Here is a 60,948-nt window from a genome sequence, read left to right on the forward strand (position 1 = left end):
CAATGAAATCCGCAGCAGGTGATGATGAAATGAGAGAACTTAACATGAACACACTAATTTCTGAATGTTGTAACTTGTAGCTTCAGTTTTTTAAGTAAATCACAGACAATAAAATGTTTCTAAACTACTTTTATATCTACTTCTTTATTGGGATCTTTATTCTGTATTATTGTAACTTGTTTCTTTTCTTGAACTTTTCACAAAAACAACTCATGGTTATGAACTGACGTACAAGTAAACGTTTCACCATTTAATTTCTCCATCCTGTCACACTGTAGCTCAGAAACATTCAAAACATCTGTGACGTGCGTCTGTTTCATTATTTGAGACTTAAAATAAACTGGAATGTCAAAGCAGCAGTGATCATGACTTAATGAGTCTGTTTAGAAAGTCACAATCACAAAACTGTCAGTGTAAAGTTTGTCAGTCACATATCAGTGAAAAGTGAAGATCTGCTACTGACTCTGAGCTCTAAAGCTACAAACTGCCGTACAACACATTTCCATTGTAAGTACAACATGAGTTACTGTCACTGAAACATCATGTTTTCACTGTGTTTGCTTCATGTATTCACAACAAGAAAGAAACTGAGACACTGAGCTGATTGAAATGAAAGATGAACTTGAGAAAAGACTGAATTAATCTAGATGAGTGTTTGTTCAGTCAAGTTCAAGTCAACGTACAACATTACACAAACTGGCAGCCACAGTATGAAGCAACATTTCCCAAAGCAATGACAAACTGAATGAGAAACAGCTGCTCCTTGGAGTGGGAAATCATTTGATGGTGTGTTTTCTCCACCTGTTTGTCAAAGCATCATGTTGCTGTTCTTCCCGATTGCACTGTTAATGTGACTGAAATAAAATAATTTAATTGATTCCACATTTGTGCAAATGCTGACGATTGTTAATTTATCATGTTCTGACATTTATTATAAACAAAAGATAGAAAAATACAGGATGATCTCTCCCAGATGTTATGAGCTGTGTCACTTCTTATCTGACTCTCATGTCTCAAGAAAATCAAACATGTTTTCAGTGTTTCTCTCTGGATTGTGTCTCCAGATATCATTAATTATTTTAAAGATGTTTAATCTGAAATCCTGTTACTTCACTTTTTACAGAATTTATTGCAAATCCAAACTTTGATTAAATGTTTTATGTTTAAATATTGAAGAGTTAGATTATTTCAAATATAAGTGTCTCATTTCACAACAGGCTTGAACTATTTCACAATTAAAACACAAGTAATGTGTTTGGCATAAAAAACTAAATTACTGCTGAGGATGAAAAGTAAAGAAATGTTCATTATTTAAAAACTTTTTCTCCATCTTTTGGTTTTTATGAGAAGAATTTTTCCTTTTTTTTCATTGTTTTTTTTTTTAAACTATGACGTCACTCCCCATAAGGCATCACAGACACAAGGTGTTCTTTATACACAGGCATTTATTTGACGCACTTCAGCATGTCATGAGAACTAAATAAAGAACACTTAAATACATACAAAACACATTTCTTCAGGGATATAAGACACAAATAAATAAAATAGCACAATAAAATATGAACAACACAAATTGCACTTAAACAATTACTTAAAGCTATAAAATGTCATATTTACAAGTATTCAGTATTATGGACTTTAACTGAAACATCTTGGCGTCATGTTAACAGTTAGCAGCTTCAAATACAAAACAGAACACAAAAACAAAACAAAACACAACAACAAAACAAAACACAAAAACAAAACGTACCTCATTGACCGCATTATCTCACAGGGACGAAAATAAACTTAGGACCGAACTTTCCGCCATTCAAGTCTTCACAAAGTTCCAGATCTTAGCTCAGCACCCCAACTTCTAAATAACAACCCCATCCACGTGCAGCAGATTGTGTTACACAACAACTCCCTGACGTTACCTCGACTGGCTATACAAGTGCCGTAAAGACTTGATATTAACAATAAACATTTCTTTAAATTTCCCTTCATAGTACAAACATTATTTAAACATTCAACAAAACAATTACAGATCTTGAACAGTATAACTGATGATACTTGACAGCAGTTACAAGTGACATGGTGATGGTGACATTCATGTGTCAGCATGTTCTTCCTGAAAACTGCATTAAGTAAAGGAAAAACTGAAATCATTTAACTATGAGGAACCAACAAACAGGACACGAGTCTAAGAAACGAAAGAGATTATCAGAGGAATGCAATTAATGCACACTACAGCAACACAGACCCGTTGAAAAAACAAAGTGACAAACAAAACCCGAACAAACAAAGTGGCAACACAATCGGAGAACTAAAGTAAACAAGTACAAACTTGCAAACCCGAATACAAAGTGACAACAGAAAGTGCTGCACTGACGCAGGCAAACTAAAAAGTAACACACTGACCAAGAATAAAAGTACCAACACAAAATCAAAGTACTACTCAGACACAGAAAAACTAACTAATATAACTAGACATACAAAGTAATAACTGAAAAGCTCTTTACACAGCAGACAAACTCACAAGTAGGGAGAACAAACCAAGGGCAAAGTCCAGGGTGAGACAAATGGGTGAATTCAAGTCCACGTTCAAACAAACTGTGTGCAACAACCAACATATGAACAATTAATGTACAAACAAACCAGTAGGATGCGTGTTTATATAAGAAACTGGCAGCAAGAATGATGACTGAGGGAAACTTTTAAAGAAACCGGGACACAAGTAAAACAAATCCATTATCAAGGTCCAGGAGAGTGGAGAGTACAGGTGGTCCAAATGAGGCCATTAGGAAGTGTCTGTAGGTGGGAGTGAGAAGGTGAACACCAGGGGGAGACAAAAACACCAAGTGAACGGGGATGAGGCAGAAACCATGACATCAACAGTGGTTTCTTCTCGGTGACCCTTCATACATCATGTTTACATTACACACATTATTCTACTGACTGATTTGTTTAAGAATCAATTCTTTATATAAAATCTGAATTCTCCTTAGAACTATAATGTTTGTTATTGTTTGTTAAGACATAAAAAGTGTCAAAGTAGAAATACTGAATATGTTATATATCTAAATATTGTATAATTGTATTACATCAATCATTCAAAGTTAGTAATTGTGCAGTGGAGTCATTTCACAATTGATTTATTATTTATTTTCTGTCTCAATTTTATGTTACAATTCCTCCCTCTGCTGTTGTCTGTTATGTTTTGTTCTGTGTCTCACTCTCCTGCCACACCCACATATGGACTTCCTCTTCCCCCACTCTCCACACTCTGTCCTCAGTTCTGTACTGGTTTGTTGCTCACTCATGCTGAAAACGTCTCATGGATCCACGCCACTCGTTCGTCAGTTTGTCACTCAGCTTTTTCAGATCCCCCTGGACTACACTTCAGTTTGTTAGACATTGTTTCCGTTCGTGAGTTTATGTTTGTGAGTTTGTATGTTGCCTGCCTTTTGCAGTGCATTTTCTGTTGTTACTTTGTCTTGTTAGCCTTGTCTGTTTGCTCCTGTATCGCCTGCCTTCAGCAGTGATTTTTGTTTGCTACTTTGTATTCCTTAGTCATGAGTTCGTGTGCGCCTTGTCTTGTTTTGTGTTAGTGTGTTAAGTTTCTAGTTTGTATTTTTCGCCTGTGTTTCCACAGCGTTTTCAGTTGTTACTTTGTATGTCAGTTTATGGTTTTGTTTGTCTCTCCAACGTGTTTTTGGGTCTTTAAGTTGATGCTTTGTTTGTCCTTATGTTAGTTCCCCGTGTCCCCTACCCTTTGTTAATAAAACCTCTTTTTGTTCTTACCTGTTTGGTCCCTGTCCGTCCTGTTTGTAACATTTTAAGTATAAACAAAAGTGAAAATCTGTAGAACACAAAAATTCTCCAAACTCTACTCCAATATGTCACTTTGTTCCACACATTTTAAAATAATTTGATTTGTCAGGTGACTTTACAAATAAAACTCAAATTAAATGTGATGATCTGTCTTTATGTTGAAACAGATTTAGATCTACAGTGACGAGAAAAAGTCAGTGAACTATAATTTCCTGGTTTTCTGTATAAACTGGTCATGAACTGTGATGACAGACACAGTGTTGTGTCTTCTCTCCATAATGATGCTGGTTAATTGTTCTGTGGACTGATGAAGCTAAGGTTGAACTGTATGCAGCTCTACATATGGTGTAAAAAGAGAACTGCAGGTCAACATGAAAACATGATTCCAGAGTGAAGTGTGGTGATGAATGATCCAAAGTTCCTCCTGGATGTTGTTCAGGTCTAATCCACAGCTACAGGAAAAACTAGGATATCGCTGCCAAAGGTGATTCAACCAGTTACTAAAAAAAACAGTTTCACTTATGTTTTCCACCATCACTTTGTAGGTTTAATGAGTTTGTTCAATAAAAACATGAAAGATCTTCACTGTTTGTGTGACTTGTTTTCAAACAACTCTTGATTGACAGACTGATTTCTGATAATGTACAGGAAAAAGTTTCTGTGACTGACAACAAATCACAAACCTGAGAGTACTAGTTTTACGAGTTTGATTGTTAACTTGTCGACTGAAACGGATTATTGAACTGTAAAATAAATAATCTGTGTTCATGAAAATCAGTTTGGATTTAATTTTACATTTAGTCATTTGGTTTTTTTATCTAAAGCGACTTACAAGTGAGGTACAAGAAAAGAAAAAAGTGTTTGGCTAATAAATATTGTTTCAGACACAGAGACGCTGAGTAAAGATAATTAAATGACACAAAATCAAATCTGTTTTAAAAAATAGAATAAACTGTAAAGAGTGATGAAGTTCATGTATAATAAACTTCAAACAATCATTATGTTTATAAATCACATCTCTGAACATCACAGAGAAATCTGAGTTGGACAGATTTTGACTTCACTGGTTTTAGCATCACCAGGTTTACCAACACCGAAATATGGGAAGAGTTTCTCAGTGAAAGTTTCTCTGTGAGTGTAGATGTGAGTCATGTCTTCAGGGTCATAGAAGGACACCTCCCCCCTGTCATAGTCCAGCTGGACTCTGATCCTCTGGAGACTCTTCTTCACTGTCACAGTTTTACCAGAACCATTAGTGTATTTTCTATTGTCATGCAGTAAACACCAGATTCCATATTCTGGTGACGCATCAAGTTCTCCTTTCTTGTCAACTGACTCTTTAACCAAACCCACATTCCAGCGAGGATGATCTCCCACCTCCACCTCCCAGCTGTGTTTCCCTGAGCTGAAGCCCTCAGAGCCAAAAACAGTGAAATACTTAGTGTTTCTCTCTGGATTATCAGGGAGCTGCTGCTTTTTGTCTCCACATCTCACACTGGTCAGATCATCAGACAGATGGAGCCATCTATTTGCAGTGTTTGGGTCCAGAATGACAGGACTGAAGTGGACCTTGTCCTTCATGTTCTCCCAGACTCTGAAGGACAGGTTCCCCAGGTGTTTGGCCACATCTATCAGTGCTCCTGAGAGCAGCAGTGGATCTGACAGTGAGCTCTGGGCTCTGGCTCTGGTCTGAGTGGCTTTATAACTGCTGAGGAATGGCACGTTGTGTTTGTGCAGCTCTTCTTCAACAGCACAGATACTGTCTGACAGAGAGGAGATCTGCTCCTCAATCCTCTTCATCTCTCTGCTGATAGTCTTCCCCTTCTGCTCCTCTTCCTCCCTCAGAGCTGCCAGTCTGGACTCCTCTTCCTCTTTCAGGAACTGCTGGAGCTTGTTGAACTCTGCTCTGATCTGCTGCTCTGTGGACAACAGCTTCTTCTTGGAGTGTTCATACATGTCATTGTAGGTTTTCTCCACTTGTTTGTATTTGTTCCTCTTGTCCTGTAGAGACTTTAAGTCCGATTTCAGCTGCTCCTTCAGGTCACTGACTGCTTGTTCTACAGGAACCACTTTGTGAGTCTGGTGCAGAGAAAACTCACAGACAGGACAAACAGCTCTATCTTCATCCTCACAGAACCAATATGTGATTTCTGGATGTTTCTCACACACCACCTCCTCTTTCTTCATTTTCTTTTTCACTCTTTCTGTCTCGGATGAACTATTATTCTTCCTCTTAGTAAAGGACTCAGCTAGTTCTTTGAGAGATAGATTCATAGATGGAATCTATTTTGACGATTTCCTTTTACAAATGGGACAGTTTTTGTTTTTAGCTTGTTCCCAGAATTGTTGCAGACAGCTTGAACAGAAGCTGTGGTTACAGCTCAGAGACACAGGATCTCTGAGAGGTGACTTTCCAGAACAACTCTCTCAGCCATTTGTTCTACTGTATTCTTTAACAATAAGACTCACCACATTACTTGATCCCAATCCTCCAGATATATGTTTATCAGGAGAGACCTCACATCCTGGAATGGCATCTTACTCCTTTTCAACAATATCTACTTTCACTTTCTTTGACCTCAGTCAGGAAATGCTGTCATGATATGTTCTATCCAGCAGATGGTGGTGTTAGGATGACATTTATTTAGACCTCACTCCCTACTCACATTATTGATGATGATACATTACATTACATTACAGTCATTTAGCAGACGCTTTTATCCAAAGCGACTTACAAGTCATTACAAGTTACAAGGGTAGGCAGGGCAGCGTGAGGAGGTCTTGCCTAAGGCCCCCTACTGGAGGTAGCCATAGTCTCCCACATGGGAGGCGGTGATGTTACCACTACACTAACCAGCCACCTTTATATACTGAAGCTTATCTCATTAACTGCAGAGCAACTGACAAATAATTCAGTTTTTGATTTGACTACATCTAAATGCTCATTCACCATTTTAAAGATTTAACGTCATCAATAAAACAATGAAATCGGCAGCAGGTGATGATGAAATCTAAGAATTTAACATGAACACACTGATTTCTTATTGTTGTAACTTGTAGCTTCAGTTTTTAAGTAAATCAGACAATAAAATGTTTCTTTACTACTTTTATATCTACTTTTTTATTGGGATCTTCATTCTGTATTATTGTAACTTGTTTCTTTTCTTGAAGTGTTCACAAAAAACTGTACAACTCACGGTTATGACTGACGTAGAAGTAGATGTTTCACCATTTAATTTCTCCATCCTGTCAGACTGTGACTCAGAAACATTCAAAACATTTGTGACGTGAAACTGTTTGATCATTTGATGCTTAAAATAAATCACATAACTGTCAGTGTAAAGTTTGTCAGTCACACATCAGTGAAAAGTGAAGATCTGCTGCTGACTCTGAGCTCTAAAGCTACAAACTGCTGTACAACACATTTCCATTGTAAGTACAACATGAGTAACTGTCACTGAAACATCATGTTTTCACTCAGTTTGCTTCATGTATTCACAACAAGAAAGAAACTGAGACACTGAGCTGATTGAAATGAAAGATGAACTTGAGAAAAGACTGAATTCAACTCAATGAGTGTTTGTTCAGTCAAGTTCAAGTCAACGTACAACATTACACAAACTGGCAGCCACAGTATGAAGCAACATTTCCCAAAGCAATGACAAACTGAATGAGAAACAGCTGCTCCTTGGAGTGGGAAATCATTTGATGGTGTGTTTTCTCCACCTGTTTGTCAGAGCATCATGTTGCTGTTCTTCCTGATTATACTGTTAATGTGACTGAAATAAAATACTTATTTCATGGATTCCACATTTGTGCAGATGCTGAAGATTGTTGATTTATCATGTTCTGACATTTATTATAAACAAAAGATAGAAAAATACAGGATGATCTCTCCCAGATGTTATGAGCTGTGTCATTTCTTATCTGACTCACATCTTTCATCATTTATTCAGTGTTTCTCTCTGGATTGCGTTTTAAAATCTCATAAATTATTTTAAAGATATTTAATCTGAAATCCTGTTACTTCACTTTTTACAGAATTTATTGCAAATCCAAACTTTGTTGATTAAATGTTTTATATTTAAATATTAAAGAGTTGTATTATTTCAAATATTGACAAGTATTTCATTTCACAACAGGCCTGAACTATTTATTTCACAATTAAAAATACGTAAGTAAGTAATTTGTTTGGCATAAAAAATAAAATTACTGCTGTGGATGAAAAATAAAAAGAAATGTTCATTATTTAAAATGTGAACTTTTTCTCCATCTTTTGGTTTTTATGAGAAGAATCTTTACTTTTTAATTTTTTTTTTAAAATCAGTGACATGGTGATGGTGACATTCATGTGTCAGCATGTTCTTCCTGAAAACTGTAAAAGTTTAAGTACAGGAATAAACTGAAACCATTTAACTATGAGGAACCAACAAACAGGACATGAGTCTAACAAACGAAAGAGATTATCAGAGGACACAGGGGAAAAAAACTAGCTGGGTAAATTAATGCACACAACAGCAACATAGACCCGGTGGAAAAACAAAGTGACAACGTAAAGCGACTCGAAGCAAGTTGAAAAAACAAAGTAACAAACAAAACCTGAACAAACAAAGTGGCAACACAATCGGAGAACTAAAGTAAACAAGTACAAACTTGCAAACCCGAATACAAAGTGAAAACAGAAAGTGCTGCACTGACGCAGGCAAACTACAAAGTAACACACTGAGCAAGAATAAAAGTACCAACAGAAAATCAAAGTACTACTCAGACACAGACAAACTAATATAATTAGACATACAAACTAACACACTGACCAAGAATAAAAGTGCCAACAGAAAATCACAAATGCAGACAAAATTCACATAAACCAGAAATACAAAGTAACAACAAAAATCAAAGTACTACTCAGACACAGACAAACTAATATAACTAAACATACAAAGTAATAACTGAAAAGCTCTTTACACAGCAGACAAACTCACAAGTTGGGAGAACAAACCAAGGGCAAAGTCCAGGGTTAGACAAACTGGTGAATTAAAGTCCATGTACAAACAAACTGTGTGCAACAACCAACATACAAACAATTAATGTACAAACAAACCAGTAGGACGTGTGTTTATATAAGAAACTGGCAACGAGAATGATGATTGAGGGAAACTTTTAAAGAAACCGGGACACAGGTAAAACAAATCCATTATCAAGGTCCAGGAGAGTGGAGAGTGCAGGTGGTCCTAGTGCTCATAGTAAAAGTGGAAATAGTATGTGAACCCTTGAAATTAATCATCTCAACCTGGCGCTTCCTGTAGCTGTGGATCGGACCTGCACATCGTTTAGGGGGAATTTTAGCTATAATCCCTCTAAGCTGCTTTTCTCTGAACTCCATAGACCAGGAAGTCATTATTTCATGCTGAGGAATCTTCCTGAGGATTTATCAGAACAGTCACTGCTGCTTTTACATATTTATCTCAGCAGGTCATCTTGAGGCAGACTTGGTGGAGACTTCATGGTTGTAATCATCTACTTGCTCCTAAAGGAACTCTCTGGACACTCAGGAGAGTTTGTGACACATGGAGCCACCAACAAACTTCCAACGAGTCCATGTTGAAGTTTCCCTCTTTCAACCTTTCTGTGATGTTTGACCAACCTGCTCAGAATAAGATCCTGGAGGGAAAACTGACATTAAACTAATCCAACTTCCTGTTAGTGCTCAAGGTGGTGGTTTATGAGGTAGAACATGATCACAGCACAGAGACCTTCCAATAAATCCTCTAGAGTGAGCTACGGTCTGGATCAAGTTTTTCATAAGATACAAGGGAGCTGCTCACTTAAAGACTGACTTCTATGATGTCCTGGATTCAGTAACATCCATTAAGTAGATATGATCACACTGTTGATAGTGTTAGTTTGGAAATGTTTATAACCAGACTGAACTAAATGTGGACTTTGTCTATGGAACAACATGAAGAGAGATGTTCACACCAGACGTCCTAAACTGAATCAGTTCTGTGAAGAAGAATGGTGTAAAGTTCCTGCTGGATGTTGTTCAGGTCTAATCCACAGCAACAGGAAGAGCGTGTTTGAGGTAATTTCTGCCAAACGTGGTTCAACAACTTCATTAAAATATCATTTGCTTTTTACACTCTTCATGTTAAATGAGGTTGTTCAATAAAAAAATGAAAGATCATGAATGTTGGTGTTTTATCACTTTAGAAATATATTGTTTGTTGATGTGATCAGTGTTTTTATTTTACTTATATATTTATTTTTTTAACACTTGTACTAACTTTTGTAAATTCAAGAAAAATTGGTAGTGATTTAATTACACATGATGTTGAGCAAAGACATTTCATAAAGATAGAGTTGATTTACTGCTGGTATTTTATTCATGTTATCACCAACCAGACACTGATATTCATCATTCATGTTATTTACTATATACATGTAACGCTTCCTTCACCCTTTAACAGAAGGACAGCGCCCTGAGCTCATAACTTTACTTCCCCAAGTTAGTTTATGAACACCCCTTTAAGTGTAAAGAACAACAGAAGGAAATTAGTTAGCACAATACTCCTTATAGTTGTCTAGTGTTCTGTGTCAACCTATAAAACAGATCACCAAAACAACTATGTCCGCAAATTATATCCAAATGTATTAAGTAAAAGAGAAAATAAATAAAAGTACTTTTGGTTGAGCCAAATAAAATATCAGCAGATTGCTGTCACATACAGGTTCTGTGTTCAACCTTTGAAAATAGGTGTACAATACTTAATATATCTCACTGTCAGGAAAAACAGTAACTAAAATCTGTATTGAAATAAAAGAAAACGTGGAGCTTTCTGTGACCACTGACAACAAATCACAAACTGTATCACTGAGAGTAAAAACATGAAATCAAACTGGTTTAAGTAGTTTAATTATTAACTTATCGATTGAAATAGGTTATTAAACTACACATTAAATTATCTCTGTGTTGTTCATGAAAATCAGTTTGGATATAATTTTACATTTAGTCATTTGGTTTTTTTATATAAAGCGAAGTACAAGTGAGGAACAAGAAAAGAAAACAGTGTTTGACTAATGAACATTGTTTTAGACACAGAGACGCTGAGTAAAGACAATTAAATGACACATGACACAAAATCAAATCTGTTTTAAAGAAAAGAATAAACTGTAAAGAGTGATGAAGTTCATGTATAATAAACTTCAAACAATCATCATGTTTGTAAATCACATCTCTGAACATCACAGAGAAATCTCAGTTGGACAGATTTTGATTTCAGTGGTTTTAGCATCACCAGCTTGACAAACACAGAAATATGGGAAGAGTTTCTCTGTGAAAGTTTCTCTGTGAGTGTAGATGTGAGTCTTGTCTTCAGGATCATAGAATGACACCTCCCCCCTGTCATAGTCCAGCTGGACTCTGATCCTCTGGAGACTCTTCTTCACTGTCAAAGTTTTACCAGAACCATTAGTGTATTTTCCTTCATCATGACATAAACACCAGATTCCATGTTCTGGTGAAGCATAACGTTCTCCCTTCCTGTCAACTGACTCTTTAACCAAACCCACATTCCAGTCAGGATGATCTCCCACCTCCACCTCCCAGCTGTGTTTCCCTGAGCTGAAGCTCTCAGAGCCAAAAACAGTGGTATACTCTGTGTTTCTCTCTGGATTATCAGGAAACTGCTGATATGTGTCTCCACATCTCACACTGGTCAGATCATAAGACAGATGGAGCCATCCACTTGCAGTGTTTGGGTCCAGAATGACAGGACTGAAGTGGACCTTGTCCTTCATGTTCTCCCAGACTCTGAAGGACAGGTTGCCCAGGTGTTTGGCCACATCTATCAGTGCTCCTGAGAGCAGCTGTGGATCTGACAGTGAGCTCTGGGCTCTGGCTCTGGTCTGAGTGTCTTTATAACTGCTGAGGAATGGCACGTTGTGTTTGTGCAGCTCTTCTTCAACAGCACAGATACTGTCTGACAGAGAGGAGATCTGCTCCTCAATCCTCTTCATCTCTCTGCTGATAGTCTTCCCCTTCTGCTCCTCTTCCTCCCTCAGAGCTGCCAGTCTGGACTCCTCTTCCTCTTTCAGGAACAGCTGGAGCTTGTTGAACTCTGCTCTGATCTGCTGCTCTGTGGACAACAGCTGCTTCTTGGAGTGTTGAATCATGTCATTGTAGGTTTTCTCCACTTGTTTGTATTTGTCCCTCTTGTCCTGTAGAGACTTTAAGTCCGATTTCAGCTGCTCCTTCAGGTCACTGACTGCTTGTTCTACAGGAACCACTTTGTGACTGTGGTGCAGAGAAAACTCACAGATAGGACAAACAGCTCTATCTTCATCCTCACAGAACAATTTAGGTTCTTCTTGATGTTTTCTACACACAACCTCCACCTTTCTCTCTCCCTTTTCAGTCTCTGATTCAACTTTTTTCCTCCCAGAAAATGAATCAGCCAGTTCCTTTAGTGCAAAGTCCACTACCAGATTATCTTTTGATGATTTCCTTTTACAAATGGGACAGTTTTTGTTTTTAGCTTGTTCCCAGAATTGTTGCAGGCAACTTGAACAAAATTTGTGGCTGCATCCCAGAGACACAGGATCTCTGAAAGTCTCTGAACACACGTGGCAGCTTAGGAAACTTTCTAAAAGAGCATTTTTTTCTGCCATTCCTGGTAAATTCCTTAAGATTTGAGACTCACCAAGTTACTGTTCCTTCCTTTGGTTACTTTAAATTCTCCAAATTTGTATTTTCCAGCAGAGATTTAACTGTATGTAATGGCGTCTCAGCTCAGTTCAACAATGACAAAATCTACTTTCATTTTCACTTTACACATCAGGAAATACTGTCATATTATTGTTTCACCAGCAGATGGTGAAAGTCTGCATTTTCTTTCTGAGATGAACATTACATTCTGCATTCAGTGCTGCACAAATTAAATAAATGTAAACTGCTTCATGTTTCATGTTTACTAAATTAAGGAATTTATTTATGACTAATAAACATACTATATAAATAAGAAAGTAGAAACTTGTGCTGTTGTTCTCCAGTGAGGAGGAAACATTTCAACAGGCTTTAACAAGAAACTGTCATGGTTCCTGCCTCATCCCCGTTCACTTGGTGTTTTTGTCTCCCCCTGGTGTTCATCTTCTCACTCCCACCTACAGACACTTCCTAATGGCCTCATTTGGACCACCTGCACTCTCCACTCTCCTGGACCTTGATAATGGATTTGTTTTACCTGTGTCCCGGTTTCTTTAAAAGCTTCCCTCAGTCTTCATTCTCGTTGCCAGTTTCTTATATAAACACACGTTACTGGTTTGTTTGTACATTAATTGTTCGTATGTTGGTTGTTGCACACAGTTTGTTTGTTCATGGACTTGAATTCACTCCTTTCTCATCCTGGACTTTGGCCTTTTTGTTTTTCGCTTTTCAATTGTTACTTTGTATGTTTAGTTAAATGAGTTAGTGTGTATTTTGTTTGCATTCGTTCATTTCTGTTGGTACTTTGTATTCGGGTTTGTGAGTTGTATCTTGTTTATTTACTTTGGTGGTTCGGATTTTGTTTGTTACTTTGTTTTTTCACAGTGCTACGGGTCGCTTTAAGTTGTCTTTATTGTTTTATCAAGTCTGCATTTTGTAGTGTGCATTTATTTCCCCACCTTGTTGTTTCCCAGTGTTGATAATGAACATCTTTCATTTGTTATACTCGTGTCCCGTTTGTTGGTTCCTCACAGAAACAGTGTTTGTGTTTTCATATATAATATATAATTGAACCTGTCAGATACAGGTGTATTCACACTGCTCTGTTTGAAACATTCAGTGCACTCAGGTGATCCCCATCAAACTCTGACTTCTTAAACCAGCTGACTCACAAGTGATGATTAAGGTAATTTACCTTTTATTGGCACTTTATACCAGGGGTCTCAAACTCAATTTACCTGGGGGCTGCTAGAGGCAGAGTCTGTGTGAGACTGGGCCACATCAGGTTTTCCACAAGAAAAGCTTTGTTAAAAAATTCCAATCTTCTCAAATCTCTTTATTTTAACTTTGTAACACAAAACAAGAAAAAATAAACAAATTAAGAATTAATAAGAAAATAAATCAAGCAGTAATAAATAATGAAAATAATAATTAGATTTCTCTAGTCAGCGACTGTATGTGGTTTCTTCAGTCTTCTGCTGTATTCAGATTCAAATGACTGTATTAACAGTTCTTTAACCTTTAACCTTCTTCTGAACATGAATTGAACACTGAAGAACATCAACTGTTCTTCTGAACATGGCTTCTCTTACCTACTTCTTGCTGCTAGAGACCTGGTGTTCCAGATTTACTAGTGACCACGTTAACTGGTGACCAACTTCCGAATACGTCGCTCGTTGCTGCGAGTTACAGCAGCTGTTGGAAACAGGAAGAGAGCTCGTTATCTGTCCTTGTCGATGCCGGTTTAACTGTTTTTCGTTACCTTATTAAACCTGACACTTGGCTAAATAGTATTTCAACAAGAAAGTCAAGAACTGGTCAGACGCAGCTTGAACGTTGCTTGTACTGTGTAACTGGAGAGTCTGAAATCAGAGGATCCTCAGTGGACTGAGGAAATCTCTTCCTGACTTTGGTCTGTGTTCACTCAAACATCAAACCTGTGCGTTTCATCTTTGGAGCAATGTTTAAGTGAATAAATGTCAACTACACAAATATTCTGTCACACTTCATTACATTAAAACAAATAGAAATAGTTTGTTTGGGATTCGTTCAGGGTCAGAGGTGAAAACCACTGATCCAGCAGATGTTCAGCACTTGTTGTCTGTTTGTCCTTGTTCAACCTCCACAGCATCAGACACACGTCTCTCTGAACAGCAGCAGCAGACACATCAACTTGTGACCACCGTGTCTGTGCATTCAGACAACTTCAGCTTCTTCTAATGTCTCTTTTCAACACTGACAGGAGCTTCTCCCTCAGAGGTTGGTCTGGTTTTCAGTAAATTAACGTGTCATGTCCATAAAATACAATAAAAAAAATCTCAAACGTTGTTCGTAGTTTTGTTGTTGTTGTTGTTGTGAGGTCTGTTGTAATGAGGAACTCTTCCTGTGAATCTCACTGCTCTGTCCTCATTGTCCTCCATTTATGCTCTGGACCTCTCTGTGTATGACCTTGATCGTCTTACGACCTCTGTTATTAGCCTCACGGACTTAACTGTTGGAACTCTCTCCCTGTTCATGACCTAGGACTGTATTTATCTCCCTGTGTTTGGATTATTGGATTTGGTTTACTCCTGTCAGAACTGCCTACTTGTTTATGACACTAAACTTCTCATATCAATCTGTTTTTGGACTCGAACTGTTTTGTATTGTGCTTGAACAAACTCTCCACTACTCACCTGGAACTTACCACCTTTACCAGTCACGTGTCTCAGTGCTCTCAGTTCTCACCCTCTGTCCAACCCAGCCTGTCATTACAGTACAGTGGATCCTGTCTGACAGCTCCCCATACATCCCCTACACTCTGAGATCCACGTGCTGCCTTCTGGTTCTCTCTTTAGCAGCTACGAGCCAGAACCAACAGATACAAACACTCTTATCTACCCTCAGCTATCAGTGTGGTGAACTGAGAGAGAATACAGTGATGGAAGTGTCAAACAGTCCAGTCTTTGAGTTTTCTTGTGTCTCACCACCTTTGAGAAATGTTTTCCAGAGCCTGACGTGACTCTGTTTGGTCATTTGAAACAGTAAATGAACTGAAATATCTAAATGGCAGTGATCATGCTCCTTTTTTACCTTTGATCATGAAATAAAACAACTTTCAGTGTGAATATTATCAGTCACACAACAGTAAAAACTGTGGATCAGCCTAAAGCTGCACAGACTGTTAATTACCGTTCAACACATTTGTGCTGTAAGAACAACATCAGTGTCACTGAAACATCAGATGTTTCACTCAGGTTTCATCATGTATTCACAACAAGACACTGAAACATTGAGCTTATTGAAATTAAGACAAACTTAACGACTAAATTCAACAGTACTAGTATTTGTTCTGTCAAGCTGAAGTCATAATTTATCAACCACTGCAAATAAAACATTAAACAAAACAGCAGCAAACAACATTAAGTAACATTTAAACTACAAACTTCCACCATACTTGGAAGTAAGTTAGTAATTAATTAAAAAAATATAAAACTAAAAATAAGACATCTGAGACTCTTCTGAAGGAGTTACTGAAACCTTTGCAGCTGACGTGACAACATACAGTAACTGTTGGCTGGTTAAGTCTGGGAACTTATGACACAAAAGACCAGTTCTCTGAATCGTCCTCCCTTTCTGTTCTTTTACTGTTTAAAATGTTGTGACAGTGTTTTTCAGCAGAGCTCTCTCACCTTCTAATGGGATCTCAGTTGTATTTAAAACATCTTCCATTTTTTTATATTTCAATCATGGGTTAAATGTATTACCAGTAGAAGATGCTGTTAAATATTTTCCTCTTGTCATGATTCCAGCTCTTTCTGCCCCTGATTTCCTGGTTTGGCCTGTTCCTTGTTTTCTCCCTCCTCTGTCAGGTGACCTGTTGACTGCAGATTGTCTGTACCTGTGTCTGCCCTTCCCTTTATTAGCAGGTCTGTCAGGTTGCCAGATAGAATTTCCCACATCGACCCAAGAGCTAAACTATTCAGCATTTACCTTCGGACTGTTTATCTGATACGAACCCGGCCAAACTCCCCCCTAACCAGACCTGCCTTCTGTTCTAACCTTCCTCTGCCTAAACCTCCAGTACCGTGAGTGTAATCCTTCCTGTGCTGTGCTGTTCCTCGTTCTCCCTTCACAGGATAAGACCCACAGTCTGTATCACCTAGATCTGTCTCTGCCTGAACCTCCGGTAGTGCGAGTGTATTCTTCTAACCTGATTTGTTCCCTTCTTCTCTGTATCGGACCTGTTCCTGCTTCCACTCCCTCCTTCACCCTACTCTGTCTCTGTGTTTGGACCTCACTGTGTAAGACCTCAGACAGTGACCTCGTCTTTGCCCTTGAATCTGCCCTACCTATCACCCATACAACCTTTTCTGTGTATGACCCCCGACAGTCTTATGACCCTGACTTTTGGATCATGGATATCGTATTATTAGTACTTTTGGATTGACTTTGCACACTCTTGTAACCAGGCATTTGTCATCCTTTTTGCACGTTTCCTTTATGTATGCACTTTCATTTATGGTCCCCTTTCTTTTTCAGCTACTACCCTCCTCCTGCATGTTCCTGAGTCCATCTCATCACAGCGCATCAACCCTCATCTGGTTCACCTGCGTGATATCTCCACCCCATCACAATACAAATACAAATGCCACTCCACTCCACTGCCTCCCTGTCAGTCCGTTGTCTCTGCTGAGGAGACCTCTCCCGTCTCTCAGTCTGCTCAGAATTACTAGTAGTTATTGCATGTATGATAGTTTTGGACTCTCCTGCTTGTTTATGCAGCCGTCTTCAGTTTCTAGCCTTGCCTTAGTTTGGTGTAATCTGTCTCCTAGCTCTGGCCTGCCTGTGTGTTTGATTCTGCCTGCACTCTGTGATTAAACACTGTTCTCTGCTCTAGCCAGCCTACGTCGTGCTTTTGGGTCCTCGCCTCGTTGTGTGTGTGTGACAGAACGGACTGACCACTATGGACCCAGCAGACGTGGCCGGTGAACTACAGGCACAAGCCAAGGCTATCAGAAGCCACGAGCAACAGCTGGAGGATCTCACATTGCAGCTACGACATCTGACTCTGCAGCAAAGCTCTGCGTTGGAGACCCCGTCACTGTTAGCGGCCGCACGAGAGCCTCATCTACCCCCACCTCATCTACCCCTCTGAAGATGCGCGGATAGCGTACATAATCTCGCTGCTCTCAGGACCTGCCCGACAGTGGGGAACGGCAGAATGGGATCGTCGCTCCGCGATCTGCTCCTCTGTTCGGGCGTTCACGGAAGCCATGAGGAAGGTGTTCAACTGCGCAGCCCCCGCCAAGGACGCCTCTCGTCGGCTGCTGCACATCGCACAAGGGGATCGATCTGTGACGGACTACGCCGTGGATTTCCGCACGGTGGCGGCGAGAAGTAGGTGGAATGAGGATGCTTTGTTTGATGTCTTTTATCAGGGCCTATCACCCATAATTAAAGACGAATTAGCCACTAGGGACCTACCAGACACACTTGACGATTTGGTGGAGCTAGCCACTCGGGTGGATCTCCGCCTATGGGAACGAATGGAGGAACGCCGACAGGAGGGCGTGGTGCGGCGCCGATCTTCCCCAGCCTCGGCTTCATCCTCGCCAGCACCTCGGCTCCACAAACCCGTACTCGAATCCGCCTTACGGCCAACCCCGGTGGTAGACGCTCCGGAGCCGATGCAGTTGGGCCGTTCTCGCTTGTCTCTGGAGGAACGCCAGCGCCGTCTCAGATGTAACCTCTGCTTGTATTGCGGCTCACCCGGTCACTTTCTAAACAACTGTCCAGCAAAAGATCGGGCTCATCAGGGGCAGTGAGGACCCTGGTGAACCGCGCCTATAAACTGCCATCTCCCTCACGCTCATCCATGCATGTCCTAATAAGTGTGGGTTCACGATCTCTCCGTCTCCCAGTGTTTATTGATTCAGGAGCCGACGCTGATTTTCTGGATGAGGACCTCGCCAAACAACCGGGGGTAGAGTTGGTGCAGCTTCGAGAGCCAATACGAGCCACAGCCATAGACGGACGACCGCTTCCCAAAGTCACCCATCAGACCGGGCCTGTCTCCACCGTGATATCAGATAACCACAAATCTAATGTCACGTTCCTCATTACGCGATGTCCACATATTCCAGTAATCTTGGGGCACCCCTGGCTGTGTGAGCACCATCCCCACATAGACTGGTCCTCTGGTGCCGTCTTGGGGTGGCACCCCCGATGTGCATTGTCTTGTCTGTCTTCTGCCTCCAGCCCTGCTTCATTCCAGTCTTCCCCTGACTCCTACCCCTGCCTGGATTCGGTTCCTCCAGAGTATTCAGACCTAAAAGAGGTATTCAACAAATCACGAGCTACAGCTCTTCCCCCACATAGACCCTACGATTGTGCTATCGATCTCCTTCCTGGAACCACCCCGCCTAGAGGTCGCCTTTTCTCTCTCTCTCCCCCTGAACGGCTAGCGATGGACGCATACATCGCTGAGTCCCTCGCGTCGGGAATCATCAGGCCCTCCTCATCGCCAGCTGGTGCGGGGTTCTTCTTTGTCGGGAAAAAGGATGGAGGACTTCGACCCTGCATTGATTACAGAGGGCTCAATGACATCACGGTCAAAAACAAGTATCCTCTCCCACTCATCCCCTCAGCTTTTGAGCTCCTTCAGGGGGCTACCGTCTTCACAAAGCTCGACCTGCGAAACGCCTACCACTTGGTGAGGGTTAGAGAGGGAGATGAATGGAAGACTGCTTTTAACACCCCTAATGGCCATTACGAGTACCTCGTAATGCCATTTGGCCTCACCAATGCCCCAGCAGTCTTTCAAGCCTTGGTCAACAACGTGCTGCGAGATATGGCCAACCGTTTCGTGTTTGTCTATTTGGATGACGTCCTGATCTTTTCCAAAGACATACAAGAACATGTGAAACATGTCCGGGCTGTTCTCCTGTTTCCTAGCAAATGGCCTCTTCTTAAAAGCCGAGAAGTGTGCCTTTCATGTTCAGTCCACTACCTTTCTTGGTTACATTATCTCCCCTGGCTGCATCGAGATGGACCCGGGGAAAACTAAGGCCGTCCTCGAGTGGCCCGTTCCCACCTCTCGGAGAGAGTTGCAGCGTTTTCTGGGGTTCGCCGGACGGTTCACTAGAAATTACAGTTCACCTCACCTCTTCACCAACTCACCTCTGGACAACTCCCCTTTGTCTGGACCGCAGAGGCTGACCAAGCCTTCCTGGATCTTAAAACCCGCTTTACCTCAGCACCGGCCCTCACCATTCCCAACCCCAAGAGGCAATTTCTGGTCGAGGTAGATGCCTCGAGCTTCGGCGTGGGAGCAGTCCCGTCACAAAGGTCAGTGTCTGATAATAAGTTACATCCCTGTGCCTTCGTTTCCAGGAAACTGCTCCCTGCCGAACGCAATTACGATGTGGGCAAATGGGAACTGCTGGCCATCAAGCTGGCCTTAGAGGAATGGCACCACTGGTTGGAGGGCAGTGAGCAGCCTTTTGCGGTGTGGACAGACCACAAGAATCTGGAATACCTCCGCACCGCTAAGAGACTCAATGCTCGGCAAGCACGCTGGGCCCTGTTTTTCACACGTTTCAACTTCACCATCGCCTATCGGCCAGGCTCCCGGAACACGAAGGCCGATGCGTTGTCCCGGCAGTTCCCAGAGGCCGAGGACTTGGAAGCACCGGACCCTATTCTTCCCCCAGCCTGCATCGTCGGGGCAGCACGGTGGCCCATCGAGAGACAGGTAGCCGATGCAATCACTAACCTCCCAGTTCCTGCCAACTGTCCCCCCCGTTGCTTGTTTGTTCCAGATTCTCTCCGGTCCCAGGTCTTGCAGTGGTCTCATTCCTCCCGTCTCGCCTGTCACCCTGGTGTCGACCGTACTCTGGCAATGGTTAAGCAGCGCTTCTGGTGGCCAACCCTCCGCCCCGATGTCAAGGACTTTGTTGCTGCCTGCTCTGTCTGCGCCCAGAATAAGAACCCCAACCACGCACCTGCTGGCCTTCTGCACCCCCTCCCCATTCCTCGCTGTCCCTGGTCGCACCTGTCTCTGGACTTTGTCACTGGACTCCCTCCATCTGAAGGTAATACAGTCATACTCACTATCGTGGACAGATTCTCAAAGGCTGCCCACTTTATTCCCCTTCCCAAACTGCCATCGGCCAAGGAAACGGGTGAGTTTGTTCTCTCTCAGGTGTTCCGTCTGCATGGTCTCCCAACCGACGTGGTCTCGGACAGGGGACCTCAGTTTGTAGCCAAATTCTGGAAGGACTTCTGCCGGCTACTGGGGGCCACGACCAGCCTTAGCTCAGGATTCCACCCACAAACAAACGGCCAGACTGAGAGGATGAACCAGGAACTAGAAAGGACCCTCCGGTGTCTCTGCTCAAAAGAACCAACCTCCTGGTCCAAATCCCTCTTGTGGGTGGAATATGCACACAACTCCCTGCCTTCCTCAGCCACTGTGTTTTCCCCCTTCCAGGCCGCCTATGGCTACCAACCTCCCCTTTTCCCGTGCCAAGAACAAGACTCTGATGTGCCTTCAGTCCAGGCCTTCATTCGCCTTCATTCCTGCTTGTTTATGCAGCCGTCTTCAGTTTCTAGCCTTGTCTTTAGTTTGGTGTAATCTGTCTCCTAGCTCTGGCCTGCCTGTGTGTTTGATTCTGCCTGCACTCTGTGATTAAACACTGTTCTCTGTTCTAGCCAGCCTACGTCGTGCTTTTGGGTCCTCGCCTCATTGTGTGTGTGTGTGACAGCATTAGGCTTTTGTTCTGTGCCACAGGATATTCTGTTTCTCTCAGCCCGGTTCACCTCGCTGTTCTCACTCAGATCATATAATCTTCTCATTACATCAGTATTCTACTGTGTTACGCCGGCTAACCCCGTCTCCTATCATAGGCCTCCACCCACATCTGAAGTCACCCCTCTTCAACTGTGACGCCACTGGACCTCCTCACATTAAAACTTTCTCTTTTGTAATAAACCCTTTTAACTCATCCTGTCTTTCGAGTCATCTCTGGTTATGGAGTCTGGTCCTAGCCACATGACACCGCTTGATTCAGAACACATTTCTCATAAACCTTTTACATTGTGACAAAATAGGAAAAAGTCAGATTGTATAAAAAGTTTAATGAGATCTTTAACTAAATAATCGAGATGCACAGTTTTAAGGTGTGATGGCCACACTTGCTGCAACACAATTGAACTGTGGGTAATCCTCAGGTATTGGTTTAGATTTATATAGTTTAACCACCATATTTATACATTTAGAAAGTTAAAAAGAAAACAACAAAGTTCATGCTCTGCTGTACATCCTGTGCACGTATGACTGTGTCAGCACACACCCAGACAACGTCGTCATTAAGTTTGCCGATGACACAACTGTGGTGGGGCTTATCTCTGGTGGTGATGAGACAGCATACAGGGATGAGATCCAGAGGCTGGTGGGGTGGTGTGCGGACAACAACTTGGTCCTAAACACCACTAAAACTAAAGAAATGATCGTGGACTTCAGGACCAAGAAGTCAGATCTGCCCTCCATCCTTATTAATGGGGAGTGTGTGAAAAGGGTGCCGAGCTTCAAGTACCTAGGTGTGCACAAAGATGAAGACCTCCAATGGAGCTCAAAGACTGCAGAGGTAATGAAAAAGGCCCAACAGCACCTTCACTTCCTGAGGATCCTCAGGAGGGTCAACCTGAAGAGAGAGCTGCTGGTTGGCTTGTACCGTTGTTACTTTGAGAGTGTGCTAACATGCGGCATCTCTGTGTGGCTTTCAAGCTGCACTATGCCACACAAAGAGGTGCTACAATGGGTCATAAACACTGAACACCAAAAGATCATTGGCCACCCTCTTCCCTCACTGAAGGACCTCTACCGCACCTGGTGTCTTAGGAGGGCACGCAACATCATGAAAGACTGCACACACCCAGGACACCGGGTGTTTAAGATGTTGCCCTCTGGCAAAAGACTCAGGGTGCTGAGGTCACGGACTGACAGACTCAGGGACAGTTTTTACAATAGGGCAATAGCCCTCATGAACACACACACACACACACACACACACACACATCTAGTTTAGATTTCTGAGTAGTTCTGTATATACAGCTGGTGTATATAATAATAATAATGTATACTTTATTCATCCCCTTGGGGAGATTCGGTTGGACAGCTGCTAGACTGAGTCTGCGCTACTACGGGGTTTCAGTGTATTGTCCAAGAACACCTCAGCAAGTAGCCAGGAGGAACCAGGAATCAAACCACTCACCCTGGGGTTCGTAGGCGACTCCTCTACCACCTGAGCTACTGCCGCCCCTATATATCTATATATCTATATCTATATAGATATAAATATATATCTATATAGATATAAATATAAATATATATAAAAATATATATATCGCCCTAAACACAGACTTGTTTTATACAGGAAGAGGCTCATTGGACTGTACCATAGTCTATCATCTGTGAGGGGGACTTTAGGTTGGCATGTTGTGGAACATGTTGTCAATATTAGTCATTTGTTGAGGGAGTTATTTTTGATTAATGGTTTAATTATCCACAACTGAAAAGACTGACCATGATGTACTGTTTTGAAGTTGTGTTAGTACTATTTGTCTGTAGTGACCCCCTGTGTGTCAAACGGTCTGATTAGCCACTATATATTTTCTTGTGTGTTCATTTCTGGAGGTCAGTTGGTTTTTGTTGGTTGGTCCATTCAGTTGAAGTTAAGTTTGTCTAGTCTACTTTGTTGAGTTTTGTTTCTTTTGTTGACCTCTTTTAATGGCCCTAAAAGTTCTTAAATCTGTTGTGTAATTTTTCTTTCACATTTTTGGATAAATAAACCCTTTTTTTTTTGACAATCCACCTGTGTTTCCACTTGCCTATTTGCTTGGTCACTCACATAAGGTATTTACAGTTTTACTATGTGACAATGTTTTTAATCTTCCAGCAACTGGACCTTAAAACATGTTCTGCTAATATCTGCTTGACTGTTTATTTGATCTAGTTGGACTAAACACAGACTACGCTGCATGTAAAGGAAAACATTTTACTTTTACTTGCTCATCTTATTATTTCTGATTAAAGAGAAAGTGCAGTAATCATTGAATGCATCCATTCATCAATGTTACAACAATATAATAAATCTGAAGTTTGTGTCATCAGACATTGGTTAACATTAATATTATAAGACTAGTCTTTATAAAGATGAGGAAGTAGAACTACTAAAATAAAATATGAACATACTGATTCCCTAATGCCATAACATGTGGTCTTAATATATAATAAAACTCTCCTGAAACTACCTTTATATCAGCTAATTTATTTATTTCTCCATTTCCAAGTGTTCTTGTAGTGGTTAGTGATCCTGTGTACACGTACAAAACATTAAAAAACATGTAACATGATACATAATGTATTATTGGAAGATTTATTTTGATGAAATACAACAAATTATAAGAGAGAGAGAAAAATCTCTGTTGGACATATTTTGATTTTAGTGGTTTTAGCATCACCAGCTTCTCCAACACAGAAATATGGGAAGAGTTTCTCAGTGAAATTTTCTTTGTGAGTGTAGATGTGAGTCATGTCTTCAGGGTCATAGAAGGACACCTCCCCCCTGTCATAGTCCAGCTGGACTCTGATCCTCTGGAGACTCTTCTTCACTGTCACAGTTTTGTGAAAACCATTAAAGTATTTTCCACTGCGATGCTTTAAACTCCAGAATCCATATTTTGGTGAAACTGATGCTTCTTTCCTGTCAACTGACTCTTTAACCAAACCCACATTCCACTCACAATGATCTCCCACCTCCACCTCCCAGCTGTGTTTCCCTGACCTGAAGCCCTCGGCGCCAAAAACAGTGGCATATTCAGTGTTTCTCTCTGGATTATCAGGAAGCTGCTGATGTGTGTCTCCACATCTCACACTGGTCAGATCATCAGACAGATGGAGCCATCCACTTGCAGTGTTTGGGTCCAGAATGACAGGACTGAAGTGGACCTTGTCCTTCATGTTCTCCCAGACTCTGAAGGACAGGTTGCCCAGGTGTTTGGCCACATCTATCAGTACTCCTGAGAGCAGCTGTGGATCTGACAGTGAGCTCTGGGCTCTGGCTCTGGTCTGAGTGTCTTTATAACTGCTGAGGAATGGCACGTTGTGTTTGAGCAGCTCTTCCTCAACAGCACAGATACTGTCTGATAGAGAGGAGATCTGCTCCTCAATCCTCTTCATCTCTCTGCTGATATTCTTCCCCTTCTGCTCCTCTTCCTCCCTCAGAGCTGCCAGTCTGGACTCCTCTTCCTCTTTCAGGAACTGCTGGAGCTTGTTGAACTCTGCTCTGATCTGCTGCTCTGTGGACAACAGCTGCTTCTTGGAGTGTTCAATCATGTCATTGTAGGTTTTCTCCACTTGTTTGTATTTGTTCCTCTTGTCCTGTAGAGACTTTAAGTCCGATTTCAGCTGCTCCTTCAGGTCACTGACTGCTTGTTCTACAGGAACCACTTTGTGAGTCTGGTGCAGAGAAAACTCACAGACAGGACAAACAGCTCTATCTTCATCCTCACAGAACAAATATCTGATTTCTGGATGTTTCTCACACACCACTTCCTCCTTCTCTTCTTTTTCTTTTTCTAAATCAGATGAATTATTACTCTCCATCTTAGCAAAGGACTCAGCTAGTTCTTTGAGAGCTAGATTAATAGATGGAAAATCTTTTGATGATTTCCTTTTACAAATGGGACAGTTTTTGTTTTTAGCTTGTTCCCAGAATTGTTGCAGGCAGCTTGAACAGAAGCTGTGGTGACAGCTCAGAGACACAGGATCTATGAAAGTCTCTGAACACACACGGCAGCTCAGGAAACTTTCAAGCAAAAAAACTTTCTCAGACATTTTCTCTTCTTGCACATTCAACCAAAGACTCACCAAATGTATTTTCCCCTCAGTTTGTCTCTACAGGTCTTTGAAATAAGTGTTAGCCAGTTATAGATCTTTCACGCTCCTGCTATGGTTCGGTTCAACACAATGAGAATAACTTTCGATTTCACCCATATCTTTTATTGTTTAATTATTAACAGTAATACATCCTGCAATGTTGTTTTTTTTATTACATTTTGACAAAGATGTAACCTAAAATCTGTGCAAGATTTCCTCCGGAATATTAAAAACCTAAAAGTTAACTGGTGATTCAAACACTGCAGTGCTATTTTTTTCTCTGTTGGATGAACTGTGTGAGAACCATTTTTAAACTTTAGGAAATTAGGGTACAGTTCTTTATCCTGATCAGATGCTCTGTTTTATATTTACTACATCATAGTGGTAAAGAGACTCAAAACAAAAAAAACTTGTATTAAACGTACGTTAAAGAACAGTAATGGTGGTTGTGTGTGTTGTGTTGAATGTTGGTATGTTGACTTGTTATTTTATCTATATTGACTTTGGACTGAGCCTGTCAGGTTTTATTACTTTACACCAGCTAGTAAGCTAGTCCACCAATTGCTTCCTTGTCTCACATCTATTTGTGTATATGTTATGGGTCCCAGGAATGGTACCACAGCAACAATGGTTGAGACACAATCTGAAAAACACAGGTAAGTTGTAGCAGGAATGAAGATGCAGAGCGCTCAGTTCATCCTCCAGACTGCATCTTTATCAAAAAGCTAGAACAGTTACATTTTCCACAGTGCATACAATATCTGTATCTTTTTCAATCTTTATAACTGAAATTTGTATTCACACTGTCCCTAACCTCAATTTTTGACATTTTCCATACATCACATTCACATTTTATATTCTAAGAAATATTCTTCTTCAGTTAAACAAAAGTGCACAACATCACCTGTACTTAGTGGTTGAGGACAAACTATCATCTCATAGTATAATTCACAGCGTTACTCAACTGTACTTAAGCATACTACCTACACATGCTTGTCTTTACTGGACTAAAGCACTTGTTTTTGGACACAAGTATCACTGATGGAAATGTAAAATATCTCTTAACATTCACAGAAACTAAATTCTTAACTGTCCCATGTCAGTAGGTCCACAGGAGTCGAATCATTACACAGTGCAAGATAAACAAAACTAGTGTCCTGCCTGCAAGACAACGCTCAGGTACGCAGCACGCTGTAGTGCTACACCTGTCGGTAAATACCATCTAGAGTTTGTGCCGACTTTCCAAACTCTTAAACTTGGCATAACTCTCCAAAATTAACCTTAAAACAACATAATTACACTTGCCTCACAAAATTAAAGGTGGAGACGTCGTTTCTGGTTGTTTTCGACTGAATACTAACCTGGAAAACACAGGTGAGTTGTAGCAGCAATGAAACACGGAGCGCTCAGTTCATCCTCCAGACTGCACCTGAGGGGGGCGGAGGAGTCCCCCCAAAAACAACCCAGGTACAACTGCTCTGATTTACAAAGGTTCCTACCTAAAGTGCTGCTCATGCTCATTATTTTAATACACAATAAATTTGAAAACCGTGTGACTTTTTTGAAGTCATTATTCAAAGGATTCACATACTTTTTCCACTAGCACTATAAGGTTTTAATGGTTGTTCTCAATAAAGACATGAAAGATCTTTTTTTTTTGTTATTATTTCAGGCACATTGAATTTGTTGCTACTCTTGACTTAGATATAGATCAGATCACATTCTATAACAAATTAATACAAAAGTTATGAAGTCTCACATGTTTTCCTGCCACTTTATGTTATTTTTTTGATAAATAAAATTTGTGCAGCAAACAACAGCATACATGCAAAAAAGTGGCAGGAAGTTTTCTGTGTTCTTAGCAGCATCAGTCAGAATATAATACAATTAATATTTATTACACAATAAAAGCAAAAATTACTTGCTAGCGTCTTTAGCTGCAGCCTCAAACCGAGCATAGAATGTGTTCAGCTCATCTGCCAGAGTCATGTCCGCGTTCGTCATACCGGATGTTGGTGCTTTATAGTCCGTTATTGTTCTTAGTCCCTGCCACAGGCTCCTAGAGTCACTCTGTTGGAGTTGTGACTCTAGTTTCCTCCCGTAGCTCTGCTTCGCCTCTTTCACCGCTTTCCGGTGAAACCGCTTTCTGTTTGAAACATTCACTGCACTCAGGTGATCTCCATCAAACTCTGTGATTTCTTAAATCAGCTGACTGTACAAGTGATGATTCAGGTAATTTACATTTTATTGACACTTTATACCCTGTACCAAATACATTTAGTGTCAGTCTGGGGAGTTATCATCGATTTACTAAAATAAATGTACAGGCTGTAGAAACAGTGGAGTCCTTTAAATACCTGGACACCACAATTAACAACAAACTGTCATTTGAACAAAATACAAACGTGTCAGAAAAGTCAACAACATATTTTCGGTCCATGAAGGTTGAACAAGTTTCAGGTTGACAGAACTCTGATGACGTGGTTTTACTGAGCTTTCAGTGAAAGTGTCCTTACATTTTCTATTATCTGTTGGTTTGTTTCACTCAGTGTTAAACACAAAAGCTCATTAAATGTGATGGTTAAAGTTTGGATTATAATCATTAGAACTCCATTAAGCAGCCTGTCAGTACAGTACAGTGGATCCTGTCTGACAGCTCCCCATACATCCCCTACACTCTGAGATCCACGTGCTGCCTTCTGTTTCTCTTTAGCAGCTACGAGACAGAACCAACAGATACAAACACTGTTTTCTACCCTCAGCTATCAGTGTGGTGAACTCAGAGAGAATACAGTGATGGAAGTGTCAAACTGTCCAGTGTTTGAGTTTTCACCACCTTTGAGAAATGTTTTCAGAGCCTGACGTGACTCTGTTTGGTCATTTGAAACAGTAAATGAACTGAAATATCTAAATGTCAGTGATCATGCTCCTTTTTTACCTTTGATCATGAAATAAAACAACTTTCAGTGTGAATATTATCAGTCACACAACAGTAGAAACTGTGGATCAGCCTAAAGCTGCACAGACTGTTAATTACCGTTCAACACATTTGTGCTGTAAGAACAACATCAGTGTCACTGAAACATCAGATTTTTCACTCAGGTTTCATCATGTATTCACAACAAGACACTGATACATTGAGCTTATTGAAATTAAGACAAACTTAAAGATTAAATGCAGCAGTATTAGTATTTGTTCTGTCAAGCTGAAGTCATAGTTTATCAACCACTGCAAATAAAACATTAAACTAAATGGCAGCAAACAACATGAAGCAACATTCAAATTAAAAACTGACTACAAAAGTTTGTGTCATCAGTCATTGGTTGACATAAATATTATAAGACTAGTAACTAGTCTTTATCTATAAAGATACACAAATAAAATATGAACACATTGATTCCCTAATGTCATAACTTGTGGTCTTAATACATAATAAAACTCTCCTTAAACTACCTTTATATCAGTTTATGAATTTAAATATCTATTTCCAAGTGTCTTTGTAGTAGTTAGTGATCCTGGAGGGCATACACAGTAATCTAACATGATATATGATGCAATTCATCAAAATAAATCTTTCAGCAACACAACACATGATCAGAGAGAGAGAGTAATGGGACAGTGTGACAGATTTTGATTTGAGTGGTTTTAGCATCACCAGCTTCTCCAGCACAGAAATATGTGTTTGCCTGCTACAAACCTACTTCATCTTAATTGAAAATGATTGTCAGATATACAACTCACATAAAATGACACAAAGTTGATATGTTCAGTTTTTATAATGTGAACTTTTTCTTCCCATCTTTTGGTTTTAACAGCAAAAATAAATAAATAAATAAAAAATCTATATTGACACTGTGTTAATGACACAATTTATATCTGAGCATGTTTTCCCTGAAAACTGCATCAAGTACAGGACATAAAACGGATTTAATGTAAAACTGAAACCATTTAACAGTGGTTTCTTCTTGGAGACCCTTCATACATTATGTTTGCTTTACACACATTATCCTGCTGACTGATTAACATTTGTTTAAGAATCAATTATTTAGTGAAAATCTGAATTCTCTTTAAACTATAATGTTTGTTATTGTTTGTTTGGACATAAAAAGTGTCAAATATTAAGTATGTTACGTACCTAAATATTGTATTACTGTATTGTATAAACCTTACAAAGTTAGTAATTGTGCAGTGGAGTCAAAAGAAGATAATAATGACCTTAATTCAGACTGTCCGCACTCTTTATATATATCTATACTTAACCTATCATCAATAATAAGAGATACAACATTTTAGTATTTGAGTTTTTTTGTGTTCCTGTAACTTATTAACTTAACACATGTTAAATTAATGTCAACGCAGCAGTTGAGATTAAATCTTGTCTGAATCAACTGAAATAACAAAGCACCAGTGACTGTGGACTATTTTATGAGTCTGTTAAGACAGACTACTGAACAATGACCTTTGACCAGGACTTTAAACAACTTTCAGCATAAGGTTTATCTGTGAAGCAGCAATACAGTAGAACAAATGCTGCTAATTCTGAGTCAAAAGCTGCACATACTGTAAATATACTCCACATCACCTTTCTACTGCAAAATATCAAAATACTATCTCTGAACTTGCATCACACAAAACTCGATCAATGTTTCAGCCTTTTAGACTGCAGAGGTTTCCTGATGTATAATAAAAGCAATTCTGATGGTATTTATTACTGTCATTTGTTGGATGAATCTTGTTGTTGAGTTCTTTCAAATGCTTCATTTAATTTTTTAACAATTACTGCTGGAATGTAAAACTTCTCAATGAGAGGAGCATCAAATCAGTGACATTATTGATGACATTATTCATACATTAACAGTGTCCTTAAAAAATGTAACAAGAAGTACATAAAACTGATAAAGTACTGAAGCATTTCATTTCACAGTGCTTTGTTTTTTGGGGCACTGTTATACTGTCTAAGCATCATTTAGTCCAGATGAGTGATAAAACTTTCACTTGTTCAACTAAGTCAACAAGAATTATCAGCTTTAACTTGTCACGTTCTTCTCTTGATTATATGATACTGTTTTTTGTATTTTTTTGCCAGATTCTCTTGTGGATAAATTTTCATTTTAAATCTGTTTTTGAAATCATGAAACAATGGATTTACAATAATATAAAGTGAAAAAGCTAATTCTGTGACCACTGAAACAAATCACTTAGAGTAAAATGTAAAAACATTACATTACGATGTCGCTTGATATGAAAACACCAAAACTAAAGAAAGAGGTGATGAACAACGATTTAACAACAACCAATTCAACAGCCTCATGCCTCTTTTATATGTGTCCATAAACTTTTGAGTTTAAAATTGTATATTTAATCATCTCAATGCACATGAAAAATCACTTTAGATAATAAGCAAGAAGATCCATAATATATGTTTGCCTGTAAAAGGGTGATGAGTTTAGACTATAATAACTTCATTTATATTATAATGAACAACCATTATGTTTATAAATCATATTTCTGAACATCACAGATAAATCTCAGTTGGACAGATTTTGATATCAGTGGTTTTGGCATCACCAGCTTGATAAACACAGAAAAATGGGAAAAGTTTCTCAATGAAAGTTTCTCTGTGAGTGTAGATTAGAGTCTTGTCTTCAGGGTCATAGAAAGACACCTCCCCCCTGTCATAGTCCAGCTGGACTCTGATCTTCTGGAGACTCTTCTTCACCGTCAGAGTTTTACCAGAACCATTAGTGTATTTTCCACTGTGATACACTAAACACCAGATTCCATATTCTGGTGAAGCAGGACACTTTCCCTTCTTGTCTACTGACTCTTTAGCCAAACCCACATTCCAGTCAGGATGATCTCCCACCTCCACCTCCCAGCTGTGTTTCCCTGACTTGAAGCCCTCAGAGCCCAGAACATTAGTATAGTAAGTGTTTCTCTCTGGATTATCAGGAAGCTGCAGCTTTGTGTCTCCATTTCTCACACTGGTCAGATCATCAGACAGATGGAGCCATCCACTTGCAGTGTTTGGGTCCAGAATGACACGACTGAAGTGGACCTTGTCCTTCATGTTCTTCCAGACTCTGAAGGACAGGTTGCCCAGGTGTTTGGCCACATCTATCAGTGCTCCTGAGAGCAGCTGTGGATCTGACAGTGAGCTCTGGGCTCTGGCTCTGGTCTGAGTGGCTTTATAACTGCTGAGGAATGGCACGTTGTGTTTGTGCAGCTCTTCCTCAACAGCACAGATACTGTCTGACAGAGAGGAGATCTGCTCCTCAATCCTCTTCATCTCTCTGCTGATAGTCTTCCCCTTCTGCTCCTCTTCCTCCCTCAGAGCTGCCAGTCTGGACTCCTCTTCCTCTTTCAGGAACAGCTGGAGCTTGTTGAACTCTGCTCTGATCTGCTGCTCTGTGGACAACAGCTGCTTCTTGGAGTGTTCAATCATGTCATTGTAGGTTTTCTCCACTTGTTTGTATTTGTTCCTCTTGTCCTGTAGAGACTTTAAGTCTGATTTCAGCTGCTCCTTCAGGTCACTGACTGCTTGTTCTACAAGAACCACTTTGTGAGTCTGGTGCAGAGAAAACTCACAGACAGGACAAACAGGTCTATCTTCACCCTCACAGAACAATTTAGGTTCTTCTTGATGTTTACTACACACCAACTCCACATTTGTGTCTTTGGGTATTTCAGTTTCCTGTCTCCCAGCAAAAGAATCAGCCAGTTCCTTGAGAGTAAAGTTTATTCTCGGTACATCTTTTGATGATTTCCTTTTACAAATGGGACAGTTTTTGTTTTTAGCTTGTTCCCAGAATTGTTGCAGGCAGCTTGAACAGAAGCTGTGGTTACAGCTCAGAGACACAGGATCTCTGAAAGTCTCTGAACACACATGACAGCTCAGGAAACTTTCGAGCAAATAAACTTTCTCAGCCATTTTCCATTCTTTCAAATTCAACCAAAGACTCACCAAATGTATTTTCCCCTCAGTTTGTTTCTAAAGGTCCTCGAAATAAGTGTTAGCCAGTTATAGATCCTTCACGCTCTTACTGTGGTTCGGTTCAACACAATGAGAATGACTTTCGGTTTCACCCATATCTTTCATTAGTTAATTATTAACAGCAATACATCCGGCAACGTGGTTTTATCACATTTTGACAAAGATGTAGCCTAAAATCGGTGCAAGATTTCCTCCAGAATATAAAAATCCTAAAAAGTTAACTGGGGATTCAAACAAACACTACGGTGCAATTTTTCTTCTCTGTCTGATGAACTGTGTGAGATAACTATTCGGAAACATTAACAGGAAGTAAAGGTACAGGTACAGGTAACATTTATGTGTTGACTTTTGTTTTATCTATATTGACCTTGGACTGAGCCTTCCAGGTTTTATTACTTTACACCTGCTAGTAAGCTAGTTTATCAATTGTTTCCTTGTCCTCACACATCTATTTGTGTATACTTACACACCTGTGTCGATCACACATTTAGGCACATTCATACTCAATTATATTCACACTCAACACCACCTTTACCAAGAATTAAACATACTTCTATTACATTTAAATTTAATTGGTGTCAACATGAATCTGAAACAAACTTTACAGAAGATATACAATGGAAAGGAAAAGTATCTGAACCTTTTGGAATTTCATGATTTCTGCATTCATTTGTCATAAAACATGATCTGATTTTCATTTAATTCAAGAGTATTAACAAATGTAATTAAAAATAACAACACACACTTTTCTCAAGCGAGTCTGTTGTGGACTTGTCCTGTCGCATCATCTAACTTCTACAGTGTTTCATCTGACATACAGACAATCTCACATTATCCTGAAGAATGTTTGATACACTTGAGAATTCATCTTCCCCCCAATTACTACAAGCTTTCCAGGTCCTGATGCAGCAAAGCAGGCCCAAATCATGATGTTTCCTCCACCATGCTTAATGATTGGGAGGTGTTTTCATGATTACATGCAGTGACCTTTTTTACGCCAGATTTCGTGTTGTGTATTCTTCCTAAATAATTAAATCATAATTTTATCAGTTCACAAAACATTTTTACCAATACTTCTGTGGACTGTCAATGTGCTCTTTTGCAAACTTTAGGCATTGCAGCAATGTTCTTTTTAGTAAGCAGCAGCTTACTGGTGGTGTCCTGCCATAGACAACCTGCTTGTTTAATGTTTTACATACTATAGACTCATGAACACAGATGTTAGCCAGTTCCAATTATGCCTTCAAATCTTTGACTGTCACTCTGGGATGTTTCTTTACCTCATTGATAAGTGTTTGTTGTGCTATTTTGAGTCATTTTGACTGACTGCCCACTTCCTGGTAGAGTGGCCACAGTCCCAAAGTGTCTCCATTTGTAGACTGTTTGACTGCATACTGGTGAATTTCTAAAGTCTTTGACATCACTTTGTACCCTTTTGAGCTTCTTGTAAATGATCAATTATTGATCATAGATCCTCTGAAAACTCCTTTTTGGTGAGGCATCAAATAAGCACATTCTTCTTCTGCGGAGCAATCTCCAGTAGTTAGAGTGGTTTTTGTCAGTCAAAGTAGCTCTAGTCCACACCTTTAAACAAATTTTCTTAACTTATGCTAAAACTTGACTCCATTTTGCTTTTTGACGTCATTATTCAAATGATTCACATACTTTTTCCCCTAGCACTATGGCGTTTTAATGGTTGTTGTCAATAAAGACATCAAAGATCTGATTTTTGTGTTACTATTTCAGGCACATTATATTTGTTGCTACTCTTGACTTAGATGAAGATCAGATTACATTCTATAACAAATTAATACAGAAAGTCACGAAGTCCCAAGCGGTTCACGTTTTCCTGTCACTTTATGTTGTTTCTTGATAGATAAAATTTGTGTAGCAAACAAAAGCAGACATGCAAAAAAAGTTTAATATATATTTTTAACGTTTTCCGTTTTCTTAGCAGCATCAATCAGAATATAATACAATTAATGTTTATTACACAATTAAAGCAAATATTCAGTTGGAATTCATTGAAAAGTGATGATATCAAATTATATGGCATATGGCATCACAAGCAAGGTTACATCCATCAAGACATTTTTAAATGAAGATAAAAACTAAATAGAACAAAAAGTGAAGAGCTTTTGAGATAGAATTATAAAAAAGAAAGAAAAAGACATGACAAACGTAAACATTAATAATCATTTATGTTCCCACAGTTCTCATGAAACCAGAATAAGAACTTAAAGGTTTAACACAACTGCTTTCAAATCAAAACAGGAAGAACTAAATAAGAGAGAATTCAGAAATCTGACAAACTACAAATGTTAAAACTTAAAATGTTTGTTGACAATGAAACAAACAGCTGATTTAATTTAACATTTGATCATTTGAAGTTTTAGTACTTTTTACCACATACTGTATATATCTTTCTTACAGATATTGAACTAAAGGTTTATAGAACTTTAAATAGTGGTACTAGTTTGTTAAAGTTTCAAATGGAAAGGTTTCAGTGGAATTTTATGTTTTCAATTTTGGCCAATAAACTACTTTGGATTATTGTATTTTAGACAGAGAATATAAATGACTAATGACACAAAATCAAATCTTTCTAAAAGACACAAGTCAAAAAGACCCACAGTACAGGTTGATATGTGAAATGTGATAATTTTACATAATAAACAAAAAATTAAAAAGATGTTTTAAAAAAATCACATCTCTGAACATCACAGAGAAATCTGGGTTGGACAGATTTTGATCTCACTGATTTTGGCATGACCACTTTCTCCAACACTGAAATATGGGAAGAGTTTCTCAGTGAAAGTTTCTCTGTGAGTATAGATGTGGGTCTTGTCTTCAGTGTCATAGAAGGACACCTCCCCCCTGTCATAGTCCAGCTGGACTCTGATCCTCTGGAGACTCTTCTTCACTGTCACAGTTTTACCAACAACATCAGTGTATTTTCCACTGTCATATGACAAACACCAGAATCCATATTTTGGTGAAACTGATGTTGCTTTCTTGTCAACTGACTCTTTAACCAAACCCACATTCCAGTGAGGATGATCTCCCACCTTCACCTCCCAGCTGTGGTTCCCTGAGCTGAAGCTCTCAGAACCAAAAACAGTAGAGGACGTAATGTTTCTCTCTGTATTTTCAGGAAGCTGCTGCTTTGTATCTCCACATCTAACACTAATCAGATCATCAGACAGATAAAGAAAAGGGTTTGCAGTGTTTGGGTCCAGAATGACACGACTGAAGTGGACCTTGTCCTTCATGTTCTCCCAGACTCTGAAGGACAGGTTGCCCAGGTGTTTGGCCACATCTATCAGTGCTCCTGAGAGCAGCTGTGGATCTGACAGTGAGCTCTGGGCTCTGGCTCTGGTCTGAGTGGCTTTATAACTGCTGAGGAATGGCACGTTGTGTTTGTGCAGCTCTTCTTCAACAGCACAGATACTGTCTGACAGAGAGGAGATCTGCTCCTCAATCCTCTTCATCTCTCTGCTGATAGTCTTCCCCTTCTGCTCCTCTTCCTCCCTCAGAGCTGCCAGTCTGGACTCCTCTTCCTCTTTCAGGAACTGCTGGAGCTTGTTGAACTCTGCTCTGATCTGCTGCTCTGTGGACAACAGCTGCTTCTTGGAGTGTTCAATCATGTCATTGTAGGTTTTCTCCACTTGTTTGTATTTGTTCCTCTTGTCCTGTAGAGACTTTAAGTCTGATTTCAGCTGCTCCTTCAGGTCACTGACTGCTTGTTCTACAGGAACCACTTTGTGACCAGTGTGATGAGGAAAATCACAGATATGACAAACAGCTCTATCTTCATCCATACAGAATAATTTAGGTTCTTCTTGATGTTTACTACACACAACTTGCAGTTTATTCTCTTTCTCTGTCTCAGATGATCCAGTTTTCTGTCTCCCAGCAAAAGAATCAGCCAGTTCCTTCAGTGCAAAGTTCACTATCACACCTTTTGATGATTTCCTTTTACAAATGGGACAGTTTTTGTTTTTAGTTTGTTCCCAGAATTGTTGCAGGCAGCTTGAACAGAAGCTGTGGTTACAGCTCAGAGACACAGGATCTCTGAAAGTCTCTGAACACACATGGCAGCTCAGGTAACTTTCAAACAGAGCTATTTTTTCAGCCATTCCTGGTACATGTACAAAATCTTTTCAGCTTTGAGACTCACCAAGTTACTGTTCCTTCCTTTGGTTATTAAAATTCTCCAAATGTGTGTTTTCCAGCAGAGGTTTAACTGTATGTAATGGCGTCTCAGCTCAGTTCAACAATGACAAAATCTACTTTCATTTTCACTCACCGAGTTAATCATCCATCCATTTTCTTTGTACTCTTAAGGTTTGTGGGAGGGCTGCAGCATATTAAAGCTCTCTGAGTTAATCATTAATTAAGATTTACTGTCATGTTATTATGTCTTTTCTGAGACGAAGATCACATTCTGCATTTAGTGCTGCATAAATGTGGAAGCAACAAATGAAAATACTGAAAATACTGATTTATTAAGTCAAGGAAACAACTCATCTCATAAACATACTATAAAAATAAGAAATTAAAGACGTGTGCTCTTCAAGTGAGGAACATTTCAACAGACTTTAACAAGAAACTGATTACCCTTATTTAAGAATAAATTCTTAAGTGAAAATCTGAATTCTCCTTAAAAATATAATGTTTGTTATTGTTAGTTTGGACATAGAACTTTTCAGAGTAGAAATACTGAATATGTTTTATATCCAAATATTGTATAATTGTACTATATTAACCTTTCAGACACATATCTTACAGTAATGTATTTGTCAGGTGACTTTACAAATATGAACTTGAATTAAAAGTGTTGATCTGGCTTTATGAGAAGATGAAACAGATTTGGATCAACGGTGACAAGAAAAAGTCAGTGAACCATTTGTAATTTCATGGTTTTGGTGATTTTTCATGGTGTAAAAAGAAAACTACAAGTGTGGTGGAGGGAGCGTGAGGATTTGAGGCTGCTTTGCTGCCTCTGGACCTGAACAGATTGACATAATAGAGGGGAAAATAAAGGCCCAAGTTTATTAGTGTATGTAACAGGATAATGTCAGTGTGTCTGAAATAAAGTTCAACCTAGTTTGTAGACAGTGTTTTGTGCATATTTGTTTGTATAATTTCTTATTTATTGTCATGTGCTAGTAGGACCAGTAATAATGTCAAAGCAATCCACTCAGTTCTGGGCGTTTATTTAGGCACACAAACCAAATACAACAGCGTCAACATCAGCTGAGCAGTGATCAGAGTCTTTGAGTTCATGCACGGGAATATAGTCCATACAAAAACCTGGAGTAAACAAAGTCCCAAAACATAAAAACTCCCATAGATAATCCAAACATAAACTCCCATAGATAATCCAAATATAAACTCCAATAGATAATCCAAACATAAACTCCAATAGATAATCCAAACAAAAACTCCAATAGATAATCTAAACATAAACTCCCATAGATAATCCAAACATAAACTCCAATAGATAATCCAAACATAAACTCCAATAGATAATCTAAACATAAACTCCAATAGATAATCCAAACATAAACTCCAATAGATAATCCAAACAAAAACTCCCATAGATAATCCAAACGTAAACTCCCATAGATAATCCAAACGTAAACTCCCATAGATAATCCAAACATAAACTCCCATAGATAATCTAAACATAAACTCCCATAGATAATCCAAACATAAACTCCCATAGATAATCTAAACATAAACTCCCATAGATAATCCAAACATAAACTCTCATAGATAATCCAAACATAAACTCCAATGGATAATCCAAACATAAACTCTCATAGATAATCCAAACACAAACTCCCATAGATAATCCAAACACAAACTCCCATAGATAATCCAAACATAAACTCCCATAGATAATCCAAACATAAACTCCCATAGATAATCCAAACATAAACTCCCATAGATAATCTAAACATAAACTCCCATAGATAATCCAAACATAAACTCCCATAGATAATCTAAACATAAACTCCAATAGATAATCCAAACATAAACTCCAATAGATAACTGCATTGGCATTTCAACAGACAATAACAGAATGTCGTACTGGGTTACGAGATTATGGCTGGATCTTGTCTCTAATACATCAGACGATCTAGCAACAGGTCTGTGGAACACTGAAGGTTAAATGTACAACGCTGCACGAAAGGTGTTGTCAATCGGCTTAATGAGTGTGAAGCTGCTGCACGAAATTCACACAACACGGGAACTGAACTTTCAAAATAAGAGTCCAACCTGGAACTCAGTTGTTGGATCCTCACATTTATCACTTGTACTAACCTTTGTAAAGTTAAAAAAAACTGTAATCACTCATGATGTGGAGCAGAAATCAGCAGCATTTTGTAAACCAGACACTGATATTCATCATTTATGTTATTGACCATTTACAGTAAAAACACCACAATGAAAATCTCAAACAGCATTAGATGACCTAAAGTCTGGGTTCAATTAAAACGCCACTAAAACACTTGTTTCCAAACAACAAATCCAACAGTTACTTACAAATGAAAAAGAACATTGTAATTGATGACAACATCGTTACACAACTAAAAGAATCAAAGCATTGAGTCCAGTGGTTTTTTACGACTATACATAGAGAAAAATTGTATAAAAACAAACATGTCTCCTGACATCTGTGGAACAAATGACTGTTTACTATTAATCTCTTTTTGAACACAGATAAAATCAACAGTTGTGAAATGACAATAACCAAAATCCCTGTGTAATACATTGAAAATAGACATGGTATCAAAACTAGGAGTTACCAACAATAATACATTTTAACTAAAGTTATTTATGATATTATATCTTGACACACTTTTACTAGTACACACATTTTAAGTTGTCATTAAGTAGTGAATAAACTGCACATTTAATCATCCCAATGCTGCCTGTAAAATCTTGTTTAGATCATATATGTTTATATGATTGTTACGAATATTACAGAGAAATCTCAGTTGGACAGATTTTGACATCAGTGGTTTTAGCATCACCATGTTTTCCAATATTGAAATATGGGAAGAGTTTCTCAGTGAAAGTTTCTTTGCGAGTGTAGATGTGAGTCATGTCTTCAGGGTCATAGAAGGACACTTGCCCCCAATAGTAGTCCAGCTGGACTCTGATCCTCTGGAGACTCTTCTTCACTGTCACAGTTTTACCAACAACATCACTGTATTCTCCACTGTAATGTGACAAACACCAGATTCCATGTTTTGGTGAAGCAGGACACTCTCCCTTTCGGTTAACTGACTCTTTAGCTATACCCACATTCCAGACAGGATGATCTCCCACCTCCACCTCCCAGCTGTGTTTTCCTGAGCTGAAGCCCTCAGAGCCCAGAACAGTGGTATATTCAGTGTTTCTCTCTGGATTATCAGGAAGCTGCTGCTTTGTGTCTCCACGTCTCACACTGGTCAGATCATCAGACAGATGGAGCCATCCATTTGCAGTGTTTGGGTCCAGAATGACAGGACTGAAGTGGACCTTGTCCTTCATGTTCTCCCAGACTCTGAAGGACAGGTTCCCCAGGTGTTTGGCCACATCTATCAGTGCTCCTGAGAGCAGCTGTGGATCTGACAGTGAGCTCTGGGCTCTGGCTCTGGTCTGAGTGGCTTTATAACTGCTGAGGAATGGCACGTTGTGTTTGTGCAGCTCTTCTTCAACAGCACAGATACTGTCTGACAGAGACGAGATCTGCTTCTCAATCCACTTCATCTCTATGCTGATAGTCTTCCCCTTCTGCTCCTCTTCCTCCCTCAGAGCTGCCAGTCTGGACTCCTCTTCCTCTTTCAGGAACTGCTGGAGCTTGTTGAACTCTGCTCTGATCTGCTGCTCTGTGGACAACAGCTGCTTCTTGGAGTGTTCAATCATCTCATTGTAGGTTTTCTCCACTTGTTTGCATTTGTTCCTCTTGTCCTGTAGAGACTTTAAGTCTGATTTCAGCTGCTCCTTCAGGTCACTGACTGCTTGTTCTACAGGAACCACTTTGTGACCAGTGTGATGAGGAAAATCACAGATATGACAAAGAGCTCTATCTTCATCATTACAGAACAATTTAGGTTCTTCTTGATGTTTACTACACACAACCTGCAGTTTCTTCTCTTTCTCTGTCTCAGATGATCCAGTTTCCTGTCTCCCAGCAAATGAATCAGCCAGTTCCTTTAGTGCAAAGTTCACCGTCGCATCTTTTGATGTTTTCCTTTTACAAATCGGACAGTTTTTGTTTTTAGCTTGTTCCCAGAATTGTTGCAGGCAGCTTGAACAGAAGCTGTGGTTACAGCTCAGAGACACAGGATCTCTGAAAGTCTCTGAACACACATGGCAGCTCAGGAAACGTTCAACAAGAACATTTCTTTCCGCCATTCCTGAGACTCACCAAGTTACCGTGTCTTCCTCTATTTACTTGAAATAGTCCAAATGTGTGTTTTCCAGCAGAGGTTTAACCGTATGTAGTGTTGTCTCGGGTGTGTTCAATGTCAAAATCTACTTTCATTTTCACTTTCTGAGCTCATCGTTTATTACGAAATACTGTAATAATGGGTTATTGTGTTGCCAGCAGATGGTGTCAGTCTGGATGTTTTTCTGAGATGAAAGACCTTTCATTCATTATCCACCCCTTTTAAATTAACTTGTGCCACCAGGGACGTCTACACTCCACCCGCTCATTTCTCACCCCTACTCTGCCCGAGAACCAAGCTGTCTTTAAGACCCCACAGATCCACTTCTCCTGATGCCCCAGAGCCACTGCAGCTAGGACAAAGCAGACTAAGTCCCCACAAGCAAGATTGGCATTTCCGTCTCAATCTCTGTCTCTATTCCAATGAGTCGGGACACCACCTTTTGCACAACAAAAGAGTCAGCAGGACACGAAAGGTCTCTGCTAATCCATCTATTTCTCAACCCTTCACTGCTGTTTGCTTAAGTCCCATTGAGACTGTCACTTTTGTAGACTAGCGGGCCAATGCCCCAGAATCTACAAAACATTTCGTTTGCCCCCTTCTGGCCCTGACTGATGACTGATGACTCTAACCTCGACATTCAGGACATCACCAAGGTGTCCCCAGTTTACCTAGATGTTGAGATGTCTTAACATTGCTCATATAATTGCACTATTGAACATTATGTTCTGGATGTTCACAAAGCTGGATCTCTAGAACACCTACCATCTAGTTAGAATCCAAGAGGGCTTTTTGATAACAAACGGAGGACTGCCCGAAACACAGGAACCACTTTGTGACCAGCGTGATGAGGAAAATCACAGACATGACAAACAGCTCTATCTTCATCCTCACAGAACAATTTAGGTTCTTCTTGATGTTTACTACACACAACCTGCAGAGAACCAACCTGTCTTTAATACTCATAGTGGAGCACTATGAGTATTTTAGGCTGACCAAAGCCCCAACAACTTTGAGTCAATGATGCTTTGGGAGATATTCTGAACAATATATATGACGTATTGATCTAGTCATCTAATTTTCAGAAACGACAATTTTCACCACTGGGTGTCAGCAGGAACCAGGTTTTCAGCTACAAAAAAAATTAAAGATGTTTAGTTTTTTTTTTTTTTTAAGTTGTACTAAAACATGTGTATAAAAATACAAAAAACACTTTCCACTGATGAGCTCCAAGACCAGATAGTTTAGTTTTCCTCAGTGTTTCTCACATAGTTTTACATGCATGTGTAGGTCAGTATCTCCTCTGCAGAGAAGGTGGACTGTAGTGTGTTTGAACAGCAGAATGTTTCTTTAGAGCTGTGTCACCCTTGTGATGTATTTGACCTCTAATGGTGCTCTCAGTCCATGTAGCACTTAACCCAAGTTCTCCCCCAGGTACTGTGAACAACTGAATGCACATGTAAAGTGTCTACTGAGGGTTAAGGTAGAAGATGTGAACAGATCTTGTTGGTGTGTGCTTTCTGTGTGTTGCAGGCTCTTGTGTAGAGAACCAGAGCTGTAAGAAAAAGAAAGAGAGGATGGGTGATAGATGAATATTTGATCATCTCTTCTCCTGCCCTGCATGCTGTAATATTGATGTGGTCCAGAGGCCTTGAGGCCGGCTCTCTCCAGCTTCCAGGTGTATTAGCACACTGCAAACATACCTGAGCTCTCCCAGTGGACAAAACCTGTGTGTCTATGAATATAATGCTGATATGTGTCTGTATGGGTGTGTAAACCACAAGTGCATGTTTGGGTTTTAACCAATTGACCTTTATCTGAGTTTTTGGTGTGTGGCTGTGTGTTTATCTTAAGTACTGTTATATGCCAGTTATATTGTACTGTGGCTGGTAGGAGTCAGTTAAAACTGTATTCTATATAATTAAGTAGCCCATATAAAGTGTATTATCCTGCAATATCAAGTTTAGTGCTGGAATATCCCTAGATGTGTCTCATTAAAAATGTGTTTGTCATTTAAATTTTTATCATGGTCTAAGATAGGCAAAGAAAAAACAATATGCAGAAAGATAAAAAGCATTTTTCTGAGGAAACAATAGTCAGAGTGAAGGAAAAGTTGTGATAAAGAGAACTTTTCTGTATTTCAGCAGTTTAGGACCAATTCATTTACTGATTTCAGGTTTGGCAAATTTTTTACTGAGTAGTGGTTTCTGTTTGGCCGCTCCACCATACGGGTCTTAATGGTGGAGTGCTGCAGAGATGGTTCTTCTCAAACGTTCTACAGAGAAATGCTGGTTTTTCTTTCACCTCCCTGACTAATGCTCCCCGCTCTAGGAAGAGTCCTGGTGATTTTTCCGTTTTTATTTAAAAGAATATGTCAAAATGTTTTTTTTCTCCTCACTTTGACATTATGGGGTATTTTTCCAGACCGTTATTTAAGAAAAATAATTAATTTAATCAATTTCTGAATAAAGCTGTAACATAACAAAATGTAGAAAAAGCACTGTATATAAAACTTATTTAATCAAATATAATGATAAATTCGGAGGGAGCTCAGTCGGCTTCTGCCGTTGTGTAAAATCCCTAAGATGCATTGGGAGCTTGTTTTATGTTGCTATAACCTAGTTTTTTATTTCCCCAAAGTGCCGTGGCTGTGCTCCAAGTGATTCAAATGTATTCATATATTTTGGCGATTAGCATTTAAGCGCTAATTATTTTTACATCACCAATAAAGCCTATATATAAAACACAAAGTGAGCACCCCCATTTGCCCCAATTCATGCAGTCATGTTAAGCCATAGAGGAAAAACTTTCATCTTAAAAGCTGCGATGGTAGTTTTGCATTGAGCTTAATTTAATTTAGCTAATAATTACAATATATCACTTTAAGCATCAAAGTTTGATGTGAAGCATTCTCACAGAGCTCGTCAAAGCTGTTCTCAACTTTCAGTCCATATGCAGGTGTGGATGTGTTCAGTGTTTGCTGACATCACATTTCTGCTTAAAACACCTGTTGACCTGCAAGAAGAGCATCTTTTGTCATCAGCAGTGAGTTAGTGTACCTCCTGCTGAGCCTACAGTGTCTCAGTTTGTCTTTGAAATGTACTATTTTCTGCTCTTCTCTTGTCTCCTCATGTGGATAATACTGTTTTGGGTTTGCCCTCGCAGATGATTTCTTATTCAAACAATCCTGTAACTTCATTGTGATACCTCCTTCTTCCAATTACATGCTACAGTGCACTGATGACTGTCTAACCCAAAATTATGTTGCACCAGTCAGAGTTGAGTTTTCTCTTCTGGGTAAAGAAAATTACACTTTGCATTATAACATCTTACTTTGGGTTTCTCCTCTTTCTCTTGCATTCAGTGATATGAAATACATTTTACTGTTAATTATCACATTCTTTAGCAATTTTAAATATTTAGAAACCACAATTGAGATTGACAAAACAAATTTAACTTTCACTTCACTTTCACAAAACTGAAAGTAACTTGTGGCAGCACAGATCACAGAGAGAGGGGCGAGCAAAAGGCAAATAAGTGGAAAAATACACATGCAAATTGATTAATAGATTCAAACATTCACACATGTTTAGCAGTGTAACGTATTTTATTTATATTTTTCCTGACATCCTACAGTCTACTGTTCCAGGATTGTTCACCAGATCCTATGGAGCCTGGCTGGTATCTTAGGGATTTGCTTGTTTAACCACAAACACTGGTGATAAGGTCGGGCTCCCAGTTGGTGTTCCTCTTCATCCCAAGGCTGCTGGATAGGGTCGAGGTCAGGGCTCTGTGCAGGGCAGTCAGGTTGTTCTGCACAGAACTTGGAAAAGTACAATGGCATTTATTTATGTCTAAGCTTTTGACACAATATGACAAGAAAATCACTATAACTAATATTTACATTTTCTTTAAACTTACTGTGAAAAAAAAAGCCAAAAATAAAGAGCATATAAACTCAAAAAGAGCAAAGATAAAGCAATCATGATTAATTTGGAATTAAACCAGAGACATTAATCATTTACTGTACAGCGTGGATAGTGGTAAATAAAAGAACGGAGAAATGAAAGATTTTTTGTCTTTTTCTGTCAGAATCATAGTTTCTTATTTTTAACCATGGCTGAACTATTCAATATTCAACAGCTCTTACTTCAGAAATGTTTTGTTTTTTCCCTAAAGAGAGCTGGGACACAAAAACCAAGGCCACTGGCGATACACTCCCTCAGATTTAGTGTAGTAACTAAGAATAAAAATACACACGATCATGCAAACTATGCCTTCACACACACTAATAAAATCACATATGGCATCTTAGACTTCCACAGACCACCCTGAGGAATATCTAATGAACAACAAAACATTTTTTTTTTTCCATCTGAACAAATCATTTGAGTTTGCTGGATGTTTGTTGGCGTGTGGTTATTCTGATGCAGCAGGCGTGCAGCTCATCACGCAGATGTGTAAAACAACAACAGTGTGTTTACGACAGCAGGGACAAGACAGGTGCATAAAAAAAAAAAGAAAAAGCAAAAACACCTGGAGCTTCCTGTCAGACACATACTCTAATAAACTGTCAAACTACGTTGAGTGAGTGACGACCACAATTTCTATTTATTTGAAGAAAGTCTACAGCTACTTTTGCAATGTTTGTTAATAAAAAGTGAAATTAATTGAGACACACACACACCCAGCTAAACAGATTACAACCAGAAAAAAAAAACAGAACTAACGACAGGTATCCCAACATGCACCAAGGGGGGGACACAGCACCCCCGGACCGCCATATTGCCCCAGCAATCCAGGAGGCAGAGGAAGAGGAAGCAGGAGTAGAGGGCGCCCCAAGCTGAACACGGACCGCCCACACACTCTCCTACCTACCCACGCACACACACACTTCCACCCACACACTGTATGTTTATAGTGAGGCATCTCTTTTACTATAGATGTGAGTGTGGAATGATGGAGAGGATAATGTTGGATTTGCAAAAACTCCAATGACGCCTTTAGGAGTCTCATGTGTTTCATCATGGAGAAGAGATGAAGACATTTGTCCCACGGACACACACAGCTTCCATTTTAATATAGGTGTGTGTTTCATGTCACTGATTCTTGTTGGTTTGAGAAATCGTTCGTTCCTCTAAAAAGACAAAACTGAACCTTCCAGGTAAGACGATTAACTAATTTGTCTTGTGCACTGGGAGCAGCTTTACATATATTACATACACATGCACTCACACACCTGCACATGTAAACAAACAAACAATTGCAAACACACACACACACGCACCCTCTCTCTCCTCAGGGCTTGCTGCTAATCTTCATATCCTCCTCTCATCATCATTAAGCCCACTGGAGACATTGAAGATCTGTTGTCCCAGCTGATGTCAATCGTGAAAATGATCTTGTTCTTTCCCTTCCTCCACACACACACACGCGTACGTCCAACCATTGTGGCTGAACATCTAGAGGGTTCGGGACTGACAGATCCTCTGGACGGCTGGGTTTGTGTCACCAGCTGTCTTGGATGCATTAGGTGCCCAGACCGAACCGTTCCCCAGCTGTAATAGCAGCCTTGCTTCAGTCCCCTGGCGCGTCACACATCATTAGCTGCCATCTTGGCCCTGACACTTGCTGCTTCCCTCAGAACCAGGGAGGGAGGGAGGCTGCGGACAGGCTGCGTGAAGGTGTGCTGCTGTGATTTATGTCAATGCGAGAGAATGAAGTTTTGGAGGAGAAGCGAGTCTGGTTGTCATTATTGTTGTTCCGCCTGTTTGGCTCGGAGTGAAATTATACAAGCCCACAAACTTTTGTAAATAAACATGTGACAGGACACAAATGTATTCACTGTGTGTTCAGTTAATGAAGACCTTTTTTCCATTTGCAAAACCAACATCATTTGTTGGGAATAAATAGAAAATGGATAATGAACATAGACAGTGACGTGTTTGATTCATCACTTTGGTTCAGACTGAAATGTGTCAACACTTGTTGGATGTGTTGTCTTGAAATGTGTTGCAGACATTCACGGTCCCCAGAGGATGAATCCCACTGAATTTTCTTCAACTTCTAACATGAAGTTGACATCAGTGGTTTTAAGGGAACGTATTCAGCAGCTCCTGGTTAGATTGCCGTAATAGTGCCAGTGTTGAAACAAATACATTTTCTGGAAGTTATACTACTTTTTTATACTTCTTTCTTATAAATACTGACTAATTTCTGATGTCAACATGTAATTTCATCTATTTCTCACTTTGAAAAGCATCTTAGTGAATTCTAAAACTCAGCGCGTGCAGGTCACCAGGTCAGAAAAACGTCACTTCCAAAGCTCCGGAGAGATTCATACAGCCCCTGGTAATGTTGTTATGATGACTGAGATAATGCTGCATCCTGTCATGTTGTCGTGTGGCCGTCTCCCTCAGGAACGTGTGTGTGTGCTGAGCGTCTCATTGACAAGAGCAGAGGAAGGAAGGGGTTTATTACAGTACATTAAGAGAGGGATTATACTGACCATGCTGACATCAACATGTTAGCTAATTGACAAGGGGGATGCACACACTGTTTACCAAATCCTCTTTGGACTCAGACTGAGTAAAAGACTTACAGGGTGAACAAATGTCTACAAGCACATAAACACTTATATGTAAGCATTAGAGGACTTTATGGCTCTGGAAAAGTTGAAGATGACCCACAGCTGTCTTATTAAATCCTCAAATGGTCTGAATAGGTTCTCAGGAAACAGACCTGTATGGAGCAGTGAGGGGTAAACAGTCACTTTCTAATCATGTCAGACAGACAACGTGGACTATCCAAATTTTAAAATGTTTTGTAGTCAGTGAAACAGCATTACACACTTACTAAAAGTGAAATTGTTAAGATGTTATTGTGGTTCCCCTTGTAGTAATGTTGGTTCTAACTATGGTTGGTCTGAATTTGTTTATGGTACTTTTATCTCTCATGGTCCATCATTGTATCTCTAGAGGTGCAGCTAAGGAGTCATCCTCTTAACTAAGAGGATTTATCCATTCAGTAATCCATTCATGGGTTGATCCATTTATATAGGAGTTACCTGCCATGTTGCATTAAATTATAATTAGAAACATTGCTTTAACTTCTCCTGTAGCAGACAAACAGGTAAATTGTGGATGAGCAGATGTTGCAGGTGTAATCACACGACTCGATATAATACTTTTCCACCATGTTATCAAAAGGTAGCTGCATTTGTTGGAAATTACAGTATACTTGCTAAATTAGTCTCAACAGCTTGGTTTATTACCATTTAGCTGATTAAAAATAAATGTATTCATATTAATTAAATTTCATAACATGGTGGCAGCTGTCTGTGGTGGAGATTTTTTTTTATCTTGACCACACAACAAAAAATAAACAGACCAGATGTACTATAAGAACCGAGCACTTATATTTCTACTTTTCTATTATTTCTCCTACAATATAACATCAAAAGATCCTTTCATATTTTCTACATGTCCAGTTTAATTTCGTCAGCTTCGTCGTCTGAGTTACAGCCTGAAGTGATGTCAAAGCACCAAGTTAAAACAGAGATGGACAATCTTACACAGTGAAACCTTCTTGACCATGAACCCGAGTCTTGATGAGGCGGAGATCTCACCTGTAGAGGACGCGGCTCGGCCTCCATGGGTGCAGCAGTAGCCTTCACCTGCGTGTGGTTCAATAAATAACCGTGATGGGTAATTTGTGCGGAAGATTCCTGCAGCAACAAGTCGACAGACCATTTGTGGGTCGTTTGGTTCAAGGCCAAGGTTCAGCTGTAGCCGTTATCGATGTTACAATACGACTCATGTAAAATTCATAGGATGTCAAGTCAAACCATCAACCTCCTCTCCACCCTGTCCATCATCCTGTCCTTGTTTCCTCTCATTTCCTTTCCTCCTCTGCTCCTTTCTTCATCTGTTCTCATTTCTTCCTCATGCCTCCCCCTTTCTTTCCATCTTATTTCATATCTTTGCTTCCTCCTCTCCTGCTCTGCCTTCATCTCATTGTTTCTTCTGCTTTCTGAACTACTTTTCTCCCCTCATTCTTTCCATTTTTTTTTTACTTTATTCTTTCTTCTACTTGTTGCTTCTTTTCCTATCATTGTTTCCTTCCTTCTCCCCTTCTTTCCTCTTTCCCTTCCCTCTCTTCTTTCCTTCCCTCTCCCCCACCCTCAAAGGCTCAGAGGAGCGTCATAGTGGAGCATCTCCAAGCTCAAGGCTCCAGACACAACACAGTCATTTCTCCCTGTGCCCCAGCAGTGAGAGAGTGAGACGAATTAACAACGAACTAAACCACAAACAATAACAGAAGCGTTCCTGCTGAAGCAGCCAAACTCATTCACGACCTTACTGTAATGAGCTTTTTTATTGTGTAAGTGTGACTGTAATGCAGCTGCGGAGAGAATTTCTTATTATAACTGTGTCATCTGTAGTTTGAATTTATTCTGATGCCAGTGTTTTTTCTGGTATGTAACATTGACTTTAAAGGAAAAGTCTCTAGAAGCTTTGGATCAGTGATTTTATGAGTTATTTATTTGAATTACCTTGTGTACATACTGTTCATTTGCACCTACTGATGCTTAATTATCAACTGTCAACCATCACATAAAATTACCAAATAAGTAATTTAAGAAAATAAATTACTTAAACATATACAGAGAAGGACAAATCTTCTACATAGAGCTTCTGTTGGAAACACTCACTTAAAGCTCATTAACCCTCAGTAGTGTAGTGAAGCAGCTCTATGGTGTTTGATTAAACTCAAGAGAAACAGAAGCCCCTCATTGAAAAACAAGCTGGAAGCAGCTGTTCAGCCTTTAAACTCAGTTTCCTGTCGACTGCCAGTGCTGCAGCTCCAGGTTTCGTCCCAGGAGGATGTCACAGAGCATCCTCTCTCTCTTCTGTCTCATTTTCAAGTTCAGGAACGAGTCGTTCTTGTTCATGCTAAATATCGATCGAACCAAACAGTTTAGAACAAACATGCTGAAAATCCACAGTGAGTACAAATGTGAGGCTCAAAGTTCAGTCTCATTTAGAGAGTGGAGCGGCCACACCTCCTCATTAGGAAACGCTATAGAAAAGATTCAGCAAAGGATAATTATGCTTTTAGAGTCCGTGTGGGAAAAGCTGCATGAGTCTTTGTTCACAGAAGAAGTCCTTGATTCCACCGAGTGCTCAGTTCAAAGAAAATGTTACAGGAACAAAAACAGTGATGCACAAGGAAACAAGTTTACTTTAATACAGTACTTTATGGAAAGTAAAATCTGTTGGTTACTGCATTGTACAAGTCTGTACAAACAGTCAGATGAACTGTGGATATTTAGGACTTTTAGGACAGATCATAAATATAAGTTTGTTGCACAATAATTATTAAAATCACATAATATTTGTTAGTAGAAATATTCACCACAACCTGTCAACAGCTCCCATGAACTCAAACAGTATTTAAACTGTATTATCACCAATGCAGAGATATTTTTCTGTCTCATCCGTTTCAGTCATTTCTGTTTGATCACTTTTACAGATTCTAATGTATTGTAATTTGATAATAGGCTGCTCAAGGAGTGGACAGAGCAGAGTGGATTAAATTGCATGTTGTAGCTTAAACTATGAAACTAACTGATCAGAGTCAGAGTCAGATCTCACGTCAGGCCTTGTGTGTCAGATACAGTATTGTCCGTTTTATCCTCTCAATGCTCCCGACACTGGTCTCACTGCACACTTGTAGAGATCAGAAGATGTTTGTCTTTGACTGTCCTCATGTGCCGACGACAAAGTTTTTTACCAGCTTTTAAAACTATAATCATTTTTTGTCTGGGGATTGCGTAGGTGAGATTTTCCAAGGTGAGCGGTGGAAAATATCTGATGCAACTTGTACAAGGCAAACACAGCTTACCTAGATTTTATGCAAGTATTTATTTTGGTCATGTAAAGTAACCAAATAAAACCCTTGTTCCAGACTCTTACAGTGTCTTTTGCCAAGACTAGCAGCCATTACCCTCTCTGGATGGTACCAGCATGAACAAGGCGACGATAAAATCATCGGGGCTTTGCTGCAGCCTGGGACTCCCAAATGTACACATGTGCAACACAGTTGACAAATATATCTGCAGCCACGTTCTCGATTTAAGTCACAAACGTGTTGAGTGACTGCAGACAGTCTTTTTAAATTTCATTTCAACAATCACTGCAGATTAACATATTACATACTTGAACATATGACAGGGAAAATAGGGCACAGTCTGAATAAGTTGCATGGAGCCACGCCCCTTGTGGGCTCACTACCAGCATGGAGAGGCATTGGGTTTGGGTACTATGCCAGCTGGGCAGCAGAAAAAGGTCAGGGATACTAGGCATACTGATCCCTGGCTTTGAAGCTTAGCTGTGGGAACATGGAACTGAAGATGGAGTACCAACTAGCTGGGTGAGAGGTGCCGGGCAGGTGTGGGGATAAGACACGTCGTTGGATTCCCCAGGAGGAGCTAGAATACAAGGCTACGGAGAGGGTCCTCAGTACCACCTTACTGAACCTGCTTACACCACAACTTTACCCCAGATAAGCAGCAGATAACGGATGGGTTCAGGTATCATCAGTCCTTTAATCTAGAAAACTCTTTTCAGTGATGTCTGAGGATTATTCAGAATAACTGGGACATTGTTTCAATGTGTTGAGCAACACAAACAACATTCCTGCCGCCTACACTGTGTCACGGAGGAGTCCGGTAATTCTCTTTCACAGATGTTTTAAGACAAAAATGAGGGAAATATGTTCTTCCTAATTATTTTAACTAAATCAACTTTGAAACAACTACTGAAACACTTAAAATAAACTTTAAAAAGTCAGTGTTGATGACAGTGAAAATGATTTGCTACGTTTTTTGGGGATCATCTTTACAGTAAGTGTCTGTTTAACAGTTTTCTTCACATCTGGAACACTTTCTCTGTCAAATCCCAATTTGGAAATTTTAAAACATAAAATAATCGAAAGAAAACCAATGTTCAGACTTATTTTTTGTGCTTTTATATCTAATTTTCTTCTCATCGTAAAAACCATCCTTGATTGTTGAGTTCAAAGCTGAACAAAAACCTGTTACAAATCATATCACGTCCAAAATATGTGAGGTTGAAACCAGGTATGTACCAAAAACCAAGGAGTCGTATTTTCCCTCTAGTGGACCATGTTTTCAATCAGTGGCTTCATTTACACACAAACCACTTCACTATAAATCTTCTTCTGTGGTTCCGTTTTATTGCCTCTCAGATGTTGCTGCTTCCTGTTTTTCACCGAGTTATGAGATTGTAATTTATTCCATTTCCAAAAGATTATCCAATTAAACTCATCTCCTCAATTAGCAGAACCAAAAAAGGGCAAAGGGACCACATCTGACCTGCACCGTGAGTTGGATGTAGAGTTCCTTCCATGCGGGCAACAATTTAGTTATGTTTAGTCTCTAAACCAATTTCACTGCAACACCATCCTCATCTGAAGCAATCATTTCTGCTCTGATGTGGCTTCAAAACGCGACGTCCTGTTGCGTTCGAGATTTAAAAATTATTACATTACAACGCATTTGCACTAAACATGAGTCGTGATGAGATCCAGCGGTGAAGAAAAGCTTTCTTGTCCTTAAACTGGTGCTTAAAGATTTTCTGCAAATATAAATAAATTTGACTTGATGTGAATTCCAACCGTGGTTCAATCTCAGTCTGGATGAAGCTCTTCTCTTTTTGTCCTATTTTAATGTCAAGCTGCTAATGCACAGCAACAAATCACCTCAGCCAAGTCGTCACCTAAGGGGACCATTTCTTCAGTAAATAAATAGACATTATTAGTTTGTTTTCTATGTGTTAGGCAGATTAACTGGGACACATTGCTAAACACCACTAACTTAGTTCAATACACTTTCAATGTATGAAGGTAGAGATGAAAATCTCAAGGAAACATGTCTCACAAGCTGAAAACAAAGCAAATAGTGAATCTACTCTGCACGACCAGACACCAGTTAAGTGGAAAGTGAGAATGTTTATTTATTTAAAATCAACCCAGAACTCAGAAGCTTTATCATTTGAAAAAAGCTCTGTGAAATCTCCTCACAATTCAATGGTCAATTGAGATCAAACTAGAAAAATCTAAAAATTAAATCCTATGATCTTTATGCAAAAACTTTTTTAGCAGGATGTGACAACATGTTATTGTTGTTTAAGCATCAAGGCATTTTATTGCCATGTCCCACTTAGGATGGTGTTTGTGATCTTTTTTTTTTTTCTTGTTCTCTTGAGTTACACCATTTACAGTTTCATTTTGTTAAACAGATACTTTGCTGATTAAGAGTGGGTAGACATGCATTAAAGACTCTATCTGGACTTTACGGTGAAACAGAAACAAACACCCCAATCCATTTTATTTCAAGTTGCTTTGAGTCTGAGTGGCGTGAGCAGCAGGAGTGCTTTGACAACAATGTGGTAATGAAAACTATCTTCGATCCCCTTTTTACCCCCAGTGTCCCAACTTTCCCATCTGACTTCCATTTTTCCACTCTTACTTAATCTCATTGCACAAACTGAAAATGTACAAAATAAGCAGGAGGACAGAAACACCTGAAGACTGGCAAAGGGTTGGATGCAGGTTGAAGGAGCGTTTATATACTGGTGCTGATGACTAATGGGAAGCAGGTGTGTTGGCAGCTGAGGTCAACAAGTGCACAGGTGAGAAAGAAAAGGAGTGAGATCAGTAGAAGAAATTAGATTTATAGTATGAAACATGAAAAAGACGAGCAACTCTCACAGGAACAGGAAATTTATAAGGTTTTATTCCCCAAGATATGGAGTTCGCACTGTTTACTTTTTTTTGCCTCTTACCACTCGCTCCTCCTTCTCCACTTCTGTGTTTCCTTATTTTGTTCTCGTTAACCTATACGCTCACTGACAATCTGCCAAAATCCAGCCTGTGATGTGTGCGGCTGTATTTGTGTGTATCAGTGTGTGTCACGGCGGCTACAGTCACACCGCAGGCCTTCGTGCTCAGTTCTGAATCGCTGCTCCTATCTCATTTTTGGGGGGGGATGACAGTTCATATCTATTCTAGGAAGTAGCACATATCCCCTACCACCATGCTCTGACAACAAGACGTGTGTGTGTGTGTGTGTGTGTGTGTGTGTGTGTGCACACAGCCGGTGTAACAAAAGATGTCATGACTGATTTTGTACCCACACTTCTTCTGCTTCTTTTTATACTTATTCTTAGTTAAGGAACAAAACATACGTCCCAGTCCTGATTCAGCTGAGGTGTCTCCACAAACACAACTCCATACTTGTCACACACTCACTCCGGACAACATAACCGTGCAAATGTTTGCTTTTTAATGATATGTTTTACACACGGAGGTGGGTTTAGTTCTAATAAAGACTGTGAACTTCAGCGAGCAAATCACACCTTCAACATTCAAGTCTTTGCTATGAGTTCTGTTGACCGATGGGACTTTGTGAAGTGTCCGCTGTGCTGATGTCCCAGGTCCCTTCAACACACTCACTGTGTGAAAATTGTATTTCCTGCCAAAAGTGTCTCTGTTACTCTCCCAAGAAGCGGTTTGTGTCCTGCTCACATGGCAGCTAATTAGTGTCAGACTCTGAGATCTCAGGACGTGAGCACAGACACACTTGCATCAACTTGCTGAGATTTTATTTAAAATGCATCAAGTCAGCAGCTGGTCAAAAAAATCACTGGCATATGCAAATGTTGTCTTGTGTCACATGAAGCCACAGGGACCAGGGCAAAAAATAAATAAATAAATAAACTAAATTAAGGAGATTTTGCAGAAGGTCTGGCCACATAAGAATTGATGGCAGCAGAAATATTCTACTAACAAATTTTAAAGCAGCAGTGACAATCAGTGGATTTGCTAAAAATAATAATAATAATAAAGAGACAAGCTGCTGTATCATCTATAAATCTTTATTATTTATAGGGCAGTGCAGTGTATTTAAATAAACACCTTCATTTAGGTACAACAACAACAAAAAAAAGGAACGTGGGGGATGTGTCGGTTAATTTAGGATTGTGCACAAGGTCTATGTAATGAAAATCACCAGTTACTGTACCTTCTCACAAATGGTGCCAGGTTAAGTGCTGTGGTTGCAGCGGGTAACATGATAAACAACTTAAAGGGTAAAAAGATTATAATATTTGATCGTGTATTGGATCTTCAATAATTATCCAAATTAATAAATAAAGGCTGCATCTTTCTCAGCAAAGCTGAATCTCTGACTGTAGGTTTGACTTTACAGAAGTTCACTTTTTAAGTAAGTGAAGAACGTTTAGATGGACATTGATTGAGGAATTATCAAAATGCCAACACATAAAGGAAAACAAAACAAAACTGAGCATCCAACCAGAATCTTTTTATTTTTTGCTATAAACCTCTTTCATAGCAGGAAACTCAGGGGCATAATTGACTATAATTCACTTGGGTGAGCTTTGTTGCTGTACTTTACTAGGACACTTTCTCAAAGACATCGTTAAAACTTCTTTCACCTCTGCTTTTACCACTGCGTTGTCACAATGTTTGCCACAAAAAGACGTCTAATTCAATAAGTTCAACATTAAAAAGTCACAAATCAAAAAAAAATTTTTGAGCCCTTCATGGGTCCAAAATAGAAAAACCTGGGGAGAGGTTTTAATGAACAGGCCTAATAATCACCAAATAACTCCATGGATTGTGGAGGCAGCTTTTTATGACACAGTGCAGCAAAGGACACCATAGATGGAGTCAAGAAAGTACATATATTGAATTTTAAATCATGAAAAGGAATCACAAACCTCTTCAAATCCACAAATAAATAAACCACCACTTTCCCCCGTTCAGGAAGCGAAGACTCACTTGTCCTATTAGAGTCTTGTTAAAACAGAGACCTGAAGAAGTGAGAGCTAAAGCCCGAAATCAATCACAACCTCTCCTGTGACTGGTTCATTACAATTACTGTCCTCTATCTTTCTCAGCCAAGACACGGTGACGGCACAAATCAAGACTGCAACAGTTTGAGGTCCCAGCTGACAACTGTCCACTATCAGATCCTCACCTAGTTTTGGCATTTTGTGTTTTCATCCGCAGCTAATTTCCACCGTTTCAACAGAGAGCCAAGAGACATGGTGGACATACGAGGAGAGGGCAGTGGCTCTAGCCGTGACCAAAAACAAACAATGTGACTAAACAGTGCACAGAAAATGTGTTTCAAACTTTTTGTGTAGCGTAACAAGAAACTTTTACCAATGCTGAGAATGGTAACATCTGTTCGTTGATTAACTACTTTAATCCACAGTCTACAATGTGGATTATCATGAATTATTATACAGATATCTCCTGAGGATCTGACATCAAGAAGAGGAGCAGAAATACTGTTCTACGTGATGGGATGAGGTTCAACAAGAACACAAACTACATCCTCCAAAATAATCACTTAATTAAATCAACATCTTTCTGAAATCTAACATTTTTACGTTAACGAAGAAAGTTTGTTGCTCAATTGATGCATCAGTCTGTCAGCTTTTGGCTAATAAACTAATAAACCGACATATGAACACCTTTATTTTTACACCATGAAAAATAAAATGCTTATTGGTTATGTATATATTTGGTGGGTGTCTAACTGTAATTCCTGAAGACACAAGCTTGGTGTTGAGCCTCCACCTTTTCTACACCAGCTGCAGCTGCAGTGATCTGTTCACATACAGCACTGACGGAGTCATAAGAAACAGGCAGAATCCAGTTACACAAGTGAAACGTGAACTGTTCTGAATAAGTTCTGAAAACAACTGGAGCATATTTATCAGACCTGTGAGATAGTGACTGACCCCCCACCTCAATTAATATCTGATCAATGGACTTTCTCACATAGCAAAGCTACAACTAGCTGTTTATTTCAGATGGTTACAATAAAAAAAACACTGAATGTGACTTTTTACTCGTATTTTAATTGTCAGATGTGCAGCCACTGCTGATTGCAGGAGAATATTTAGGACGTATCACTGTTATTAAGTCATGATGCTGGTGACCACTTCAACAGAGACTGTCTGAATGCTGGGAGAGCAGATGGTAAAACTGAGAACAGCAGATGATATTGTTGAATTTTAAGTTTTAAATCATATTTTACTCACATAACAATAAATAATAAAATATTGTTGCTTCAGAAAATATTCAGACCACTTTTTGCAACTAGTCATAATTATTAAGTTAACGTGTGAGTGCATAAAATACAGGGTAAGGAAATGCAAATACATAAACTGAGCACACACAATGTGATTGAACAAGCCTGAAAGTGATTGCAGTGACTGATTGCATCTGTACTTAATACGATTGATAAGCAGGTGCACGGATGGCTGCTGTTATTTGGACAAGGAGGAGGTATAGGGGCAATGAAAGATGTAGTGTGAAGCATATTTCCTACTTGTGTTAATACATTTGGAACCACAGTAGAAAAAAACACCCTCATTTAAATACGCCCGCCTCTACCTCTGTCTTAGGAGATCACACCCACCAATGAAACCTGCCATTTTGAAGATTGCACACATATTGTAGTACTCACATCTTATTAAATGAGGCCCTTTCTGCTGCTGGTTACATTAAGTCACACACTGCAGGACATACATGAATATTGATATAGCTTAATATCACAAATTATTAATTTGCCTTAAAGGTCTTTACAATCAGTAAAATCAAAATGACACTAAAAGAACGGCTTTATTTAAGAGGTATCTGTTTTGTAAAACATTTTAAACACTGGTAAATACTGTTTTAACTAGTGTGAAAATAAATGTGAAAGAAATTTTGCTTTAGTTAACCAATATATTCCTCACAATATAATTGTGAGTCAAAATAAAATAAAATAAAAAAAATCCAACCTCAGTTTCCAAAAACTTTCTTGTTACTACTTCATGAATTAAATGTTTCCTCAGAACTTGTCTTGTTAAGCAACACATGCCCTCAGGCTGCACACTGGGCAAGTTCCCACAAATTCAACTGTTTCATACACAATATCTAAAGTTAGTCTTTGGTTTATGAACTTTGTTTTAAGGTTTATGTTATTCATTCATTTTAATGTCTTCTATTCAGACTCTTTATTTAGTAGCAGTAAAAAAGCAAATGCAGTGACTACATAGTGAATATTTCACACAATGCAATTGGAAAATGAAAATACTCCTGTAGAGTACAAATACTTTGAAATTGTATTTAGGTACAGCACTAGAGTAAATGTACAGTTACTTACAACTTCTTCTTGACAGGATGAACTTTCAACCAAACGGTTGCTAATTTAGAGGAAATGAGGACATTTCAGACCCTATAAACCTAATTTCTAATAATAAAACATTGAACCTAGCTCCGTCTGAAATTAATGAAGCGACATACATCTGCAATAGAAGTGCAGTGTTAAGAAATGTAAATCTGAATGAATAATGAAATTATAGGAAACACTTTACATCTCCTCACATTGATTAATATTCACTGTTTTATAGTTATATTATTTTTCACCAGTTTCTAGCAGGGGAGGAACGCCTGCTAAGTTTCTAGCAGGCGTTCCTCCCCTGCACAGGTGCAGGTTTCCCTCTGAGGCTGTCAGGTTTGGTAGCGGTGGGAGGTGGGGGCAGACATGCACAGTTCCAAAGCTTTGTAGTAGGAGGGGCTGCTTCCTGTCCTGCATTATTAATATGTTGTGTTTACAGTTGACTTGGTGCTCACACATCTCTCAGCAGACCATGAATGAAAGCATGTCTGTTTGTATATGTGTGTAACAGAGTGAAGGAGAATTAAAGTGGTGTTAGCTCCTGTAGGACGTCCCCACTACGTCCAGTTCACTGCAGGAAACGTCTCATTTTCAGGGAATCTTGCTCATAAATTGCTTAATCCTCATCAGAGTCTCACGGGCTGAGTGAGTGAGACATTACGCTGCTAATAGCTGTTAGCTCTGTGTGACAGGCTTTGCAATTTGTTCTCCACAATCTGCCTTAGTTCAGCTTGAACTGGTGGTTCATTAGTTCCCATAAGGAGGAGGCGAGTTTTATCCAAATACTCAGCCACTGGAAAAACTGGAATGAAATATGGATAATTTGCCTTAAAAAGAAATGGACGGAGCGGAGTGGAGCTGAGCGATCTGTCACCAAGCCCTGTGAGAAAACTCCTCTGACAACCATGTAATGAGTGTCTGTGAGGATCTCCCACCATTTTATTGTGTCTTTATCTCCCCTCTTTAAACTGGGAGGGTGAAAATAACCGACTGTCGGTCCAGAGCAAATTACCCATGCTTATTTATTCGGAGATGTTGCCTCATGGAGCAGCCAACCCCCTGGGTTTTCACACAGGGCTGAGCGAGCTCCAAATCACTTTGCTGCTTGGAAGGAGAGAAAATGACTCCGATTAAAAAAAAAAAAAAAAGTGGCAGAAGAGAGGTGAGATAGAAAAAGTAGTGTTTCCTAACAAGTTGTAAAAGGAAGAGTCAACAGATAAGAGGCGGGAGATCACAGGTTGGAGTTGGAGGGGGGAGGCTGAGCAAGAGAGGAGAGAGAGGAGAGAGAGAGACGACAAGAGATGAAGACTTCAACACAAAGAGAAGGTGATGAAAAGGAGGAAAATAGTTTTCTGAGGGGGAGAAAGTGATCACAGCAGCAGATCAGAGGGGTAGTTAACTGGAGCCTCAGAGGGAGAGAAATGAAAGAAGAGAGACGGGGGAGGAGGGTGGAGGTGATGGAAACTAGCCAGGGAGAAGGCGAGGCGGGGTGGAGTTGGTGGTTGCGTGTCTCCCAGGGGTCTCAGAGGGGGATGAAGATGGCTCAGTGAGTGCACCCCCTGCAGAGAAACTCAACAGGGGGTCGGCTTTTTTGTTTTGGAGAGAAAGAAAGAAAAAACCTGTTCAACACCCTCGACAGTAACGTGATGATAACAGAGGCTCGTACACTTCATACATCAGCTGGTGGAGCAGCTTTGTTCGGAAAGACGAGGGGCTCCTCCTAATTCAAACGCTGATCCTCCACCTACAGTCACACCCATACAAACACGCGCTGACCCAGCTGGTACACACTCGCACTGTTTTAGAGTCTGTGAGCATGTGAACGTGAACTCCAGCATCTGAGATGAGAAATGAAAGAAGACTGAACTGCAAATAAAATGTGGAATCTGAGCAAAGGTTTCGTGACTGACTGATGTGAACTGGAACAAAGTAGATGTAATAAAACACGATAGACGTGAAGAAGATGTTCGACTGAAGAGATGAAACAACATCAGACTCACACATAACAAACATAAAAGTCAGATTTCCATCATGTCTTTACATGTTTTATGTTTGCGGTTTGACTTGCACTCATTTTATTGCAGCCTCTTCTTCTGCAGTCATTAAATAGCATCTGAACGGATCAAACCCAAAAAGTTTTACTTAAAAAACACCCTGTTCTTTTCTGCACTGCTGTGTATTCAAATAAAAACTTACTAATGATAAACTAATGATTGTTCCAGTTTAATCTGCCAATGCAATAAAATATGTTAATGTGCTACAGATTCACTAGAAGTCACGAGGGGGAGGTGATTGATATCTCGGGTGATGTTTGGACTCACATTTTCAATATTTAACCAAGACCATTATCATCCACTGAATGATAAAATGATAAGACTGGTGACAGTCTCTATTTTTCCTCTGTCAACAGTTGCTATGAAAGGATGAAGTATTATCTGTGTATCAAAAGAAGCTCTGCAGACCACGGTGCCACAGGGCTCCACTGCCATCCAAAAACTATTAAAAACACATTAATGAAGCGCTCTGTTGCACTGAGTGACGTGTGCTTTCATTACCATACACAAACACTCGCATCCAAGTTGAGTTACTCAAATTATCCTGTTGCAGGAAATGTGGATTCATCTGTTGGTGACTCTACTTTTCAAAATGAGGAGCGTGAATGAAGTGTTGAAGGACAGATCCTAGAACCAGATGCTTAACAATAAAAAAAATTATTCATCACAAAGGAAGGAAAACAAATGACAAGGGTGGAACTGGTTAGTGTGAAGTGAATTGTTAGGGAAC

General features: G+C 39.6%; 4 protein-coding genes and 1 pseudogene across 4 annotated transcripts; all 5 read right to left on the reverse strand.

Annotated features, from left to right (window-relative positions):
- Positions 1–4,689: 4,689 nt before the first annotated feature.
- LOC113150682 lies at positions 4,690–6,240 on the reverse strand (annotated as a pseudogene).
- Positions 6,241–10,710: 4,470 nt separating this feature from the next.
- On the reverse strand, positions 10,711–25,394 carry LOC113150673 (nuclear factor 7, brain-like). The gene is made up of 2 exons (XM_026343292.1): positions 24,198–25,394; positions 10,711–11,286 (listed from the first exon to the last, which is right to left on the reverse strand). Exons 1-2 carry the CDS (start codon positions 25,392–25,394, stop codon positions 11,056–11,058), a joined length of 1,428 nt encoding a protein of 475 aa, XP_026199077.1. The 3' UTR covers positions 10,711–11,055.
- Positions 25,395–30,951: 5,557 nt separating this feature from the next.
- On the reverse strand, positions 30,952–32,367 carry LOC113150680 (nuclear factor 7, brain-like). Its single transcript, XM_026343299.1, has one exon. The coding sequence runs from the start codon at positions 32,365–32,367 to the stop codon at positions 30,952–30,954; it is 1,416 nt and encodes a 471-aa protein (XP_026199084.1).
- Positions 32,368–34,845: 2,478 nt separating this feature from the next.
- Positions 34,846–36,584, reverse strand: LOC113150679 (tripartite motif-containing protein 35-like). Its single transcript, XM_026343298.1, has one exon. It carries the CDS (start codon positions 36,567–36,569, stop codon positions 35,151–35,153), a length of 1,419 nt encoding a protein of 472 aa, XP_026199083.1. The 5' UTR covers positions 36,570–36,584; the 3' UTR covers positions 34,846–35,150.
- A 1,061-nt stretch (positions 36,585–37,645) lies between these two features.
- Positions 37,646–40,947, reverse strand: LOC113150676 (nuclear factor 7, brain-like). The gene has a single exon (XM_026343296.1). It carries the CDS (start codon positions 40,843–40,845, stop codon positions 39,424–39,426), a length of 1,422 nt encoding a protein of 473 aa, XP_026199081.1. The 5' UTR covers positions 40,846–40,947; the 3' UTR covers positions 37,646–39,423.
- Positions 40,948–60,948: the final 20,001 nt, after the last annotated feature.

Source organism: Anabas testudineus, chromosome 9 (genome assembly GCF_900324465.2).
Source record: "Anabas testudineus chromosome 9, fAnaTes1.2, whole genome shotgun sequence".
In the NCBI taxonomy this organism is placed as follows: domain Eukaryota; kingdom Metazoa; phylum Chordata; class Actinopteri; order Anabantiformes; family Anabantidae; genus Anabas; species Anabas testudineus.

Bases quoted from the DNA above. Each gene is read 5' to 3' on its own strand.
- LOC113150673 (XM_026343292.1), bottom strand. From the start codon at position 25,394: ATGTCTGAGAAAGTTTTTTTGCTTGAAAGTTTCCTGAGCTGCCGTGTG. The intron at 11,287-24,197 runs TTTAATGGTTTT...GAAGGAAAATAC, and splicing joins AGCATCGCAGTGGAAAATAC to ACTAATGGTTCTGGTAAAAC.
- LOC113150680 (XM_026343299.1), bottom strand. From the start codon at position 32,367: ATGGCTGAGAAAGTTTATTTGCTCGAAAGTTTCCTGAGCTGTCATGTG.
- LOC113150679 (XM_026343298.1), bottom strand. From the start codon at position 36,569: ATGGCTGAAAAAATAGCTCTGTTTGAAAGTTACCTGAGCTGCCATGTG.
- LOC113150676 (XM_026343296.1), bottom strand. From the start codon at position 40,845: ATGGCGGAAAGAAATGTTCTTGTTGAACGTTTCCTGAGCTGCCATGTG.